The following is a 72089-nucleotide window of genomic DNA, read 5'->3' on the forward strand; positions in this document are numbered from 1 at the left end:
CCGGCTTGCTCCCGTGATGCCACGAAGGGCGTAATCCGCGAGTTCCCCTCCGCTTCACAGAGAACGAGATTATCCAGAACCTGGACCAGACTGAAAGCGAAATCTACACAGTACGCCGCCTTGGACAAACCACGACCGGGACTCTCACCTTTGCAGGGCCGAAGGTCCCGTACTTTGTACGCCTCTTCGGGGCCGAATACCCGTGCTCGTTATATAAGAAGACAATCCCAGTCTGCGTCACCTGCCACAGTGTAGGGCATCGGTCCACGGCCAACATTCAATTGTGTCATAACTGTGGCGTCTGAGACCCTGCCCTAGGCGATCCCTGCTCCCCTTTCTGCGGCCTGTATGGGGGACCGAACGTCTCCGGCTCCCCTGGCTGCACGAAACACTATGCTGAACCTTACGTCCTCCGGAGAATGGCGAATCCGGCGGATCCTCCGGAGAACGGCGGATGTAACTCGGCCAGTCGGGAGACAGTGCGAGACACGACCCCTCCACGTGGCTGGAGAAGGGAGCGGTCTACCACACCAAGTTCTCGGCGCCAGAACAGAGCAAAAAGAAGGGAGCCTGGAGGCGCAACCACCACCTAGAGTGGCAACCCGCCAAGCGGCCATTCCAGTTCTCAAGCGAGATCAACGTCCCGGTCAGGATCATTTTAGGAGACAGAAAACATGAGCTAGGCACGCATGCTGTCTCCCACTGCTCTTGAGTCCCAAAGCCAATTTTCGACCTTAGGACAAAATTCACAAAACTAATGTACCGAATGCCATGAGTTACATTCGCTTATAAAACAGAAATCAGCACAGATAGCGAAGCAGGTTGAAATAATTGCCTCCCTAAAGCTCGCCTGCAGACAGTGGAGCAGGCGCAACCACGCCACACTTCCGGGAAGCGCAAAAAGGCAAAGAAAGAAGGACAGGAGGAGCAGACAGCCATTCCTAACAATCAGTCGCAGCACCAAGGAGGCATGGAAACAGCCCTCAGATCTAACTTCAGCACAGAACACAGCGCAAAATGATAAAATATACTTCAAGAAGCCATCATGCGTATCTCTGAGAGCGTAGAAGCGATTCACAAGGCCATTCAAGAGGATAAACAGAACCAAGCCGCTAGATTTGGCACGTTGGAAGCCAACATAAGCTCTGCTCTGCTAACTGGCTGCTCGACCTGACCCGCAACCCGATACGCTAAAACCAACTCAGACGTCTGGGCACCCAACCCTACTTCTTCTCAAGATTGCCCTCCGCCGCCCCCCCCCCACCCAAAAAAAAAAATACACAAACAGACCTGACTACAGTCCTACAATGGAACTTGCGTGGGTTCAGGGTGAAGATGGAAGAACTTCAGCAATATATGAGAACTTTAGACCCGCCATTACATATAATAGCTTTGCAGGAGATAAATGGCCAAACTCACCTTCGTGGCTACATCACCTATGCAGACCCTTCAGGAAAAGCAACAACCACCTTAATCGAGTTAAATATAGCAACACCGTAACATCTCACGCCTCAGAAGGGCTGTGAGCTCACATTGGTTGAAATTCACTCCCGTGCTACAAGAAAGACACGCAACCTGTTCGTCTTGAACGTGTATTGCCGACCTTCGGCTAATCAGACCGGCCATCAAGACACTATCCAAGAAACCCTAAGCCTAACCACGGACAAACCAGTTCTAATCCTTAGGGATTTTAATGCCCCTCATCAGATGTGGGGCTACAAGTACAATTCAATGCGAGGACGACAATTACCTCATATCACAGACCAGAGCGGCATTACTTTACCAAACAATCCCCATGTCCCCACCAGACTGGAGACACAACTCCAGACCCCTCACTACTGGCTGGGTTCCTCGACGTTACTTGAGCCAATACGAGCACCAATCTCGGCTCAGACCACGACTTCAAATAACTATTAAAGGACAAAGCTACAAGGCCCATATAGGCTGGAACAGACTTGTCAACTGAGACTGATTTAGGGAAGCACAAGCCGCGAAAGAAGTTAATCCGGAGACACGGTATGACAACTCGGTCACAGAAACAATTGAAGACCTCAAAAGGCATACTCAATCAATCGCAACCACATACTCCACTCCATACGTAGTCTCTTCTAATACACCTTCGGAATGCAGGCGTAGCCTCACAAAACACCGGAAAAGACGACATAACCGAAAGCAACGCAAACGAATAGTGGAGATCAACAAGCAAGCAGCAGAGTATGCTATGTCATTGTGCGAAGAGAATTGGATTCAGCAATGCGATGGCCTACAGGGGGCCCTGTCTACCCGAAAGACCTGGATGTTCCTTTGTCATCTCATCGACCCCTTGACTAACAAGTGTGAGACCCACCGCAACATGGCTAGCACTATCAACTGCAGAGGAAGCACCGATCAGTTTCTAAAGACCTAGAAACCAAAAATCTCAAAACGGACCGGACCTTCTACCCTGTATTGTACACTGGTACGCCTAACCCAACTCTAGAGCAACCTATTGAACTTCATGAGCTCCGATCACCAATAGCCGAAAGCAAGAAAACAGTGCACCGGGGCCGAACGGCATCACCTATAAACTACCTAATAACCTAGGTGACCAAGCTCTCGAAATTCTACTTCAGCACTTGAACGAATTCCGGGCCACCGGTCAGCCCATACCAGTGAAAAAGGAACACAGGTTTCTAGGTATTTTGCTCGACCACAAGCTCACATTCCTACCACACATTAAATTCCTAAAAGTAAAATTCCTGAAAACAATGAACATTTTTAAATGTACTATCTCATCAGTCCTGGAGAACGGATACAAAATGTCTGCTAGCACTTCTTAGTAGTGTTGTTATGTCATGAATAGACTACGCCTGCATTGTATACCTTTGGAACCAAAACAGCACTCAAAATGTTGGACCCAGTATGCAACTTGGGGATTCGCTTGCCCACAGTGGCATATCGAACAAGTCCTACTCCATCCCTGCATGTCGAATCAAACCAGTGGTCTCTAGGGTCCCAGCGCGCGTACACTGCTCTGATGTATGCCGCAAAGATGAGTTCTCTGAAGGAAAACCCTCTGAATGCTATAATGAAAAATAACACAACTGATCATCCCTTTGAAAACCCACCATCCATAGCTCCACCTTTCCCGCTGGCAGTTTCACACCTCGTCAGCGAGTTCCAAGTTTCTCTTACTGATGTTTATTGCACCTCAGTTTATGATTTGGTCGCTCCGTGGGATACTTTCCCAATTCACCGTGACATGTCCTTTAGAGAAGTTCATAAGAAAAATGTACCAAACTTTGTCATCACTCAGCATTTTCAGTTCCTCCGTGACATATACAAGGCAGCTGAATTTTACACAGATGCTTCAAAAACTACCACAACCGTATCCTGTGCTGCAAATGGCCCCTACTTATTATAAATAAAGCAATGAACCGGAACACAAGTATATTCACTGCAGAGACGCACGGTATTCTACTGGCTTTGAACGACATTCTTCCAAACAAAGTTAGAAGTCAGTTATATACACAGACTCTCTCAGTGTCGTCTCAAATCTTTCATCTCGGACGGTCAGTAGAAACCCTACCTTTAATTGTGTTTTAAGAGCTCTCCACTCTGCTTATGGCCTGAAACTCATTGTCACAGTCTGCTGGGTTCCTGGCCATTGCGGCATGCCTGGAAATGAAGCTGCTAACGGTAGTGCTGCAGATGCCGCCCTTCGAAGCAGTATGGACATAAACAAGGTCCCCTATCAAGATCTGAAACCTTTTGTAAAAAGGAAGCTGCGAGACCACTGGCAGCAACGATGTGACAGAGAAGTAGAGAATAAAGTACATGTCGTTAAACCCAAAATAGAAAAGCCCCCTGCTGAAAAACATGACAGATTTGTAGAGGTAGCCTTATGCAGATTGAGACTTGGCCACACACACATCACACACTCATACCTTTTAACGGACGCAAACAAACCACACTGTCATCGGTGTGGGGGGCAGCTCTCAGTTCTTTATATGCTTATTGAATGCGAGATGTGCAACATAGACAGAAAACGTCACTTTCAAGAAATATACACTCATTGCATACCCTTGCACTCTTCATTAATTTTAGCAGGTAGTCCCATGATTTCTTACAGAAGAGTCTTTAATTAGATTGCCGATGTTGACTTCCTAAAGTACATAACATATTCCCCATGATTTCACTTGGCCTGATGTTCCATCACAAATCAATGGCGGTACTGTGGGGTTTTTAACACCTTGCATACCAATATTTCTTACTTTTAATATGGCGCTATACACCAACTTCCATAGTTCAATTTTAATACAGTGGATGTTTTACAGATTCCATTTTAATATCGTCTCATAGCATACCACCATTGTCAGGGCGCTCTTTGCCCTCGTCGGCCTTGCGCCATAAAACCCTAAATCATCATCAGGGAAACTCCCCGTCCAGCGGAAGGCAGCGGAAGTCAGAGTCTTCCCGAAACCCGGCAAGTCACCTCATATCGGAAACGTGCGACCAATCTCTCTCTCATCCTGCGCGGGAAAGATCATGGAACAAATAGTACTCAAGGGCCTTCAAAACTACCAAGACGAATCCAAACAAACTCCCGACACAATGTTTGGCTTCCGCAAACACCTCGGCACTCAAGACGTTCTTCCGCAACTCAAAGAGAACGTTGTGAACCCAGCCACGCAATGCTCCCCTAGAAGGGTACTAGCTCTGGATTTAAAAGGAGCGTTCGACACCGCTGCCCATGAGACCATCCTCAAGGCCCACAACGCACAGGTAATTGACTTCCTCTCACACCGCACTGCAAGACTCAAAATTGCTGACTTCACCTCCAGTCCTGTCATCCCAGTAAGTTGCGGCACGCCTCAAGGATCTGTCTTATCCCCTCTCTTATTTAATATCCCCCTAATTGGTCTTCCTCTGCAACTGGCCACTATACCCAATCTAAGCCATGCCCTCTATGCCGATGATATAACCTTCTGGATGGGCACGGACTCGATAGGAGGGATACAGGACACACAACAACAAGCAACAGATGCCGTCAGCCAATATTCGAAAAATTGCGGCCTCAGCTGCTCACCCGAAAAGTCTGAACTATTGATTATTGATTGTGCGGCCTCAAATGAACAAGAAGGAGCCAGAAAACATCTTGGTCCCCTTGGAGGGGCATACAATCAAGCCCTGCCAATCCTTTCGAGTACTTTGCCTCCACATTCAAGCCAATGTAAAAGTAACGCCGCGATCCAACGCATGACGAAAACCACTGAACAGGTCATTCACATTATAAGCAGAGTGGCAAATTGACAAGGGGGACTCAAAGAAATAGACAGCCTTCGCCTTGTTCAGGCGTTCGCGCTATCAAGAATCACCTACATCATACCGTATTTGATTTTAAGCAAGAAAGACGGCCACAAACTAACACCCTCATACGGAAAGCAACAAAGCACACCCTAAGCATCCCCATGAGCACGTCCACCGAGAGGATGCTGATAATAGGCCTGCACCATACGCTGGAAGAGTTAGTAGAAGGCCACCTCTCAGGCCAAAAGTTAAGACTAGCCAAGGCTCAAGCGGGAAGAAAAGTCCCATAGAAAATAAAATGGGCTTCCGACACTGGAAACCAAGAATTAGAATTTCCTGGCCATTGGAGAGTGCAAGTCGCTTTTGTCCTCTACCCAGGAATATGCACCCCGTCCACCACACAGGCCATTGGGCAGCAAGAGCTAAAGCCTTGAACAAGGTATATGGAACAGACACAAACACGGTCTATACTGACGCAGCACCTCTCTCCAGACGAAAGGCCAAGATAGCAGTAGTGATGACCAAGTAAGGTCTGGTCACAAGTGCTACTGAAAAAACAAGTTCTACTAAAAAAGCGGAAGAATTAGCCATCGCGCTGACGCTCACGCAGACCACCGCCCGAACAATCATCACGGACTCTCAAGAAGTGTACCAAAATTACCAATCGGGATGGGTGGCCCCTCTAGCACATAGAATGTGATCAAGTCGATCCCCCAACCGAAACGTGCAAATCGTGTGCACGCCTGCCCACGCCTCTAAGGAGGGCAACGAATTTGCTCACCAACAGGGCTGCCTACTGACCAACCAGGCCCTGGAAAGTGCGGCAGAGCTTATACCACTCACTACATTCCAAGCGATTACTCAGCACTACATGCTTAGTAGGAGAATGTTCCCACTCCCACATGCAAGCCTGGCAAATGATCAGGAAATAACCCTACGATTACTTCAACCCAATACATAACCTCATCCCACCCGACTTAACCTTGTGTACCGAAGCGAATATTCAGCCGGATGCAAATTCCGCCAGCAGCATGGGACACTCAGGCACAATATTGTAGAATGTGAAGTTACGCCAGGATTGACACCACTAATATTCCCTTCCCCCGCCCCCAAGAGCAGTGGGAGACACTGCTGTCTAGCCCCTCCCTCCCGGACCAGCTCATCCTCGTCGAGAGGGCAGCCGTTGTCAAGACGTCCAATGAATTCCCGTGAATAGGGAACCACTCCCACATGATCTTGGGCTGATCAACGCGCCCGAGGAGCAAACATCACCGCGCCCACCGCATTCAGAGTGTGGGTTCCGACCAGCGCGCCTGCGCCCTTTCTCGACCTCGCCATTGCGGGGCAGAGCATTAAGGCACTGCTGGACACCGGGGCAAGCACTTCACTAATAGGGGATAAGGTCTTTTCCCCTCTCGAGCGCATAGACGTTCGGCTGCGTGCGCGGAAGTTGCCGCTCCAGCTTGCGTGTGGTGATGTTACGTCAGGCGGTGACGTACGCGTCGTCGTGCGTTGGAGTCAGCGTGTACGGCGAATGCGTTTCGTCCACTTGCCCGGCATGACGGTCCCAGTCTGGTATTGCGGTTCGCGCTGGCTGTAATGCAGCTGGTATTGGTGCGAGTGAGCTGGAGTTACCTGCTTGACGCCGACGGAGCTCTGCTGAAATACGTGCCCAGCAAAAATACCTCAAGTGAGTGTTTTAAAGCCGTTATCCCGCGCAAGCTCAGGTGTGCTTTGTTGCAGGACTACTACGAAGCAGACGGCCGCGGTAACGCGCCAAGGAGATGCCGGAAGCTTTGTCAGTACGCTACCTCGCCCGGCATGAAGGCACAAGTACGTAGGTACGCGGGCACATGCCACGTCTGCCAAACATGTAAACCATGAGGCGGTAAGGCGCCGGGCTTGCTACAGCCTATCGTGGGCACGAAACCCTGGGAAGTTTTGACTTCTCCTCATCATTAAAGGCATACCTCCTCCATCCCCTCCTTGGAAGTTCTGTCGGGCGATCTGATGGGCCCGCTGCCACGCAGCAAAAAAGGGTACAAGTTTGTACTTGTGGTGACATGCCACTTCAGTGGGATCGCTGAACTGCATCCGCTGCGAAAAGCGACAGCATAGGAAGTCCTGCAAAAGCTGTCGGAGGTGTTCTGTCCCTACGGGTTTCCGGAGCGGCTGATTACCGACAACGCCACGTATTTCACATAAAATTTGTTTCGCGAAGCGTGCGCGGCAATTGGTGTCAGGCAGCAAACAGCATCGTGCTATCACCCCCTGTCTAACGGGACGGAGCACGGAAATCGAGACGTAAAGCACTGCTTGGGGCGTATGCCCGGTGGCAATAAGACTGGGACGAGCACTTGAGCTCGATCTCCTTCGCTCTACGCACATGCGTGAATCGGTGAACGGGCTTAACGCCCGCGTTCCTGATGTTCGGCAGGGAGTTGAACACACCGACGGACACGGTTCTGGCCAGGAGGTTGGACACAGTCCCCGCGAAAGCAGCAGATGCGGCTTACGCGCGGCGCTTGCGCGAGTGTTTGGCGGAAGCCATCAAGGAGGCGAACCGTAGCCGCGGTAAGGCCAGAGTCGACCATAGGCGGCCTATGGGTCTATGACAGAGCTCATCGAGACGTAGCGTACCAAGTGGGCGACACTGTCTTGAAACGTAACCACGAGCTGAGCGATGCTAGCGCGGGGTTCGCGGCCGGTCTCGCCCCTAAGTGGGTAGGGCCGTTCGTAGCCGCCGACAGGATCTCGCGGCTGAACTACAAGCTGAATGACCCGAGGTCTGGTCGGATCAGCGGCCCCATTCATGTTGGCGAGCTGAAGCACTAGTTTCGGACGGAAGAAAATGTCGACGCTCCCACTTCGGTCTCGCGAGGTCGCGAGCTCGAGGGAGGCAGGATGCGGAAGGATGTGCGGAAGGATGGTTCCCGACGTACAGCTACAACAACAGCTACAACACCTACAATCGGCAAGTTCGCTGACCGGGAGGGACACCGTCTCCGGAGTATTAAAGCCCGCACGCCCAGGGTTCGAGCGACCCTCCACCGACGATGCCTCCACGCCAGGCCTGCTGCGAGCGAGCCGGCCCAGCCTCCACACGAGCAGAACGAGGGCCCAGCTGTTACGCCAAAACAGCACCCCGCCACCCGTGCAGCGAGCGAGCTTCGCGGCGGGCCGGCTCCCGTGGTCAGCTCATCGCGCCCCTCCTCCACGTTGGCGGAGGCGCCCGCCGGAGGTACGCCGAGTGAAAGCCATCGTTTGCGCTTGCGTAACTAGGCACCTAGGCGGCACCACCACGAACGCGGCCTCGAGACCGGGTCCAGTCGTCCGGGGTTATGCCTGCTGACCCGTAAGCAGCGGAAGCCGTCGGCGCTGCGGCCAGTAAACGCTCCGTCGGCGCGGGGTAAACCGCTGCGGGAAGTGACTCCCTGGGAGCAGCCAGCTGGCTCGTCCCTGTCCTCAGTCGGCCCAGCCTACTTCACCGGCGGGGCCTGTGGACCTTGGGCCGACGGACAGTGCACGCGGCCGGCCTTGTGTGCAGACTGGCGAACCCGGGTCAACCAGTGGATTGTGGCGAACTATGTAGTGGCAGTACGGTGACGTGGACTTCGGTGCAGTTGCGCATCACTAGATAGGACTATCCAGGACCTGCTTGAGAAGTGTGCCAGGCAGCCAAACGAATGGTGAGGCCATCGCTCGTCGGAGTCACTCGAAGTCGAGGGGTTTTTATCTAAGGGGGGAGGGTTGTGGGAATTGCGGAGGTCCACCGTTTTCCCTACCTCTCTCGGCTCGCCGCAGATGAAGAGCGGGAAGGTCCCTCTCTCTCCCTGCGGCCTAGCGTTTCCCTGCCACGAGAGGATCACGGCGGGGGTCTGGTGACTCCCCGACGGGGATGGTTTTGCCCGGAACCTCCGCGTGGGCTGGACCGGGGCCGACGACGGAGAAAGGCCCTCTTTGGATACCAGCCATCATCGGGAGCGGCAGTAGGTAGGTGCTGCTCCTTTTTGACCTTTCTTTGTCCGCCCTCGCGCCTGTCTCCCCTGTCCTGACCAAGGTGGTCTTGGCGGTGGTAAGAGGGACGCGCCTGACGTTCCTTATTGCAGTGAAATAAACATGGGGGTTGCCGATTTCTGTGTCTTGTGTGTTTCTTGCTGTTCGCTGCTGCTACGCCAAGTTGGCGGTCCGTGGCGGCATTCAGTGGAGCTAGCCTTGCGCCCTAGTCTTGAGGGTCGAGCTTGGTCGCCCTGAGAACCGTGGTTCCCACATCTTTTTATCTTCATTCATCGACTGGCCGATCCCCCTTTGTATCACATCCTCCAATTTCAACTGCTGTTACTAAAAGTGCACAAGAACAGTCACTATTGTTTTCAAGTGAAAATAAATGTAATTCAAGAATGTAGTGTGCATTCATTTAGGTAGTCACTGATCATCCAATGCCTAGATCAATGGGGCATTGCATTGCAATGGAGTTTTTAACACTAAATGTATCGGTAGCTGGGTTGCACTTGAAAGAATTTCGGAGCTGGTTTCTTTTGCCTGAGAAATTGCAAAATGGCATTTATGCTGCATAAAGCACACGGAGTTTCCTAAATCAATGCAATGCAAACATAAATATTGTAGTATTTCTTAAAGGCTTAGCGGGTAACATTGGCATAATAATTTTTGAAGTTCGCTTACATACTCAGTGCGCTGTGATTTGGCAACTATGAACAAAGTCGTGCAACGATGGTATTTTTGCTTATTTTCTTTGACTGCCCAGTGATTCTTCTCACCTTCATTGTCTTAGGAATAGATGATCCGGAGAAAGTTGGGATAAAACTATAAGCTCAAGATAATGGAGAGTTTTAGCTCACCGTTTTTTTTACGACCCTCTCCGCTCCGATAGCAAGCGGGAGCACCACTGAGTATGCGACGCCTGCGCCGGCGCAAGCGGCGTCACCAGAGCGGGGCCCCGCTCCGTTCGCCGGCCTCTCTGAGCGGACCGTCACGGCAGCTTACGCTACCATCCGGCAGTCTCACATGGCCGTCCCACAAAGGCGAGCGCGCTACGGCGAACTCCGTTTGTTCAGTTGAAACACGGGCGACGAATCCGCGAAAGCACTTCCAAGTAGAGACAAGATTTCCCACACATCAACGAGGTTTAGAACGGAAGCGAAAAACGTCGACGAAAGCTCGAGCCTTCATTTATGACTCCTAGAAAGACAGCCTTGTCTTAGCTATCCCAATGTTGGAAAAGTTCTTTTAAACTATTTAGGACCATTTTACTGCGTTAGCTCTAACAGTATATAAAAATCAGGCATCCCTCCGTTTAACGACGAGGTTGGTTGAACGCGAAGCTTTCTCGTGACGAATTATCTTCGTCTTTACGCGGTGGGGTGCAGAATTTGTGTGTATAATTTCGCACGCCCATGCACCCCTCTCCAAATCAAAACCGTTTCGACCAAACCGCTTCGACGCGAAGCGGTTTGACGCGAATCTAAACCGCTTCGACGCGAGGCAGTGGTGTCGGAACTATTTTTCCTCCGGTGGAGCGCACAATTTGCCACCATTCGCATGATCACAACCATGGTCATTATCATTATTATTGTAAGGATCATTCAAACATTATCATGGGTATTTATTTTCCTACAGGGGCTGTGGAGAAAGGAACGAGCCGCCATTACCCGTGCTGAATAGTGCTTTAATCGAGCATAACAGTGATGATGATTATGATGGGCACGAGGAAGGCCAGGCCTAATCTTTTCGAACATCCTCCCCCGCGCGAAGATGGCTATAAGTTTATCTATATGAATAAAGTCCATGTCAGGGAAGCAATCCAGGTGGTGCGCAAACGTCATTCAAGTACGTAGAGGCAAGCAGTGCCGGGCATCGCCGCTTCTGCTTCCACCGATGATAACTGCGCTTCTTACGACGACGAAGTGTCGAACTGTTGTCTGGGTGAGCAGCCGCTGAACCTTTCGGGTAGACGAAAGTCTTCGAACTGACAAATTCACTAGTGCTTGTCGATGCAAAACGCTCTGTCCGCCAGCAGGACTCTTTCTTCCTCAGTGAAGTCCGCTTTCTTCGTTTCATTTCGCGCTCCGCAGACTTTTTGGAATCAGAGGCACTGTCTCCCTTTTTCTTTTCCTTCGCTTTAATCTCTCGGCTGTCCTTGCGCAGTTCACCACTCCGTGCCGGTGTTTTCTAGTGATCCTGACAACCCGAATCCTTTGGTGCGGCTTAGTTCTTGAATGAGCCGTGTTGCATGATGAACCAGTCTCTGTTTTTACTTTCTTCGGGTATGGCATCTCTTTTTGCGCTTTTCTCGTGACATTTGAGAGATTTGATGTGATTCGCTGCACCAGGGAACCGAAACTCGCTCTTCAAAGGCCCGCTACTTTCCACTTCATGGCAGGTTTCGTTGTCGGTAATAAATGTCGTTTCAACAGGACATGCCAACATAGTGGTTGTTTCTGAAGTCATTTCACGGTGGTCGGTGTCGTCAACTGCTATTTCTGGTTGTGCCGGTCTCGCTGTATTCGGGATGAGCCATGTTTCTTTCAGGCAGTTTTTGTCCGCCATATTGCACGTGGTATTTGCGACACAGAAACCAAGACAATTGTTCTTTATAGGTGATATACCTACAGAATCCAATTCTCGTTTGCACCGGACTTCGTGTTTTCGGGTAACGAGGTTATTATTTCCGTTTGCGGTTTCCGTATTTTCCCGCTGCTGTGTGATCTCTGACCTAATTCGGGTTTTTATGGGCGTAATGAGAGCTGGGCAGTTAGTTCTGGCCTTGGTTATTTTCATTTCCAGCTTAACGTTTGCCGATATGACCGTCGCCTCAAAATCAAATGTGCCAAAAATATCCGATTCCAGCTTTTCAATGTCCACGGTATTTTCTACTTCTCGGTTAATCTGTGTCAAGAAATTGTTTCGTTCAGTCAGAGTTTTTAGAAGTTCCCTCAACGCACGCATAGGTGGTTCCTAGAGGCGAAGAAAATCGTCAACCTTGCCGATCCCATCTGTAAGTAGCTCCGGGAGGATCCGTCGTCTTTCGATGAGAACGCTAATGGTCGAGTGCTGCGTCACGAATTTCGGTACTGCGGGCGATCAGGCTAAAGGGCAGAAGTCGACGTCAGCGTGCCGGGAGTTGTTTTCGTTGTTTTCTTCTTCTGAAGCCGGCAAAAGCTTTAGCAACGGATTCATTGAGACGGCTGGTTCATTATTGTTTCCCAAAGGTGAGAAGGCGGTCGAAGATAAAGCAAATCCGCTCGGAGTGGCTCACCTCTGTAGGTCCTTTGCTCCCGGGTTTCTTGCACCAAAAATGTGGAGACAGGGAGAAGCCGCCATTACCGGTTCTGAAGAGTGTTTCAATCGAACAAAACACTGATTATTATTATGGTGGGGACGAAGGAGGCGTGGCTTCATCTTTTCCAACAGGGGCTCTACAGTGGCACTACAATGACTAGTGTCCCTAATCACAAGCAACCCACTAACAAAAAACAAATCAAACCCAAGGAAATATTCATTCAACTTCACAGGTGGTGGGTATTACAGTAAGAAAAATAAAAATCAAAGATCGTAAAAATGCAAAGCTTTCTCCCGTGCCGCTGAGTAAAAGTAAAAGTTCGAAATCCGGACTCCTTCAACCGTGTTGGAATGGCGCAATTGGATAAAAGTTGCCTTCAAAAAGCGAGAAACCCAGGTTTGATATAGAATACGAGAAGCGTTTTTAGGGGCTTTATGCCCTTTCGCTTATCCGCATAATCGTTTTGTGAAACCCATGGTGCAAAGTTGGCTCTCCTGCTTTGGGTTTTCACGAGGAACGATGCCATCAATGAGGCGTAGACAGCTTCGCTTTAAAAGACCACTGAGTGACTTCACAAGGACTGTGCCCTCTACACGATGCAACGGAAGCGCGCACGATTCTTTACCCTTTTCTTTATCAATGCAAAAAAGCAGTGTAAATATAAATGTACCAAAAAATACCAAAAGCAATACACAGTTCTCACACATTTACTCACATGCCTCCTAACGGCGAGCATACTACCAGACATGCACGTTCATGCCACCAAATGAAGTCTTACACGGTGAATATTGATAAAGCAAAATAGTTAAATACACAGATCCCATTAAAGAGGATACGCTATGCATTAAAATCTACTTGTGCCGTCAGTGTAACGAACTTGTAATGTTCCTGTTTTAATATTTGGGTAATTGCAAATTGAACTTTTGTACGGACGTGTAGCGGATACGGATATGATATTACGGATGCATTCATATATCTTAATATATACAGCTGCACTGCTAATATCTCTTCTCGCATTTTGTAAGAGCATGAGCAATTATGCGATTGGTGCAAGCCGCTTCGGAAACCGGAGTTTCCCAAGAAATCTGAGATGGGTATCGCAAAGAGATTTTGGCCATACTGTCCAGAAAACCGAGCAAGTATCATGATAGTTTAAGCGCATATTAAGGGAAAAGCCAATATACGATCCATCCCTTAATTGATACCGCAGGCATTGAATATTTGAGAAGGAAGATTAGCTGGTGAATTGCTGCATACGAAGATCTTTCAATTTTAGTTCTGTTGAAGACCAATAACGTAGAAATTACATTTTTTAGAATTAGGGGTATTCATAAAGAAGAAAATAATTAGTAAACAGCGCCACAGGAATTTTAACTGAATGTCTTCAGCTTCTTAAGCATGTTGCCTTGTCCAAATAAACCTAACCTTCCCGTGGGTGCCTGAGGTTCCGCAGCAGACTTCATGTTACCCTTGACTGGGGGAGCCGTGCTACCCCATCTGTGAAAAAAAGTACTAGTCATCGCGGCCCCTTCACCCCCTGTTGGACGCCCCAGACGCAAGTGACCGAGGTTTGATTAGGGCCACCGGAAGCGTCTTTTTCTTTAAGCTTACCCATTTTCGCTTTATATACAGACTCCACCAATGAAAACACTAAAGCTTCGCGTTAAGAAGAAATGAGGCAAAAACACGGTATTTTGCGCTATTTCGTTGGCCAGAATATAAATTCGTGTATTTCCTTTTCTACGAACTTTTGGGTAACCCACGCGCGGGGCACTACCAGTGACGCGTATGATTCCCGTCGAAGGAGATATGGTTATCGGTCAGCTAAAAGCCTTTCTGCTGCTGTCGCCCCATCGTGCTGAGTGGGCCGTCGGCAGCGGAGCGGACAGTCAACAATCGTCAGCTAAAACCCTAAAACTCTTTAATAACTGGGACGCAACTCTGCCAGCAGAGCAGCGTCGCCGCCGATTACGCGAGCATGGCGTTTCCACAGAAGATGTGTTCACCAGCAGCCTGCTAAAGGAGGCGAGGTTCGACTGGCACGAATTTGTTGGCGAGTGGGGCAATCGCGAAAAAGCGATCGATAGCGGCATCTGTGGGGTACTCAAAGGCCGCGACTTCGCTGCGTGCGGTCTCGACCGCAGGTGCCACGCACCTATACCGCGCAGCGCTTAGTTTTGGCCACCGCTCGCCGTGATCTGTAAATTTAGAGGAGCCTCCAAAACTTTATTCCACTTTTTACGTAATATTAAATGCTTGGATAACGTAGTCAACCAGCATATCAAATGCTTAGATTAGATTCGCAAGGTACCTCAGCCAAAATTTACTGATGTGCGCCCATCGGATAACTTAAAAATTTGCTCAAAAGATTTTACTCTCTTTCTCGGTGGTGGCGTTCATCGACCGTTTCTAATTACGTCATTACAGCTGTTTAGGGGCTATTGACCAGTTTTCTCTCATTTGCAGCAATGAGCGCATTCCATAGCCACTTGAAGAAGAACGCCACACAAGAAAAACATAAAAGGAAGGCTTATCTGCTGCGGCAAGCAAATCACGCAGGGCCGCTCCATCCTGGCGATAATGAAAGCGTTTATCGAAGGTGTTGCAGAATCTCTTTAAGCGCTTGGCAGTACAAAGATCAATACGACAGGAAACGTTTCCAAACACACGTAATCTGCACGCGAAATGACTTTTCCGTCAGCATGTCATCCATCGACTGGCTAAAAAGGGCATGAATACCTTGATGATTCGCTGCAGTCTTCGTACATGTGTCTTGCAATGTACAATCGTGCGCTTTTGACTTTACCCATCTCATTATTTTTCTTGTTTTCTGAGAGTATACATTTTGCTACGTCTAAAAAAGATCGCCATTGTCAGTTCAGCTCCCTGTCCAGTCTCGCCTCGTTTGTCTCGTCGTAGCACTTTTTTTAAACAAAGGTTAAAATGACTGACTTGAAGGTGCGATGAATGTATGCTAAACGCCATATATTAAAGCCCAGGTTAAGGCACCCTTATGATAATGGAACCTGAATGGGCAGTCGCAGCAAAATAGGGCGACCACGTGTGATCTGTTTGGCCCAAAAGCAGGTGGCCATGCGGGTACGCAATTACGAGCGTAATCGTGAGCGTGATCCTGCTCGTGAGCGTAATGCGGTCCCCGAAGTTTGCAGTTTGGGCAATTAGTAAGCCAAGCGAAACGACAATCGCAGTTCTCGGAAGGGGTTGGGCCAGCAAGAATTGGACATTTGATTTGGAATGGATTTCGTAAAAGAATATTTTGCGGCTTTACAAAGTTGGACGTGCTTCGCGTGCACACCTGCTTCCGGTAGAGGAGGAGCTATAATTTTTTTAATGTTGTTTAGTTTTTATTGTCAATTCAACCTGACAATGGTATTTAAGATATTCCACAGTTCGCGTAATGTGGAGTGTTAGTAATGCTGTGGACTAAATGAGAATAAAAATTGTGAAGCCTAAATTGCCGCCAGAACTAACGTTAAAGACTCTGAAGTATACCGTGGTAAAAGCAGCAAGCCTGGTAAACATGGCCACCGTTGTACCGTTGTAAATGTGGTGCACTGTAAGCATGCGTTCGCGACTCCGGTAGCAATGTAAAACAATTTTTTTTATAAGTGTAGATGGTGCAGGAATGTGGTGAGCGGGGCAAACGTTTACGGAGGGGTAGAAAAACAATTACAGATTGCTAATTTGCTCTTCTGTGAACCGTGGATAAAACTGAAGAGGAAAATGTGCGAGTTAGTATCGAAGGATGGAAAATTTAAGCCGATCTCGAACGTAGTTAGGCAGTCTTGCGCGTAGTACGTAGAATAAAAACGATAACACGATTGTTAACTCGTTAGAGAGATTGAATAAAAGGTAGACCTAAATCAACCTTTGCAAGAATTCTTGTAAAAAGATCTTCCTCCCATCATTCCGCACAACGTCTGCAAAATAAGTCAGGCATAAAACGTTGTGGTGCAGAAACAATCAATGACTAGTCTGCCTCACTGGTGTCAACTTTCCAATAGAACTTCAGTGCCCACGTGTCCCCTTCGAGGGGAACCTTTCTGCAGAGACAAAGGCTGCGGAAAAAGACAAAAGCGCATCGTGTATGCCCAAAATGTCGTCCGTGCACATTTATCACCAAGTACATCGTCACTGACAAGTGGCCTTGAGCCATCTCGAACTTACAAAATGCTAAAAACTCCGCTCGCTGTAACCTGAAACAAACAGCCACTGCAATGACGTAAGAAGACCCCGTTGGCTGTCGAATGCAAGGCGACCCAATAGCAGCCAACTGTTTCGTAGAATACAGAAGCGAAACACATAAAACTGTACAACAGAGGTCCGCCTGCTCCGCACGACCGTTAAGCGCAATGAAGACTCCGCACCTGGCTGCAATAGCAGCCATCCTGCTGGGTGGGTATCACAACGGCACTTCAACATTTTCACTTAGCCTTGATATTTCTTTACTTTTCTCTAAATTATAATTGAAACAAGGGCATTTTATTTCCCGTTGTAGAACATATTTGGAATTTTAATTTTTTGTCATTCTGAAATCGACAATAGACATTAAAAACAGTGTTTTCATTGTACTTAAGATCAACATGTAAATTAAAAAGGCAGAGCTTGCAGTAAGTAAATGTTATTTTCCCAGCCTATACGGAGGATTTGAACTTAAGTAATGAGAATCCGCCGCGCCTGCGTTTGTTCGCGCTAAGCGTGCCACATTTCGTTAGTTTCAATTATCCTTCTCACTACTGATGAAGCTGGTCTTTAGTCTACCCGGAACAACACTTCAATGGAGTAGAGGCGGAAACGTGGATGTAAACCCTCCCAAATGTTTCATAATATCAGGGGAGCGACAACCCATCGGATTGTCAGCGCTTGATCACGGTGCCCGGCGGAGAAATAGGAAAGAGCACCAGCACTCACGTATAACGATCTACTGCATGAGCGCTGTCTGCTACGCTGTTCTCTTTAGAGCAACGAAGCCCTGCTTTCTTTTGCAAAATGGTTTCTCAAGATCGCCATTGGTAGCTAAGCCGCGCAAATTCCCTTGCGTGAGTACGTGCCGGGAAAATAATGCGGAGGAAAAACCAAACGCGCCGTGGAGATGCGCACCCCGATTTCTAGTTAACAAAGGCATGCAGATGTCAGGGCGGGGGTGTATCGCTCCTAACGAAAGAGCGTAGCACCCAATGCTCGCACAGTACAGGGCTTTATGCGCATGCGCGTACTCTCACCTATTTCGTGGTGGACACCACGATGAAGCGCTGACGTAAGATATTTGGAAGGGTGAATTTCAAAACGTACAGCGGCCGAATTTTTCAATAATATGGCGGAAGCGTCGGCCGGCGCGTGGGTCACCGCCTTATCCCGGTGGGCAGTGGCGAAATGAGCGAGAGTAGTTCCCATGCGCACAACAATCGCGCCGGTGCAATCGTCGTCGGCTGGGCTGTTCCCGCAAGCACGACACAACCCCTTTCCTCTGGGAATAAGCCGCCTACGTTCACTGTAAGGCGGTGACAGCGGTTTCGCGTGGGTCCTGTTGGCAGCAGTGAGGGTATATGCGGCGGGGAAGATAGGTGTGGGAGTGGTATTTTTTTAATCATAGTTTTACCATTCTAATTTTCAACCAGAATTCTACGCTCTGATGAATTACACAATCTGAATATTATTTTCCTTCCTTAGTTCACACGGACAGCCTAAAATATTAACATTTTTATTATTATTAAAAAAAGTCACCATTACACAAAATATTTCGTGCAGTTCATTGACCTACACAACCTTTCCCGAACAGTGACATGAAGGACCTAAACCCCTAAGAATGAAGGACTAAAGCAAAACATCACTTTCCAAGTGGGTTTTATTTGAGAAGTTCTTAGAACGCGCTTATAAGTGTGCGATAGTTTATTAGCGGCAGTTGTAAAAAAACTTCACTTGGCCACAGATCGTGCGGATTGGCTCGATGACGCAACAAGCAGTTGGTGATTTTTTTTTCTGTAGGTATCATATTAGAAATCATATCACCTTCTTGTGCTTTTTATTAGGGGGAGTTTGTGGTGAGAGACAAAATACCGTATTTTATGTTGCTACAATAGAATGAATTTGAATTTATACCTTTACAGGTCAACTTGTGCTGGGAACATATGCAGAACCACGTAAGTTCAAACTGTAGTTTTCACTTTTTTGCCGGAGGGTCGAATAATCTTTCAGTACGTACTTAAGAACTCGACCATAGCTGACGTTTTGTCGCCATTTCGCAAGCATTGCACCAAGGTGCTAACGCGGAGTGGGCATGTGTTCGTTCAGGTGTGCTCTGAATGATCCTGTATGAAGATCTAATTTTAAACGGGGGCCGCCTGAAAATATCTTGCCTTAGTTCAGGTGGCAATTACTCGAGATAACACAGCTGGTTCAGTCTGATACGCTTCGTCAACGTGCAAAAATGGCTTAATAGTGCATTCTTGTTTTAACAGATACAATACTACTCATCTCTCAATGTTACTTCAGGTCATCGTTCGAATAGACGTTCCATGATTATATTTATATAAACAAAAATATTGTGGATTTTTTAATCTGATTATATAGCACTACCCTGAACATGTAGGCTGCCTGACGACATTCACACTATTATGGAGCCTTAAGGAAACTTTCAGATACTGTTACCCTTACTACGAAACTATGTCCCAAATAGTTCGCGACACGCAACAGAACAGCACTTAGGAGGTAGCGTTCGTTGTTATATTGTTATTTATCGTACTGCACCACATGTACATATTGCTGATAGTTTTTAGCTGAAAGATTAATGCTGTTTATCGTGCACAACGTAAGGCTGAACTAGAAGTATACAGTGGTTCAAACGGGCCCCAAAATGTGAGGCAAGAAAAGGGGTTGAACCGTTTAGGGGCGCTGCGAACGTTACCCCTCCATCGTAGCGCAGAGGGTACAGTACTGAGCTCCTACGCAAAAGGCCCGGGTTCAAATCCCGGCTAAGCCGTCCTTTTTGTTTTTGTGGAGGGGGCGGCCATTTAAAACAACCAACACATAACACATTTTAAATATAGCTACAGTGCGAAGAGAAACATGGACACATACTAACACATCGGCCAAAAACTGGCTGGAATTACTTCTACAGCTTCTTGGCTACTGCAAACACGTGCATAAACGGACACATATTTCAGGGAACCATCGGCGCAGCCGTGGGCTATGCAATGGGTCTCAGTCATTGCTATAAAGCGAAAACACCCCCAAAAAGCGAGAAAGGAGCACAAGCAGTACCAAGAAAAGGTCCGGTTATAGACGAGGGCTTGCCAATAAAGTTTTATGACCACGAATAAAAGGCTTCAATTTGGTAGAGATCCAAGCAATATCGCACACGTCTGGTGTTACATCTAAGGCGAGAAAAGACGCAACTAAAAAATGAACACAAAATTCCGGTAATTGTTCCATCGTTGCTTTGAAGAACTCTCTGTGTGTAGTATTTTTGAGGATAATCGTGTGAATAATATAAATAGAACAGGTCTCGTTACGCAGTAACGTTTACATGTATTATGCTTCAGCGTGACGCAGCTATTATATATATGAACTCCCGTCTGCGAGGGAGTATACGTTGTATGTGCTTCTTCGCTTACGCAGACGACACATGTTCTCTGCAATAACAAAAAAAAAACGAAAATGCAAATTATTTTTTGTGCGAACAAATGATTTAATATTAAGAGCTAATTGCACAATTGCACCATAATCCGCTAAATGAATAACAAAGATTACCCCAGCTGTACTTGGTGATGATCGTCTGTTTCGTCTGCGCGGCTGCGCAAGCCGTGCCCACGGCCATCTGTGCGTTCTGCTTTCATTTACCGCCTTCGACCGACTGACATCTGATAAGGCAAAAAAAAAATTGTAACTCTAGATAAAAGGAAATGCCGTTCTGGAGTATTCGGATCAGCGCTGTATGTGACTCGGCGCCGTTACGTCGAGTGATATTCCGGCAATCTTACAATAATCGAGAATTTTTCTATGTCGAGGTCAGTGGTCCCGGTTAGAAAATATACGTTTATCATTCTATTGTGCTGTCTGCGGTCGCTTTCTAAAATTTGAGAAGTTTAGACATGCCGCTTTGGTGAGTATAGAAACGCAGCTTAATCAGGCACATATAAAAACCGTGGCAGATTTCGTTTTACAGAACCGGCGTCATCATTAAATTCTGTTTTATTTAAATTAATGTATACCGCGACCTTCATTTGTAAGCGACGTGCAAAGCTTTGTTACACCTTTAAAAAGGGCATTACATTTTGCTACACAACACTCGTTTCATCGCCATCTTAATCACGGCGCTCACAAAACGTTTGTTTGGGGTGTTTTGTCTAGATGGGTCGAAAACAGAAAGGCCAGTTCTTGATTCACAAATGGGGTTCGCTTATGTTATCTTTTTTCCGCAGTCAAATAAAAGTCACTGGCTATGTTACAGCACTAAAAGTTTAACCCAACTAAAAATGAAAAAGGTCTGCATCGGAGAGGGATTCGAACACAGGTCTTTTGCGTAAGAGCCGAGTACTGTATCCGTTGCGCCACCATGGAGGGGTAATGCTTGCAGCACCCCTAAACGGTTCGACCCCATTTTTTTGCCTCAATTTTAATACATGGGCCTATGGGGCGTTTGAATTACTCTATCTTCTAGTTCACTCTAGTAAGGTGTTTCTCTTAATATTGAAACTGTCGCTTCTGAAGACGCAAGTTAAAAACCATCATGCCTACAAAACGAAACTCCTTACAAACTGTCAAGCACACAAAATACTGTTCAGTTACGCCCATAGAGACACTCTTCCCTTAGTACGTGCTCTTGGAGCGCACAGTTCAAGAGTCACGCGCTCTCCAAACAGATCGTGCGTGAGCACTGGGAAATATACAAATTGCATGGGGCAACATTCTGTGGGAATAATTACAGAAGTTGAAAAAGGGGAACAAAAGACATGAAGGGTGGGAGGTTGACGGGTGCGCTGTAATTATGTGGAAGGAATGGCTGAAGCCCCACTTTTTTACTGTATTTTCAGGGGTGCGAGCATATACGCGGCCAACTGTTAGCACATTTTAGTTCGGTAGCCGACAAATATCAGCCTAATTGAGATCCTTTTAACCAATATAAATGTTGTTCCGCTTTTAACCAATATAAATGTTGTTCCGAAATGTAAAGTGTGTATATCCAGCATCCTGTGGAAGGTGTTAATAACATATCTTAACAATTTTGAATTATTCATGGTGTAACTTCAAAAATTCCGCTTGCCAGTCCCGCGTTTGTTCGGAAGAAAACCCCAATTAGATTTTCCGCCATTTGTGCGGGCAACATTTCCATGCAAAAATAATTGGATATCAAAGATTAAACACTTATGAAGAAATCCGTTAAAACAAGCAATATCCTTAAAATCGCAATTATACCGCTGGTGTATGGTTAAACGAAATCGCGTAATACAAGTACTATACATTCGAATCGGTTGCATATATCAGCTATACCCAGATCCATCTACGAAGGATGTTTGATAGAATAAGAAAGGAATAAAAAATCTTTTGCCCTTTGCCCGCGATGAGGGATGAAATTTTTAAAAATTCTGTGAAAGTAACTGTCTATAGCATGATTATATCTATTCCTCAAATATCAACCCTCTAGCAGAGCAGTTTGGCCTTGGGTTGATACTGCCTTTTAGGCTTCTTCAGTCCGTTAGAGGGTGCGGCGAAGCGTGAGTGCGCCGCGTCGGTGTTTCTAAAAGGGACACTAAAGACTGAATGAAATTTTGTTTCAAATGAAAGATAATACGCTTCATAGCAATCTGAGTTTTTGTTCGACGAGCAGCGATGCGTTATTTCTAGAGAAACCGCAAAGTTGGCCTTTCTGTCTCCCGCTTCCCTTTCACTTTTTTTGTGACGTAGACACCGCGTCACAAGTTTTAGCGAGGCACCATTGCGGGGTTAGAGCGTAAACGGTTGGCGCTAACCGATCTCAGGCTGGCAACGGTAGCAACGTAGCAGCGACAAGCTTCGTTTCAAATATCGCACAAGAGTGGCTGTCCGGCTAGGCGCCGCTTAAGCGGTAACCTCCATCTCTCCTAGTCTGGCGAATCCGCCCATCTTATAATCTCTTCTTTCACGCGACCCACCAACCTGGCGTGAAATACACACTCGCTTCCCGCAGCCGTCTCGAGTAGCCTTCGTGGCCGAACTCGGAGCGGCTCCCCCCTTCACGAAAGTATAACAAGGTTACAGCTATGCGCGCAGGATTTACGTATTATTTATCAACAGCGGCTCACAGCCAGAGGAAGAACACAAGTTAGGATCTCTCATATGTCCCCTTACAGTAAATACCCTAAGATTTCACTGCCAATAATATTCGAACCGGACACGGGCACTCTTTATCGATACCAACATCTGCATGCGGAGAATGGGTTTGAAGGTCAGACAGAGAGGTCCCTTGAACACATGAAGCGTATCCTGTTCTATTTGCCGCTTCCTACCGGAGATATTGCTAGCAGAAGCTCGGACGTTCAACGTGGTAGGTTACTGACTTCGCTGAAATTGCGCACCAATGCTTTTTCCAAAACGAAACTTAAAGTATGATGGCTGGCAACCGTGAGGTTGAGGGAAACAGCCTGTCTCTCACTGTATAAAATTTGTTGTGTGCGTTTTCTTAAATTACGTCAGTTCGCGGAAAGCTTTGACTTACGTTTATTTCCCGTGGTCAACCTCTTCTGAACTGCTTCTTTAGGAAAAACGTTTATAGATGCTTCTCCAATGAGCTCTGGCCGTGCACAAATATTGTGACGTCACAAACCATAGTACCCGAAAGCGTGCGGGGCGTCGGCACCTGTTCTCAAGTTCCTGGTATTTTATGCCTAAATAAACGACTCCGAGTGGTGAGAATGGTGAATTGGATTTCCCGGCAACTGAATATATCGATACAGGCCAAGTTGCTTCCACCCTGTAGTATCCCTTAAGAGGCGCGCCGGTGAAAGACATCACAATTCACGTGCCGGCTTCAGTAACAGGATTCTCGGACTGACGGCGTGGGAGAAATAAGACATTGACCGCGCGGCAGGAACACGAAGCGTGCGCCGACAATAGACAGCTTTAGCATGGCGTTCTCAGCCCTAAGCAAAGTGTTAGCGTAAGCTATTCTCTTGCATCGGCCACACTGCGGATGCGCAGTACGCAAAGTTGGCTTAGCGTTTAGCGGCCGCAGAACGAACCCACGCTACTTCACCAAGTATTGTGCGTTTGCTACAGCCCTTGTGTATCCACGTGCTTACAACATGGCGACAGGTGGAGCGAGCACCTCAACGCTTCCAGTCATCTGTGAGCAGTAAATTTATATTATAGAACAAGTTTGGGGCTCCTACCTTCTCAAGTGGTTCCCGTTGTTTGCACGTTACTCTCGCGATGAGCGAAACTAACGTGGCACCGCTGACTCCACTAACAAAGCACCTGCTGACCCGCGGCGTCCGAAGCTTGTTGACGCGTTCACCTCACGGTGGAAGACGGCGGCTTGCTACTGCGGGTGTACTGTGCTTGCTATGTTAGGAATTAGTTATCACTAGCGAAGACTGAATCCAGTACGCGTGGTGTGCGCGGTCTGGCGCAGCCTTTTCCTCTTGCGCCAGAGTAAAGTGGATTGCTGTCCCACGCTGCAAACCGCGCGAAGGGAGAGCGATGTAATGTGACGCGCTGGTGCCAAACGTCGCCTTTTATTCTTGTGCTTCCGCGTGGAAGTGCACGCCGTTACGTCGTTACGTTGCGTTTGTTTCAAACAGATTTCTGATTGCTTTCGAGTCCTTGAGTTCCGTGCGTTGTGTGCGATCGCCAAAACAAGTAATCTCAGTGCTCCAGGGCTGCCGCTATAGAGTGTGCTTATGCAGGAGAATATTTCTATATTGACAATTTTTGCATTCAATACTAAATTGAAGCGTTTCGGTCTTATGGTTAGATTGTCGTACAAAATTTGGGGTGCTCGTTCGGCCATGAGTTGGTCGCTTCGCATTTCGTTCAACAGATGGCGCAGCAAGAGTTCGCGTGTCACAACCCAAACCGACGAAACGCTGTACTAAAACTCTATTCACGGTGCGGACGTAGCGCGCCACAAAAAGTTAACATTTATTGTACCAAAGTCAGCAAGCTGTACTAGACCTCCGTAAACAAAGAATGTGAATGGAACCCGCCAGGGGCAGTTGCTGCATTGCTTTTCAACTAGACGAAATGAAGGCTCGCTTCCCAGCAAGAGTAATATCAAAACAATCTTTTTCACGCATCTAGCTTCAGTGCAGGTCGAAACCGTTAGAAGTGTCTCTGTGTGTTCTTATGAGCGGCAGTCATCACAGAAACTGACATGATGTATCCGTCAATCAAATATACAGTGAGCAATTTGTGAACACACATAGTTAACCTCAATATGTCGATTGGAACCATAGGAGTTGGTCAGGACAAAACCATGAAAAACTTTTCAGACAGGTTTGCAAGGTATATATATCACCAAACATCGTTTCAGTATGTGAATGGGTGAGCGAGGTAATTCCAAATTTCCGGGAACACAAAATCCCGTTGTTCCTATATCACAGGTGGAATTTCCTTCAATGAATCTTTCGCCAACCTCTATTTTATGAAACGGATGCACTCCCGACATGTCAAGCCTCTAGATCGAATAATTTCCATTCGGCGTTGATAAATCAGTCAGTCAGTCAGCCAGGCACTTACGTATTTGTGTAAAGATAACCATTTCTATTTTGGCCTATCTGGGAATCGGCGGGTAATATCGTTAGCGGGCTCAAAACACTGGGTAGGCTTCAAAGTACAGAGAAAAATTTCAAAACGCAGTGCAGTTTTTTGTGTCGGAACCTAATGAGGCTCCAACTTGTCTTATTACTCCGGGCATGTACCAGGGGTGGCAGCGTCAGTAGAAACGCACGCTTGGGCACATTGCATTCCAGCTCTAAAGCGCTGCGCTAACACCAGTCCATGTGTGCGCTATTCTGCCGGCAGCGGCTGCTGATAAGAGGCGTGGGGCGGCCAGGTTTGAGCCCCCTTCTTGTCTAAATAAAGGGGCCAACAACCCCTGACCTTGGCGCAACCGGAAGAGCCACGCCTCCAAACAACAAAAAACACTGGCTGAATGGTCCACAAGGCGAGGCTAAAGCGACTAGTCGTTTTTACAGAACACGTGCCTCCCCCGCCTTGGCAGATACCCGAGAGCTTCGCCTGTTATTGAATGAACTGATACATATTTATGGAGTAGCGCAAAGCCGGAGTGTTTTTTTTTTTTTTTTTTGCAAACATTTACGGAGTAATGTGTCCTGCAGTACCGTGCATCGCTCCAGACATTAAGGCCCGGGGTGCATGTTGTGACATGCACCAAGCAGTCAACAAATCAAGGAACAAAAATTATACAGCCAAGCACCACTTTCCGGTTTGGGTCTTAGGGAAAGCTTCAAACAATCTGTGCCGCTAAGCCAAATCCTATACTGCCGGGCTCAATTGAATAGGTATAATGCAATGATGATACAAAAAGACGGTTAGGTGAGTATGACAACTTTCGCTTTACGAATGAAGTTCAGATGCGAAGGATGATGTAGCGCCTGTGTTGTCCGTGCATTCTATACGGGCGCCTCGTCGACTTAGAGGCCCGCCACCACGATATATGGCATTGTCGTTAGACGCTAGGCGAGGTAGGACTGCAGTAAAAGGTGTCTGTCTGTTTCTGCATCGCTTCGGCGGCACACTCCACAGAATAGGCAATACCCGCACTGCAGTCTTGTATAACTAAAGAAACGAATGTGTGCTTACGTCACGTGGCATCAGTGGCACAACCGACGTTTTTGCTTAGCTCCTTGCTAAGCGTTCAAATCAACAGACGGTATAAATATAATTTACATCAAAATTTCTTAAAAACAGCCTTTGCCATTAGAGAACTAGTGAAAGCCAGCCGTTATTTCCGCTGGTTCCCCTAAGTACTCCTCCTAATGCTTTAATTGGCTGCCACATAATGCACTGCCTCAGGAGGCCCACTTATCTATCTCATCTCACGGTATTGTACATGTTTAAACACGGCAGCCTGAAATAGACGTGTAGCCCTAGCCGCGGCCTGGTAAATCCTCTAACAATTTCTACACCCCCTTGAAATCTGTTAGCTCATTCTCCAAACATAGAAATTACTGTCCAAAAATTGCCGGTTAAGCCAGCTTCTGTATGTAGTACAAGGACCGTATTTCATTAACCACACTCACACAATCCTATCTGCGAAATATTTTCTTACTTCCTCCAGTGAGCGTAATTACGAAACAGTGAAACAATCTTCCCGTCTCGCTGAAAGTTTGGAACCATTATTGTCTTTTGAGATTTCTCGAAGTGCTTTTTCTGCCTAGTGGTTGACTCATTCTCATATAACGAAAAAAAAAAGGAACGAAAAAATTCCGGGTATGTTCTCGGGGAAGTTGTGTATTCTACTCGTAATCTCTGCATTGTGAGTTGCCCTTCATAATAAAAGGGACACTAAAGGGCGGAAACAAGTTCATCTGTATCAATGGACTATGGTGCCGAGAATCTGAATACCCCATTCTCGCGACTAGCAGTTGTTTAATAAGGTAGAAATCTCGAGAAACGTGAAAACAGGGGAGGACACCCCGTGCGCATTTGGGTACTACGACTTGTGACGTCACAAAAGAGGTGATGGCTGGAGATCATTTATAGACCCTTTCCTAAAATAGTTCTTGAGTGGTTGATCACGTTAAATAAACGTAAATCAAAGCTTTGCGTGAGATCATCGTATCTAAGAAACAGACTACCGCTTTTATACACTGCGAGGCAACATGCTTTCCTCCCTATCCAGTCAGCCATCATGCTTTCAGTTTCGTTTTCGAAAACCATTGATGAGCTATTCAGGAAGTCAACAACGTACGACGGACGGTGGGCGCCCGAGCCTTTGCAAGAGATATACGTGGCAGAAAGCAGCTAAAGTGCCTTCACTAGAACTGGCAAAACGAACAAGAAGTACAGCAGGTGGTTAAGCGAGGCGCCCAAGCTTCCGGCCTGCGCTTCTCCGCGGAGGAGTAACACTTTAATGAAAATGTTGCGATCGGTAAAGCGCACAGTGTTCGAACATAATTACCCGGGAAATGAACTTACAACGAGTGGTTAGCTGACAGATTCACCCGTTCGCCTCGAACCACCGTTGACAATCGGCGTGCACATCGCTCCGCTCTCATGTTCGGGCCAAGCGGACCTTGGGCAATAACTGCCGATGCTGTCGACACGGCTGCCGTGTTGTGTTTATTCAACACTACGCTTGCGCCACGCTAGAGAAGATAATGTAAGATAGCTGTGATCGCCAAACAAGGAGAAATAAGGCGCCTTCCTGACGGCGCCAGCCGGGAGCTCTGGATGCGGCACTTGATACTCAAAACGGCGCTCGTTGCTTAAAAGGAGGCTTCGCTGGCAGCTGCCTGGATGGGGTCTTGGAATCGGATGTAGGCGAGAACACTGGCCGCCCGTGCATTTAAAAGAGTTTCTCATTCGGTTGGTGAAAAATCATAAACGTCGAATCCTCGGACAGAGAAACAAGCCGTATTCCGCTTTGGCTAGGAAACGTAAAAGCTACCGTTGCCATCGTTTACGCTCTAGACCGCACCGCGGCTGCCGATGCCTCGCTCCTAGTTTGTGACGCAATGGCTACGTCACAAACAAATGAAATGAGAGCGGGTGAGAGAAATACCAGCTTTTTTTTGCTTATTTCCTAGCAAATAACACATTTTTTTATTTGGTTATTTGGTCAATACTGCCAGCAGCTTTTCGGCTCCCAAGGAAAGAGTGTACAAAGCAGTTCAATAATGTATTTTGCAAAGTCTGAGCACAGAAGAGGAACAAGGTATAAATTAGACATATAACGCAAATATGCAGATATTTAGAGAACAGTGACAAAAAAGAAACCAATATTACACAATTCTGAAATGTTTGAGGAACAAGTTCGTAACAGTATGACTGGGCATGTAGATAACAAAGTACACACTAGAAAAAAGTATACGACAGGAGTAGCACTAGTTGTAGCTTATCAGGAACGAAAAAATACATTGAACTCTTATATAGGCCATAACTCCTTTCATCGGCGTCAACACAAAAAATACATGATCAGGGGAAATCCACGCGTAGAAAAAACAGCAGAGACAACCGCCAACACGTCTAAATTGATATTTTTGAATGGTTTGTTGCCCATTGCTCGTTTCTCGTGGAACAATCGTTGCTCGTCGAGCAAAAGAGCTACAAAACGAATGATCTTTCAGTTTAAAAAAAATGTTATTCAGCCTTTAGTGTCGCTTTAATAATTTTCTCAGTACAAACACTCTTCTTGCTTTTTTTAGCCGCTTTCATAGTCTCAAACAAGGTAGCGATCAACTGTATTTCATGCAAAGTATTACAACAAACTTTATTTGGCCCTTTTCCCGGCTTTAGGGGTTCTGCTGCGGCTGGAGAAGTTGGTGATGCTTTTTCGCCGGGTGCGCAGTTGGGTTTTATGTGGCACCGCGTAACGCTGGACTCCGTGCATCGCGTCTGCTCGACTGGGGAAGCGACTCGCGGTTAGCGCACCCGGCGAAGTTGCACCACATAATGCTGGCCTCCCCTATTGCGTCCGAAGGGCAGGCCGGGAAGGCGAATCTCGGCCGAGCGTGTTTCACAACGTACTCGCCACTGCTTGCTGTTATAAGATATAAGCAACTACGCCAACCAAAATAACACTTAAAAAATGCTCACACAAGTTGATTTCAACCCACGGGTGACACAATAAAAGCTTTTCCTCACATCGGTTCCAACTTATCAGGGGCAGCCACCAATTTTTAAAAGAAGGGCATATGGCTAGGTTCCGTGTTTTTTTTTTTTTTTTTGTGTTTGAGCCCGAACTCCTTATACGACGTGCGTTTTCAAGCGCGAGGCGTTCTATAGAGCCCTTATTTAGAAAACGAACTCCCGGTTTTTCCGCTATTAGCCCGCTGCCACCACCCTCCCCAATTAGAGCCTCACGCCTCTGATGGATTGACTGTGGTGTTTAACGTCCACCATAAAAGGGCCCCCCCTGCTGGGAATCTACCCCGCGTCCTTTGGCTAAGCAGCACAACGCCATAGACATTGAGCCACCGAGGCTCTGAACCCATAATTTTAAGCTCAAGCTTGTACGCCTCCTCAATTGGATATGCATCGCGAGTAGATTAGCAAATAATCGGTACCGTGTACAAGATAAAAATGGAGGAAGCTCACACTAACACGGAAGACTTGAAGGTAGCAAAGCTGTGCGCGACCTTCATGACCATCACGACGGTTTAAGCCGGCGAGTGGAGCCAATTTGCTTATTCTTCGCTGCTGCAACGACCTTTACTCCATCATTGTTGCTCTAAGTGTAAACTGGCTTCATTTTTTTGGAAGTGACAATCACTGGACATCACCCTGGAGGGGCGTACGCTCTGGCGCGTCTTTCACTTTCCAAGCAAATATTGCCATGATAACGACGAGCGCTGGAGTGTTTCTCGATCTGAGAAACGGTTGCCACGATTACGCCCAACGCTGGAGTTCCTTTTTGTGGCTAATTTTAGCCAATCTCCATAGTGGGTATGCTTGGCTTGGCAAACGAGTGCAGGAGACACTGGGCGATCGCCGCGAGGCGTGCACACACGCACTCGAAATTTTCTTGGTATTCTGAATTTCCGGGAAGTTGCCGCAATCTTGCGCAATCTCCCTAAGTCGGTATTCTTGGCATGAAAAAGTGCACGGGGGAGCGTAGTCAGCACAGCTAAGCGACGCATGGCGCCATCTAGGGGAATGTTTCAAGCTATGTCCACGTGCATGTGGCCCTCAATTTAATCGCTCAGAACAGCTTGGTCACGTAGTGTAGTAGTTCCGCTCCTTCGAAGCGAACATAATAACCCGTGGTGAAATCCCGTTAACGCTTTTTTTTTCATTTTCAAGGGTTTGTCATATTTGAATATTAACATTTTTTTTCACGCATATAATCTTTCTATGACTTCTTTTTTATACATTATCACTGGGATTTCCGTTATTTTTGTTGCGTTTTGGTCAGTTTCAGCTACTGCTTCTTGTACGCTTTTGCTGGTTTTCCCGTTTTATGTCGGTTTCGGCTATTTCGTTTGAAAATTTTTCCACACCGTGGTTTTCAACCATTGCAGGTCCGTTTTGGCTGTTATGTATTTCATTTGGGGTGGTTATTTATGCTTTGGGTACCTTTATGCTGCGATATAACCCCCATAAGCAAGCTCAGGTGACGGCTGGCTGCACTGACTAGGAAACGCATATACGCCACCGGGGACACTATGCGGCCGTCGCGAGGAACGCACAGCGAGCATTAGGGATTTTCTTGCTTTTTTAACTGTCGGGTGGCTGCCGCAATCTTGGCCGATCTCCCTACGTGGATATGCTCGGCCTTACAAACGGCGCCGGGGACGCTGGGCGGTCGTCGCGAGGTACGCACACACGAGCGCTTAACATTTTCTTGATTTTTAACTGCCAGGCGGTCGCCCCGAGGAACGCGCTTATTTGCGCGGTCTCGGCACTTTCTTGGCATTTTTAGCTGCGGACAAATAAAATTACGATTTGCTGGACGGCTGCGCCGTTAACGAGTTACAACACACGCTTGTACGCCTTAGCCCTTGGATATGCATTTGTAACAACATGGTAATAACTTAGAACGCCCAATTAATAGAACGCCCAATTTTTAATCAACGTGTTTGCGTGTTGTGTGCATGTATTGCTTAGAGATGGCTGCCGTTAACGCTCAAAATAAAAAAAATCCGTTGTTCATTTTTCACTTATATTCTGTCACCTCATTTCGAGTGATATAAACAAATTTTTGCTGGTCATGCACCTTCACAGAGAGAAATGGCCCATGATTTTTTGCATGGTTTTGCCTCACCATTCAAAAACGCTTTTGACTCTTAGCGAATTTAGATTTTTGTTATTTTGTTGCTTGATTTGCATTTACGTGACGGTTCTACAAAACCACATTGGCCAATAATATTTACGAACAATTATCACTTCATAGTGTACATTTTGTGTTATGAACCACTTAATTTTCTGGGAAAACTGCCTCATTTGTGGGTATTTTTTCCGACAGTTTAATTGTTAAGCAATGCCCAAACTGCCGTCTAAAGGGTCTCCGACACCGGGATAAAGGGATGGAAGTGAGCGCTCCTGCTGCATTTAAATTACTGCTGTTTGACTGGCGCGGATTAGGTCGGCTTACATGATTGCCAATCATGTAAGCCGACCTAATCCGCGCCAGTCAAACCAGTCAGCTTCACAATAAGGCAGACGGTAATTTCAATCCTAGTCTAGCCACAATTTCTTGCCATATTTTGAAGCTTTAAATGACTCGTTTCTGTTAGATTAGGTTCTGTCATGCCAGGTTAAGTTCGCTGTGTTAGGTTAGAAGAGAGAATGTATGTCGCACACAGCGTCTTTTAAGAAAACGGCAGCGGACGTCACTTAAACTGTGTGCTTATAGAGACGCCAAGCGGCCCTCTACGTACAAAGTACTTTTAACGATTCTTCTACATCCTTTAACAAGAGGTCCAGGCAAATTCAAAAACGATGGAGCGTCTTCCTGGATTTCTTACTAATCCAGGCGGCGTATTGCACGGAAAACTAAAATAATTTACATTGACATAATCACAATGAACTTAATTTAGTTTTAGGTTTGCTATTTCACTGATAGAAGGGTTTAACAGCAAAACGTTTGTTTTATTACGTAATTCTACGGTTTTCTATGTAAATTAACATTTCCTCTTGCGAAAAAGACCAGTCACGCATCGGGGTTTTCTACTTATTCAGATACACTGTTTTTTCTGGTTTTACAGTTGATGTCAATATTCAAACTGTTTTATTTATTTCGAAATCTAATAATATAGGGAATTTAAAATTATATTCGGCATCCATTCAAAGAGAAACGTATAAGGAGAGGAATGAGCGTGTTTCTTTTTTCATACGACTCAACACGATGTCGTAAACAAATTGTATAACTGGGTGCTTCGGTGCAGGTGCTAGGGCCACAGTTGGACTCACAGGAGGAGGCGCCGGAGCCAGGTCAGCATCCTCAGTCGGGGGAGACAGCAACGATGAAAGCGAAGATGGAGATTCGGAAGGCGGAGTCGCTACCTCACGCAGTGCATCGTTCGGTGGAAATACCATGGGTGGGGGAGCCAGCCTTGGAAGTGGCTCTGCAGGCGGCAGTATCGGAGCAAACTTAGGAACTGGCGCTGGCGCGGGAGGACTCGGCATTGGTGCTGGCGGAGGCAGTTCAGCCAATGCTGCAGGTGGAGGCCTGGGCTTATCGTACGGAAATGAAGAATATGGTGGCTCAGGAAACTTTGGTGGATCCGGAGGAGCAAGAGCCGGATGGGGAGCATTTTCGAACATCCCGACTCTTCTTACCGGGAGCACAGGTGGTGCTTCCACTGGGCTCTACGGTTCGCTCGGTGGAGGGTATGGAGGTGGAAGCACGGGGCTTAACATAGGTGGAGGCCCATCAGGAAGTGTAGGCTTGGGCAGCGCAGGTTACGGAGGTGTAGGCTTGGGCGGCGCAGGCACCGGAGGCGCGGGCTTGGGCGGCACAGGCGCCGGAGGCCTGGGCTTGGGCGGCGCAGGCGTCGGTGGCGTGGGTTTGGGCGGCGCAGGTTCTGATGTAGGCGCCGCACTTTCCGGAGGTGGCGCAGGTTTAAGTGGAAATCTAGGAGCAAATCTACCAGGCCTTGAAGGTGGCTTAGGATCTGGTATCGTAGGTTTGGGAACTGGTTTGGGTGGTTTGGAGGGGGGATCAAGCGGCCCTGGCTTGAGTGGTGGCCTAGGTGGCCGTGCAGGCGGCGGATTGCTAGCCCGGTTGCGTGCTCGGGCACGGGCGCGTGCACAGGCACGTGCTCGTGCCCGCGCACGAGCTCGTGCCCGGGCTAGGGCACGTGCTCGTGCTCGTGCGCGTGCTAGGGCAAGGCTAAGGGCTCGCCTTCGCGCAGGTCTTAGCTTGAACCTCAGAGTAGGAGGCGGCCTAGACGTAGGAGGAGAAACTGAGGGTGCGTTGCGTGGGGCAGGGGATTTGGGTGGAGCCGGAGACCTTGGCGGAGGTGCTGGTCTTGGTGGTGGCCTCGGTGGAGGTGCTGGTGCTGGCGCGGGTGGTCGAGGTGGCGCAGGCGCGGGTGCTGGCCTAGGCGGCGGACTTGGTGCTTCCGGTGCAGGTTACGGCAGTCCGTATGGATGGAATGGAGGTTTTAGTGGTTACGGGCCTGGGAACGGCGGAGGATACGAATTTTATAATGAGTGAAACATTCCTGTACACTAAAGTATTTTAATTGGCGCTGCTTGCTTCCGTCAACATTGAGGTTCAGTAAAAAGCATCGTAGCATCTATACTCTGAAAATACCCTGCCTGTGTACCAATAAACCAACTCGTACAGCACATTGTCTAAGCGTGATGGAATGACTCCTCTTACGTATGATATAAAATAAGTGCCATTTATACAGGATTACTGGGCTTGGTATGGTATGAATACACTGGTAATACTAAAACAAATTCGCAAGATATTGATTTTCTGGTGTGTCGGTTACCAACCAATATACGTGCTTTTAAACGTTAACAAAAGCTAGGTTTTGACGTGAAATATTTCCCATCTACACAGTCCTCCACTCAAATGGAACTCTTTCTAAAAATGTCTTTGTTTCGTGTAGTCCTCTTCAAGTGACTTTTGTGCTTCATGAAAAACATTCATCTGCATTAAAGAGGAGACAGATTGACTTACTTCATACAATTTGAAAACCAAAACATGATTCCTTCTTAATTTTACCTGGTGAGCCCTCCTTGTTTAAGCGTTCACGCAATCTTAAAACACGTCATTTGGTCATCAGTTGTTCTCCGCCGTTAAACAACTTTTGACCAGCTTAAATTCGAAGCTTCACATAACACTGAGTGTTTAAGGCAGGTCCCAAGTTTATAACTGGATTTCATAGATACCGATGAGAGGGAAGTTCCTGGAACAGCAAATTTCGCATCTTTCTCGAAACAAGCTTTCTGCACCGACATCTGCTCAGCAGGCACGCAAAGCTTGATGCCGTATATTTCCCTCAGCTGATAGCCATGTACGAAGCCTCTTCCCGTAATAGCGCCGTCTGTTGTATGTGTTAACCCAGTTTCCTAGAATTGTTTAAACTTTTATTCGCCCGTAGAAATCCTACAACCACAATCTTTCACTGTCAAATGCCTAGCACCTTAGCTCAAAGCTATCACAAAAAATATTACGCCCAAACATAATTGCTTCGTCTCTGAAGCCAGAAAAGCAAGGCCTCAAGCCACTGCCGGGTGCAGTGCGAGAGCGCCGCCGCTAACAACGATAGGGCTACTACACACGAGAACACTGCAATTTTGGGCTTCCGGCACCTTACCGTTTATGATCACTTTGCACTACGGTAAATGCGTAGTTCGACGAAGGGGTAACGAAAGCCTCCAATGGTCTGAAAAGCGATAGCGTTACGCTCTCTGGTGTAACCCGCAAATCTGGCCCGCAGTAGAACCTTCTACTGGCAACAGTCGTCGCCAAACATGTCACACGTCACGAGGCCTGAGCGTGGCGTATGTAATCTGTGCGACATCGCCTACAACTCGTGGCACGACATTGTTACTCGCACCCTGCTCACCCTCCTAACGTTCCAGGTTATAGGTACCTCTATCGTACTAAAGAATATCGCTTTAGTAATCACTGTATTATTGCGGTGTCGTTCCCCATCACCCTGTACTTCCACTGTATTCACCGTGTCTGCAGTTGCATGCTCGTGCAAAGCTTACTAAGACAGCTACTGTTGCTACTTCCAGCTAAACCCCGCCCTACTAAGGAAATCACAGCCATTCTAACGTGATTAAAGGGCTTGAGGAGCAACAGACTGATGTCCACGAAGAATTCTAAGACTTAAGGAAGCCCACAAAACGCATGAAGGAATATAATATCAACGCTCTGTAGCAGGGTTTCTAAGCTAGAGGCGTTTCACAAACATCCTGATGCCACACCCAAATGTCAAATACTGTAATTTAAAACAAGACACTGCAGCTCTCAAGGCTGCAGTTATTGACGTGAGCAACCGACTGCGTAGAAACATTTTACTCTTTCTTGACATCGACGATGACAAACAAAGGTTGAAAGAGTCGGAAGATAAAGTTTTTGCGTTCTGCAAAAAAACTCATTTGAAATCGTTCCGAACAGTATCGAGCGAGCGCATTGCATCGCAAAACATTTCCATGAAGAAAAAGCGGCCCATAATCGTTAAATTTATGAACTTTAAGAGCAAAGAGAAAATACTGCCCTGAGGGCCTAAACTAAAAAAAACACAAACTTTGCAACAGTAGAGGATTTCACTTCTGACATTCGTCTTGCTCGCTCAAAGCTTCCCAAATTCATCAGACCTGCGCATAGTACACTTAAGCTTCGTCTTGACAGGCTGCATGTCGGCATAAAGTGCTACTATTACGATTCGGCTTACGGCTCCGTTCTAGAATGTACCAAACCACCTGAAAATCTAACAGAAATCGACAAACCTACCACTCACCTGAACAAAAACAGTAAATGACGTTATTCGCCCCACCCAAACCTTCATCAGCCCCCCTCCCCCCCCCCACCCATCTCCGGCATCTGTCAAACTTGAGCTTTCGCAACGCATTCACAAATATTCGCAGCGCAATACCAAAGCGTGACCGTCTAGACAGTTCCGTATGTGATGCAAACTGGGACACTCATCTTAATCGAAACGTGGTTACATATGACAATATTGACCGTGAAATATTTCCACTTAAACTAAACTTTCTGCGGTATCACCGCGAACTAATCGGACGTAGTGAGAAAGCCATTCTCATAGCTGTCAAAAACAGCATAGCATCGTCACTTATGTGTAACGATGACATAATCGAAAGAACTGTGTACGAAATCATTCCCACGCAGTAAAAACTGTTATCGGCGTATCCTACAACCACCTGCCAGTGAACCGTCTTTTTTGGACGTGCTCAGCCCCTCCCTCACCGGAATTTTAAAGGCGTACTCCGATGCTCCTACCTTCCTTTTTGGCGACTTTAATTTTCATCACAATAATTGGCCCCAACTCTCCGTGCCGAACAGTTCTCAATCGGACGAAGCAAACCACCTTGTCCACCTGTTACTCGATTTCAACCTTAAAGTAAAAAACCGTGGGACTATAGGTAATATACGCTAGATTTTCTATTAACAACGCGCCCCGACGGAGTTAGAAGCGTGACGTCATTTCACGGCTTGTGTGATCACGATCTCTTCAATATTTTTATATAGCACTGCCATTAGGAAAACAAATATTAAACAAAGTAATGAGGAATATCAAGAAAGAGAACTATGAAGCCATAATGATGAACTTGCTCATTTTACGGCGAATTTTGTGACTCGTAATTATCCCGCTGCGTGAACGCCATTCGGGAATTGTATACAAACAATCTTCTCGAATTACAGAAATAATTCATACCAACGGAAACGTAACCTCCGACTCGAAGAACCAGGGATTCAGTAGGCAACTCAAGTTGATTCTAAACCAAAAATAACGCCTCTACAGACTAGCGAATAAAAAAAACGGACACATGGGAAATATACCACACGTGCGCCAAACAGCACATAAAAGCACTTACCGAAGCAAATAACATTTTTTTTCTTCGAATCTACTATCAGTTCTTAAAAAGGCTAAATGACAACCTAACAACAGTGATCACAGGATCAGCAGCATCTGAGGGAGAAACAGCACGTAGGAAACAAACAGGAAAATTAACTCAGAAAACGAAGAAACTAATTGACAAACGTAAGAACGTGAAAGTTTCGAGTACGGAGGATCAGGCTGAATTAGCAGAACTGTGAAAACTGATCAACAGAAGTAAAAGAAACGGCATTCGTGCGTGCAACATGACAGTGATCGATGAAACGCTGCACATAGGGGGAAACTAAAAGCAACAAAGAAGAAAAGGCGAGAACAAATTCTTAGGTGTACATGACAGCTGAATAGTGGCTCGTCTGTGCGAGATGTTGCCGAAAAATGCGCTATCGACGCCTGCTTCGTTTATCGCCGAGCAGAAAGAGAAAAAAAAAACAAATGCTTGCGGAGTTGTTAACTAACTGACTGACTGACTGACTGACTGACTGACTGACTGCAACGGCTTACTTGCACGAATGCTTTGCTCTGTGGACAGCAAATGCACTCGCCATGTGTACAAGTGCGGCCCGCACACACACAGCTGGCTCGCGCTGCATCTTTTCAAAGTGCTACGAGTTGTGCCGCGCCTCCGCCAGATGGCGCCACTGGTCCCGCGACCGAGAGAAGACGCAATGAAACATCCCCCTCGCGAGGGGCACGATCAAATTCAGAGCATTTCTGGGGCGCACGACGTTAAGTAGTTTGCGTTACGTTAATGTTGTTGCACTTGTGGCAACTGCTGACGAGAGAGCGCTCGTCAGCAGTAATTTGAATTAGTCAGCGATATAAGGCGCGTTCGTAGCGTGCCATTCTGTGTCGGCTTTGTGGCGCAGTGGGTAGAGCACCATGTACATTGCGTTCCGCCCGCAGGGTCGAGGGATCGAAGCCGGGCGCCGGATAGTATTTTTTTATAGTAGGGACAACGACGGTGCGGACTACGGACGTCAACGCGGGTGACATCGTGAGTTACTGAAATGCTCTGCATTTAAAACAAATCCCTGCGAATTTTGGCGCATTCTATCTCCCAAGTGTACGTGCGAACAACTCGAACTATCAAGCTCTGATGGTGAACCAATACACCGCAATCAATGTACAACAGTTCTGAACAAGCACTTCACCTCCGTGTTCATCTCTAGCTGCGAAACCATCCCACAACCATACTCGCTTTCATCCAACACGTTCCGATATATCGTGATTAGCCCTGAGAGACTAACCAGCCTAATTTGTAATCTGAAGCTGTCCTTGTCAAAAGGTTGCGACAAGATTAACAGCAAACTGTTAAAAAACACAGCATACTTCTCTAGCCATATCCCGTATTTATTACTAACACAACCATTGCAATCAGGGTTCGTAGAAGACAATTGTAAATTGTAACACGCTGTGCCTATCTTCAAAGCTGGTAACCGCTCACTAGTATCCAACTACCGCCCTATTTGCCCAACTAGTATTCTTTTTATATTTCTCGAGCACGTCCTAACTTTTAATATAATGGCTCACCTAGAATGTGTTAATTGTTTTTACCTGCACAGCACGGCTTTCGGAAACACTACTCATGTCAGACACAGCTCGAAGAATTCCCCAATGACTTACTACAACGAATAGACAATAACCTACGAGCACACGATGTCTTTTTAGAGTTCTAAGCCTTCGACCGTGTCAGCCTTAACCATTTACTTGCAAAACCATCGATTAAACACTCCTTTAACTTACTCTCACGGATCGAACCCTGCCTGAAGGGACCCACACAATTCACCTCTGCTGATCATCATGAGTCCGATCTAACCAACGTAACATCCTATGTCCCGCAGGGGGCACGTCTATCACCACTATTTTCCTAATTTGTATAAACGACTTGCCCTGAAACTTCACATCAAAACTCCGACTTTTTGCTTACGATTGCGTTTTGTAAACTATTGTCGCCACTAACGATCACAATAGTCACAAAACGACATAGACATCTCCCTGTAGTGTAACGAATGGCAAATGCCATTGAACTTAGCAAAGTGCAAATCGCTATACTTCTCATAGAAATATGTCAAATCAGCACACCTATCATATTGTTACTAGGAAAGTGCAAGAAATAGTGGTGTATTGGTAGGTACTTTCAGAAAATCAGTCCGAGTAGGAACAGTCACCAGTCACGCAATGTGGTGGTGGTGGTGGTGGCCCGAAAAATGGCGCATATCCACTTAGGGGGATTGGCCAAGAAGAGTTATGTTTTTATTACAATCAATCATGACAGGCAAAATAATGCAGCAGAAGAAAGAATTTTGTCTAGGTTAATGAGATAGAGAAAGAGAGAGAGAGAGAGAGAGAAAGCACCAAAAAACAACAGAGAGAAGAGTAGGAAAACCATAGTAAAAGTCAGCCTAATCGGAATGTTTTTAACACTGCAGACGAGCTGTCTCTGAAATGAAAGAGTGGATGGCGTTGCACACGCACACGCGGCGTCAAAATAAGCCGGGGCACGCGAGCGCGTGGCAAAATGCATTGCCGCGACACCTGACGTTGCACTTCTGGTGTCGAGACATCGATGTGCGCTTGCGCGTCCAACCACGCTCGCTAGCCTGTCTTTTACTTCGCTTCAAACGGTAGCGCTGATCACATTCAGAGATTGGCGCCAGGGGTCACTTCCTTTGCTCAACATGTCTTGCTCGCACACGCTTCAGCGGCCGAGGGTGAGAGTGAAGATGCGTTGCTCGCCCTGCCCTGCTATGACAGATAACTAATCTTGCCCGTCGCGCAGTGACAAAATTGTGTCTCACATATGCTCTCCCATTTCTGTATTTCTAACAGCGACGCTGTTCTTGGGCTGGGCTTGACTACAGCGTGTCCTTGTATCGTTTTACGCTCCCTCCGGAGTTCCCAGCAAAGCGTTTGTGTTTACAGGTAAAGCCGACTATGCGAAGATCGACGGAAGCTTGGTCTTTGTAAGCTGGCCTTCCGACACTGCCTGTTGCGCATCGAAGCATGGAAATCTACGGCGAGTGTATGATTAAAGAAAACGGCTTTAACTCATGTGTTATTAAATGTATCCAAAGCAAGTTATATGAAACTATGCTGATAGGACGAGTATACCGCTATGCCGTGGATTAGATTACTTGTAATTAGGTAGTGAAGTTGTAAATGTTGGAGAATTAGTTTGTTGTCATTATAACGCAATCTACGGAGAGTGATTGCCAGGTGTTATAGAAAACGGTCGTACATGCGGCTCCTTTTTTTTTCAGTAGATATTAATCACACTCCGTGGATCGAGTTTTATTATTTTTTCGTAAAACATGCAATTGGTTGTTAACAAAGAATGAGCACGCAAACAGAATACGAACTGAAGCGAGAAATAATCTATTTTATGAAGGTGTGATGAGACTTCACCTTGCACACGTTCTGAAACAATTAAAAAAGGGGAAACGGGAGAACAGTTCGGCGTGGTCCTAGGTTTGACCAAAAATTTACGAAAAATTCAGTGCTCTTCCACTCTGTGAAGAAGGATGACCATTAATGCCGCGGTGCCGAGCCTCAACGTGAGCTTTGACTGGGTCCAAGGGGTGCACGAAGCAAAACACGTTTGTTTGTAATGTGCTATTCAGCATAGTTCCTGGTTAATTGACTGAATGAACTTTTGATTAACCAGAGTTTTCTTCCGGTGGACAAACACGGGGCTGTCCGTTTCCCTCCCATAAAATCCTATATGTACTGACAGCGGACGAAAATTACACAATATTTACAATTTCACTGTGAACCATGCAATTTTGAAAATATAAAACCCGGCTTTGTGTTAGATTCGTCTTAGCGGCTAATTGTCATATAATTTGTTTCGGTATAGTTTCAATGAAACATGCGTGAGAGCTAGTTTATGTGATGGTATTCCCTCCGAAGATTGACTTGATTAAATGTTCAACAGTGGATGTGGGAAAGCCATCTTACAAAGATCAAGCTTACAACGATCCCCTTAATGTCTGCTTCACCTCCTAACATAAATGAATTGCTGGGAAGACATTTTAAGGAACAGCCCTTTGGCGCCCTTTTCTGGGCTGAGCCGCGTCGGCGTCGTCGTATCGAGCGAACGATGGGAAGACCGACGAGTGACGGAAAGCAAAGGAGGAGAATGTCGCGAAATTAGGAGGGGAGTAGGTTCGCCGTTGTGGCGCGAGCCAGCGCTCTCCGAAAGTTTGTGGTGGGGGAAGGGAAGGGGCAGTATGCTGTGCCCACACGAGGCGCTCGACGCTTGGAGAAAACGTGAGGGGGGCGTTCACACGGCAATGATGTGCGTTCGCTTAATGCTATGTTCAGACAAAATACGTAACAGTCGTATCGTGCGCTATGGACGTAACAAAACGGCGTTTTACACAGTTCGGTTGGCTGAGACGTCAAAGGACGTCATTACTTGAAGATATTACGACAATTGCGACAACACTCTGAACCCGGCCTAAGACGCAGTTCTTGTCTACATGTTGTCTACATTCTTGTCTACATTGCTCATTACCGAAGACGATCTGCTGGATCCTAGCCATAGACAGCTTTCCTGTAAAAAAGAATGCAGTATTTAAAACTAAGATAGCAGTCCCGTATCCATGTATCCTTTGTCAGAGCAGCACAGAGCCAGCAACGCATCTTCACCCTCGCCCTCGGCCGCTGAAGCGTGTGCGAGCAAGAGGGGTTGCCCAAAGAAAGGGGCCCCTGGCGCCAAGCGCTGAATGCGACAAGCGTTGCCGTTTGAAGCGAATGAAAAGACAGGCTAGCGAGCATGGTTGGACGCGCACGCGCACATCGGTGTCTGGACACCAGATGTGCAACGTCAGATGTCGCTGCGATGCATTTTGCCACGCGCTCGGGTGCCCCGGCTTATTTTGACGGCGGCTGTACCTATGGCATCGGCCCAGCCTAGTCCCCCCAAACTACAAAAGCACCGGTACAGTCAAAGGCCGTCCAAGACGTAGCAGGGGAACCTCCAGCAGCCTTCTCCGATGGTTAGAAAATCGGCGGCAAAAAAGAAAGCAATTCTCTTCGGATTCAATTTCTTAGAAAAAGTGGCACATGCGGGAGGTTTGCCCTATATAAATACCGATTAAGTGGCGGCACACCACAACAAAAAGAAGTCAGCAATACTTCGCACAAGCGATTTTGGCATAAACTTCTCTTCCAGCGGTACCTGAGGTGTTCAAGTTCAAGATAACTGTTCAGACTATGATCGGAAACATCTTGATTGAGCAGGTATTGGCGATAACGTGCCAACAACAAGCAAGAAAACGGGGGAAGAACCCCGACGATCAGTAAAGCCAAAGCTGTTTTAGCTAATGTGTCAGCATTTCTTTGAGGGTTAAAGGGAAGGTGAAGCGGTTTTAGAATTAAAAGAAAATTTGACTAGCAGCAAGTACACATTGAATATTTCATGTGTACGAAATATTTTCGCAATACCTGTAATTGAAGCGGCGCAATGAGCAAACAAAAGTGGCCCGATGCCCCGCCCCCATCTCGCCGCGCGATGCCGGAAGACCGAAGAGCGCGGGCGAAAACCGGCTGAAAAACGTCATACCTGGACTTCCGGCCGGATCGGCCGCCTCAGCCGTGCTCTTTTCGCCGCGTTTCCTTGTAAATGATACTTGTTGGTGTTGTGGTTGATAGCACTCATTTGTACAATTTTCGTGTTCAAAAAGTATGCACGAACGCCAAACGAGGCATACGTTATCATGCCGTATTCCTAAGCAGAATAACGGCACGCCGGGATGCTTGATAACATACGGAAGCGACAGCCGAGGTGGCTGTGTTTGATGACAGAGAATATACTACACTACGTTAAATACTTTGTAAACCGCTCCAATGCGGTTTTTTTTTTTTTTGATGCGACGGACGCGAATGTTCACATTAGATTCTAGATTTAGGAAGGATGGGGAATACTGCTGTACTTTGGCCGGGGATGTTTCGTTCCATTCCAGAAACAAAGTCACATTTGTTCAGGAAATACTTGTTTCGTTAAACGCGTCGGTTTTCTTTCCCTATGGGCTCAGGACAGTGTTCAAAAAAACAATTTTTTGGCGAAACTAAAACAAGGGGCCAATCCTGATAGAAGTTCTCTCCCGGCTAAGAGGTAAACAGTATTCCTACAAAGTAAAAGAACCACGACAACCAGATTACTTATTTTGTAAGTATACATGTCACGATAAGGTGATGTTTGTCTGGAATTTAAAAAAAAAAAACACCACTCCGAACCACCACCGTGCCATGATTTGTGTTGACTGCGGGGGCCTAATCTTTTGCCCAAGATTCCGTGTGGCTGCATATTATAACCTGGCAAGCACTTGTTGTCACTGAATCTCAAGTGTGCTCCATTGATAGTCGGTGATATATATAATGATGACACTAACAAAAATTAGGAGCGAAGAGTAAATATACGGCCTCTGTCCGACTAGCGCGGTAAATGCTTAAATCTAGAAATGCTGAAACAGGCCAACGATTCATTATCACAAACGTTTGGTGATTGTTACCTAAAGAAACGTAACTACAACGTAACAGCCTTGTCCGACTGGTCTGTTAATTATAACGAGGTGGCCGTAATCTTGTAGCAGAATGCTCAACGCACAAGCGAAAATCAAGCAGCCAATAATGCTGAGCAGGCACTAGTATGCTGTAATGTTTTCAGAATAAACGCATGTGAAGCAGTAAGACGCCACTCATCGAAGTGCAGCTAGCAATCGCGGAGGCGCCGTAGCGCCGCTGCCGAAATGGCGCGCGCGTGTGGGTCTGTGTACGGGGATGAGTAACGGGGCTGGGGTGGGCGACAAAGAACAAAGGAAATGCGGAAGCAGAGTCTGCCTGTTGGTTTATGCGTGTACCGGCAAGACGTGTCTCGCATATACGTTTACAGCGCATGAACGCTATTTTTTCGCGCAGTGCACGTACGTGCTTTTCGCTGGTAGATTGTTTATAAAACGCCCATTAATCTTCGGCATAAATGGTTTTGTGTATAATAAGAAACAGTTAAGGCCGTACCTAATATTAACATAAGGTATAAAATCCCCCCATGCTGGTTGCCTAATTCAAAAATATTTTGATGGAACCCACTAGTCGACGTCACAATCACTGCTTTGGGGTTCTCTGTCGTGTAAAGCAAATTTAAGCTCCAAGATAATTGAACCAACAGCACGGGAAATTATAAAACAAACTTCCAGTCATGTGCGAAAATTAAACTGCAAGCTAAATTGCCGCAAAGGCAACCGTGCGATCGTTCGCAATGCTTCCGACAACCCGCGCGGCCGAAGGGTGTCCTCCTTTGACGTCATGACGGGCGCAACCAATCAGGGGCGTCAAGACAAAAAGCGCGCGTCTTTCAAACGGGGCCGCGCTTTTTGCAAGATAAATGCCACTTGGACTCATGTACGATAAATTTCAATGTGATATTCGGAATCGGCGCGTAAGAAACTATATAACTGTTAATCTAACTCAAATTTTTTGGAAAGCGCTTCAGCTTCCCTTTAACCCACAGTGGTTGGGCAGCCAAACGAGCCGAATCTCCCGCACGTGAGTGGGGACGCAGGAATAAAAAGTTTTCAGAATAGGATGTAAAGTTTCTGATTCTGAGGAGAGAACCATACACACGGACAAGCACTCGGTGAGTAGCATCACGGAAGAATTCGCCGGATCAACTTTCAGGATTGCAAGGAGTAGAGCAAGACATTCTCCATTAAAAATGGGGATAAAATCTGGTAATCTCAATGAAAAAGACCAGTTCAATGTCGGAGAGCAAATACCCACCCCAAGCTTTTCGTCTCTTTGCGAAATGTCAGTTTCAATGACCACGTGGAATGGGTTTTCGAACTGGTGCGCTAGGAGAATGTTATTATGTTAGGCGGGAGAATCTTAGCGTTTTGGGGAAAACTATTATCAAACGAAATCCGTACTACTGTGGATGGTAACTGCAAGGCGGGAACTGAAAGGAGGGTGGTGTTTAATGGAGTAAGCAACGAATTGGCAAAAATGACCTGTGGGCGCCGGAGACGAGATCAATAGTAACCAAAAAACGACATTGCATGCTGAAAAAAAACAGCCTGTGATCTTGCCAGCGCGGCCTCAAAGAACTTTGCGAACGCATTGAGTGTTAGGTATTTGAACCTGGAGTTCAGAGTTGGGACTCCGGCTTCTAAGTACAACACCCTAATCGGGACGTAAGCGGGCAGGCCTAAGCAGCAGCGCAATGCTTGACGTTCAAGCTTCACCAAAGGCGAGAGCTTGTAGGTTGCAGAGCCAAAGAATGAAACGCACCCAAATTATAAGACTGGGCGAGCATACATGCTGTAAATCATCAAGATAAATCTGCTCTCAGACCTGATCACTTGTGGCTACGACCCCTCGAAAGAGCGACAGCGCGGGAGCCTTTCGCTGCAATGTGCTCAATGTGGAGGCGCCAATTCAATTTACTCTCATATATCACTCCAAGGTAGTTTAGTGAATCAACCTGCCGAATGGATTGTTGTCGATTGGATAACAAAATCGATATTGTATCCGTAAGGGGGAACACGAGAATGGCACACTTATTATTATTTAACGAAAATTTCAGAGTGCCCAGCCATAATTCCAGAGCGTTCAGACACGACTGAAGAGAAAGAAACATGGAATTAATATCCTGCGAAGAAGAGAAAAAGGCAATGTCATCTGCATAAACGTATGTTTGTATATCAGGTTGACTAGGTATGGAGCTCAAGAGCACATTAAATAACACTGGGTAGATTACAGACCCCTGGGGAACTCCACGCGTCTGCTTATAACGAGAAGAGGCGTAGCCATGCTGGTAACAAAAAAACTCCCTGTTTTCTAGAAAAGCCGCTATCCACGCAGTGATGTACCCAGGCAACGAATAATAAGCCAGGATATCTAGGAGGATGCCATATTCCGCGCTGTCGTAAGCTTTTGAGATACCCAGAGTGACCAATGCTGTAACCTGCTTATTCCGTCGTGCCCACTGGATGCGACTTTCGAAGTCTATATGTGCCCACCAAATGGAGCATCCTTCTCTAAAGCCAATTTGTCTGCAGTTTAGGATATTCTTATCAATCAGAAACTTGTTAATCCGGGGAAGTAAAACGCGCTCAATCACTTTAACTAGAGTAGATGTTAGAGTTATCGGCCTAATGTTATCAATCGAATAACTGAGCTCCGGCTTCTTAGGGAAAGGCAGCATTTTGGCCAAATGCCATTCAGGTAGTATCGATGCGTTTCTAAGTGAAGCGTTAACTACATTTAGCAAATCTGCCAGAGCTTCAGTATATAACAATTTTATCATTGCGGTTGTAATAACATCCGAGCCTGGCGCAGACACTTGGAAGGAAGAAATCACTTTACCCAGTTCGCCTATAGTAACCTCTTCAAAATCAGCTGAGCCTACAGTACGACGGCTTGTAGGAGGAATCCTTGTCGCAAATCGCAGCTGTAGGTCACCAGCCATATTCTCTAGGAAGTCTACGATTTCTTCCGGCGTACGAACCAGTGAGGGTGCGTTCAGAGAGGGGGTCCAGATTTCCTAGACCTCATAAACTTGAATAATGCTTTTTTACGATGTGGTTCTGATAGGGATGAAAATCAGCCAATGTTAAAGGATTTCTTTGCACGCAATACAGTTCGCTTGAAAGTTGCGCGGTAAAATTTAAAATTAACCCAGTCAGCCGGACTCTGATTGTTAAGAAACTGCTTCCAAACGGCTTTTCTACGTTGTAAATCTCTGGTACATTCTTCATTCCACCAAGGACTACACGAGTTGTTGTGCACTGATGGAACAGTAAGTTTTGCTTTACGTATGGAATCATTAAGAGCTGTTATCACGCTTTAAGCCTTGCAGGTTTGTTCCAAAGGTGGAAACGTAGAGAGTGCATTGCCCAACGCCAAGGAAAATTTAGTTAAAATAATGAATGAATGTACTCTGTGGTAGGTATTTTCGCTGAGCAAACTATTTCGAAAAGAATAGGGATATGATCACTGTTCGTCTCGCAATCAACTGTTGACGACGAGGATACCAGCCCTGATGTTGCAAAGTGGCCGCGGTACGAGCGAGAGACGAATCCTCGTCTTCCTCTTTATTCCCTGTCAGCGCTATGCGCATAGCCGGCATTGCGCGGGCACATAGACCCTTGGTCTCTCAGGCGGCAACCATGTGGTTTCACTACATCTTCCTCGGAACATAAACCCCGGGAGGACAAGCACCATCCCGGTGCTCGGTAGCACGAAGAGGAGTGGGCGCACGGTAGGGCTGGAGGCGTGTCATATGAACGATATCTGATTGACGGCCACTTGGTGAACCCGTTGGCAGTACTGGAGAAATCTCGTAGGTCACACGTGTTACCTGGCGCAAAACACGGCGCGGACCGTTTTAGCACCACACACGTTTTTGAGACAGGCCCAAATGACGACTAGGGGACCATAACAAAACGAGGGTTCCAGGGGAATAGCTAACACCCCTGTGGCAGCGATCATGCCGAATCTTTTGCAACGTTTGGGGTGCTGAGAGTTTTGCACGAGCCACTTGGCGTTCGAGTTGGGCCCGTGTGATTGCTCTGTTAGCGTATTCCGTTGCAGCAGTGCAGGAAGGAAGCAATGTGTCCATCGATAATGTCGGCTCTCGTCCGTAAAGATCAAAGGGGGAGAATCCAGTCGTGTCATGTCGGGAAGAGTTGTAGGCAAATGTGACTTGATATAACGCATTCTCCCAGTCTCGGCGGTCAGCTGACAGGTACATCGAAAGCATGTCCGTGAGTGTTCGGTTGAGACGTTCTGTAAGGCCATTTGTTTGAGGGTGGTAGGCAGTAGAAATTTTGTGGGCGGTAGAGCAGGAACGAAGAATGTCGCTGACAACTCTGCACAGAAAGTACCGACCTCGGTCGGTAAGAAGCTGTCGAGGGGCGCCATGCTGGAGAATGACGTCAGTCGCACAGCTTTTGGCAAGGGCACGGGCAATGGCGAAGCGAATGGTGTAGTCCGTAGCAACCGCAACCCATTTGTTTCCTGAGTTAGATCCAGGAAAGGGACCCAGTAAGTCGACGCCAACCCGATGGAACGGTTCAGTTGGGACGTCTATCGGTTGTAGCAGCCCGGTGGGCAGCACAGGTGGGGTCTTGCGCCGTTGACAAAAGTCACATGCTTGAACGTAGCGGCGCACTGACTTGTACAGACCATGCCAGTAGAAGCGCGGGCGTGTGCGGTCTTAGTTCCGAGTTAAACCAAGGTGACCAGCTGTGGGAACGTCATGGAGCTGCTGTCGTACCTACAACTGCATGTGCTCGAGAACAACAAGTAGCAAGGGTGGACCATCAGAGCGAAAGTTGCGGCGGAACAGCACACCATCCTGGAGTAGGAAGGCGTGAAGCGACGGGTCGGCATTTGCAGACGCAATTTGTTCAATTATGGGTCGCAAGGAAGGGTCATGGCGTTGCTCCTCCCCTGTGCAGGAAATCAGATAAGGCCATGACACAAGCGTCGGAATCGAACGTGCATGTATCATTTGGGTCGACGCGGTGGCGGGAGAGACAGTCGGCATCTTGATGTAGACGGCCAGACGTTTACGCGACCCAGAAGCTGTATTCTTGAAGGCTTAAAGCCGAGCGGCCCAGACGTCCTGTCGGATCGTCCAACGAGATAAGCCAGCATAGTGCATGGTGGTCTGTTACAACAGAGGAAGGTCGGCCGTAGAGGTAGGCGCGAAATTTGGCAACTGCCCACACTAAGGCGAGACACTCGCGCCCTGTGATCGAGTAATTTTTCTCGGGTGTGGACAGGAGACGACTCGCATATGCAATAACACGCTCGCGACCATGTTGTTTTTGTGCCAGAACAGCAACTATGCCGTGGCCACTGGCGTCTGTTCGGACTTCTGTTGGGGCGGATGGGTCGAAATGCCCCAATATAGAGGATGCTGTAAGCAGACAAACCATGATTCAGAATGCTCCTGCTTGATCGGAGCCCCAAGAAAAAGTCGCGTTTTTTCGAAGAAGCTCGGTGAGGTGACGGGCGATAGTGGCGACGTCCGGTATAAAGCGGCCAAAGTATGAGCACAGGCCGACAAAGCCGCGCACATCTTTGGTTGACTGCGGCTTAGTAAATTGCTGGACGGCGCGAATTTTCTCGATATCAGGCCTAACTTCATTGGCGTCAACAAGGTGGCCAAGAATGGTTATATCGCGGCGGACGAAGTGACATTTCTTCGAGTTTAACTGAAGACCCTCCCGTCGAACGCATAAATACATCGGCAAGTCGGTGAAGGTGAGTGTCAAAATCGGGGGAACATACGACGACGTGCTCTAGGTAACAGAGGCATGTTGATCATTTTAAGCCATGTAATAGAAAGTGCATCATGCGTTCGAATGTGGCTAGCGCATTGCGGAGGCCGAACAGCATGATTTTGAATTGATAGAGGCCATTAGGTGTTACTAAGGCTGTCTTCTCTCGGTCAAGGTCGTCAATCGCAATCTACCAGTATCCGGATCGGAGGTCGATGGAGAAGTATTTTGCACCATGGAGGCAATCAAGGGCATCATCTATACGAGGCAGAGGGTACACGTCTGTCTTCGTAATCTCGTTTAGGGGAGGTAATCGACACGAAGACGCTACCTGCCCTCTTTCTTCTTTACTAAGACGACGGGGGAAGCCCAAGGATTTGCTTTGCGGAGCATGGTGTCCACTTCCTCCTGGATAATTTTACGTTCAGTGTGGGACACTCGGTAAGGCCTTCGGTGAATGGGGCTGGCATCGCCGGTGTTGATGCGATGTATGACAGTGGTTGCCATACTGAGTGGACGGTTGTCAAGGTCAAATATGTCTCGGTCAGAGTACAGGAGATAGAGGAGTTCACCGGCTTGTGCGGGGGGTAGATACGTGGAAATCATCGCAGCGTAACGGTGGTCGGGTTTTGGAATGGGTGATTAATTGTTGGAATGGTCAAGGTTATCATCAACGGTCAGGTCGGCAACGTGGTAGTCTTCGAGGAGGGAAATCGTTGCGACCCACATGTTATCCGGTAGGAGCTGCGCAGAGTAACCGAAGTTGATGAATAGTAGCTCAACGTGGTTGTCAATTACAGTAACAAGGGTGTGAGGCAGCAGCACATTGCGCGTGAGGAGCACCTCAACGATGTGCGAAACCTCGTACACGCCGTCTGGAACGGGAGGGCTCGGCGTTAATGTGACATAAGCGGCAGTATACGATGGTAACTGGGTGTGGTCTGCGGATACGAACCGTGATTTCCGCTCTATATCGTCGATTGCGACGTCGGAACAGAGCATCTCAAGATGGAGTAGGGCTTTGGAACAGTCAACTATGGCAGAATGGGCGGAAAGGAAATCAAGACCGAGAATAAGATCATATGGTCAACTCTGTTCCAATCAGTCCAGTCCCTTCATACAAATACCTCGGCGTGCACTTGATCTCTTCGCTGGCATAGGCAACGCATACCAATATCATTTGCTTTGAAGCCCCTCGCACACTCGGGTACCTTCGCCGCAATCTAAAACCTGCTCTTCCTAAAAATAAAAAAAACTAGCTTACCTAACCTACGTAAGACCGAAGCTGGATTACAACTCAGCCATTTGGCATCTATCACAATCATACCTAAACGTTCAGATCGAAGCCATTCAAAACTGCGCAGGTCGTTTTATCACCTCGCAGTATTCCAACTATATCAGTATCACCGCCCTCAAGCTATCCCTCTTCCTCGTGACTCTTCATTCACGCCGCGTCATTGCCGGTCTGTCCCTTGTCCACAAATTTTAACACAGGCTACAATCTAGGCACACTTTACTGAGTCCACGTTACAGAATGTCATCCCGTTTGGATCACATTCACCTGTAGCGACACTGCCATCATCATCATGAGTGCCACAATCATCATCAGCGGTGCTTTCCCGGTGGCGTCAGCACTGACACGCGCCACGAGAGATGGAACACAACCGAGCGCTTGGGTGGCCGCATGTCTTCACCGCTCCTACTCCTGGCCGGACCTACGCGCTCTCCAATAAAATGTAGGAGGCCACCGCACCCTTCCGAGTCTGCTTCCTACAAGTGGTGACCCGGCGCTTCGTAGAAGTGGTGACCCGGAGGTCCCGCGCCATATACCCGACCAGCGGCAAAACAACATGGTGACGCGGGGGGACCCGCCGATACCGGTATTCGACGCACGCCACGTCAGAGGATGGTTTTTCAAGTTCGAGGCTACCCTCCGGCTCAACGACGTCAGTGTACAGCCTCTGAAGCACTCCATCTTCTGGGAGACGCTTCCGCTAGAGCTCCGCTGCGTCCTCGTCCTCCCACCGCCCAGCGCCACCCCCTACGATGACCTTCGCGCTGCCGTGCGCGCGCACTACGGCTTCGGGGACGACTGCTTTCGGCCTGCAGCTGATGAGGTACCGGCACGGTCCGCGCACGCTTCGCCGCCGCCTGCAGCACACGAGGTACCCGCACGGCTTGCACACACTACGCTGCCCCACACGGTACCCTCCGTGCCACCCAGCATGGCGACGTCCTCCACCACCGAGGCCGACGACCTGCTCTCCATCTGCAGCACGGCAGCCCCACATTCACCGACCGGACTTGAACTCGACGGCATCGCATGCGCTAACCGACGACCTCCCGCCTCGCCCGCTTCTGCCACGCCACGCGAAGGCACTGGTGAGCCAAACAATACTGCAGCCGAACTTACACCTACGACACTTGCAGCGGACGATGTAGGAAGCAGACTCCGTAGGGTGCGGTCGCCTCCTACATTTTTTTGGAGAGCGTAGGCCCGGCCAGGAGTGGGAACGGTGCAGACATGCGGCCGCCCAGGCGCTCGGTTGTGTTCCATCTCTCGTGGCGCGTGTCAGTGCTGACGCCTCCGGGCAAGCCCCGCTGGTGATGATTGTGGTGCTCATGATGATGATGGCGGTGTCGCTACAGGGCTCCCCCTAGCGCGTAGCGCGTTATGAAAAGTATGTGAAAACTGTACAGGTACGAACAATTTGTCCGCTGTCAGGAAGAGTCCGTGGACAGTCAGTGGTCAAGTGGCAGGGGATGACTAACGGCACGGTCCTGGTCGCCGGTGAGGTAGCGTCCGGGATGTGGGGGGAACCTCTTGTGGGCGAGGCTGGGAGTGAATGATGGGACGAGTTGGCGTAGTGTGTAGCAGCCCCGACGAAAAAATGACGTCAGCCGCGGCCGCTGCGTAGACGACAAGGTGATGTTTGCCGAATGGGCGCTGTAGCGCAGCCTTTGGTGACGCATGTGCACTGGTGTTGTACTGCCAGTGCGAGCACGCTTATAGGCTTGATGGCGACGTGTTCAGGACTGCTTCGGGTGCAGCCTCGTTGCGCGGGTTCGAAGCGCCCAAGACCCAGAACGCCGATGATGGGCCCAAAACAGTAGTCGCCGTTGATAGCGCGTGTACAAAAGACGCTGGTCAAGATGGCGATGAGGTTCTCGTAAGAGTGTGCCGCAGAAGTACCAGCGACGAAACTCGTTTCCGAGACGGGCGCTTACGGCGTCGATTGCGACGTCGGCGTTGAGTTTCACGAACGCACTTCTGGTCATACTGCACGTCGCGGTTTAGGAGATGCTCTCGGGGCGTTTGATGCAGAGCAGTGGTCGCGGCCGTGTTGTTGGTGTCCTCGGAGAGGGCCGCAATGTACGCTTCACCCGAGTCGGGCTGCGATTCCAGTTGAGGAGGGCGCTGCGTCAACGCCGTGGCGGAGCCTGCGTCAACGCTGGCGTATCGGGCAACAAGGTTCGGAAGGATTGCGTGGTCACGGAGGTCCACCCAATCACCGGACGCTGTTTTGGGACCGACAACGACAGCCTAAGGCGGACACACCTGCATAACTGTCTTGGTTGTTTATCCATGTACATAGTCTTTTGTACATAACTGTACACATGCAATTTTCATACCGCGCTTTGCGCTAAGGGGGGAGCCATGTAGTGGCGCTCACCTCATCTTCTAGCAGCGCCACTATCATCTGCATCATCCCACCATCATCATCAGCGGTGCTGGTCCGGTTGCGTCAGAAGCCACGCGACGAGATCGAACACGACGGAGCGCTTGGGCGGCCGCACGTCTTCACCGCTCCCACTCCTGGCCGGGCCTACGCGCTCTCCAATAAAATGTAGGAGGCCACCGCACCCTTCAGAGTCTGTTTCCTACACACCCAACAGCCGCACAAGCAGCACATCAGCATCACGAAGCAGGAATAACGCACGATGGGAAACTGGGCGTCCTGGGGCAGCCTGATAACGTCACAAGCATTTGGCGAAGGCTACCGTTCCAGCATTTGGTGGCCCGTGAAGATACTCCGCTGTCATTGCAACAGCCTGGCAAAAGTGGAGGCGGCCGTACTATTTGCGCACTCCCAGCGCTGCGGCCACAGAGCTCCGTGGCCGCGGGACAGCGTCTGCATTTCGCCGAGCCGGCGAAACACCCCACGGCCGAATGGCCGAAGCAAGTGTGCGCGCTCTCCTGGTTGGGTTTAGGAGCCGTCCTTCGCGAATTTTCGGCCTTTACACTGGCAAAATACCTGTAGGAGCTAATTGATGGTGATTTTTGTTTAAATGCGTGATCAATCTTGCCTGAGTAGCAACCACAAAAAAATTCCCCGCATTTACCCGAGGGGAAGAATGTGAACGTGCGAATGCAGGAGTTGAATTTGCGCGGTTCGGTAATGTTCACGAAAGAGAGATCACACACACACACACAACTACAAAGAAAGAAAGATGCATTTATTCACAGACACCTATTTGTGTTGTCGTTGTACTTGATTGCTAGAGCGGATCTCAGCTTTGAAAGTTCGTGTCAGTACTCCTATAAGCGGGTGCATTAGCCCTTCTCACGCCCGATTCCTGGCCAATCCCCCACGTGGGTATGTGCCATGCACAGACACCTATTTGTGTTGTCGTTGTACTTCATTGCTAGAGCGGATCTCAGCTTTGAAATTTCGTGTCAGTACTCCTTTAAGCGGGTGCATTAGCCCTTCTCACGCCCGATTCCTGGCCAATCCCCCACGTGGGTATGTGCCATGTCAGCGGCCAGGCAGCGCGCGCCCATCTCCCCCCCCCCCCCCCCCCCCCCGTTGCCAAGGAATACGAGGAGCGCGCGCACCCGCAGCTGTTGCTATGCGGACGGCGGCGGAATGCGGACGGCGGCGGACGCTTCAGGCTCGCTTAAGAAGTGCATTCGCACTTAAAACAAACCGCTACAGACAAAAAATCGTGAAAGCAACGAGCGTGTAACACCCTGTAAGGGAAAAATATCATAATGGACGATGTGATTACTGATTGTGATGGTGTAAATGTAGATTATTGGTTGACAGAACAAAGTTAAAATTAGTGAAAGCGGCGAAGCAGTGCTCATGCATTATTGTACAGTTCTCAGAATGTTTGCATGATTATGATCGCCGCATCCTATTTCATTTCCTATAAATGGTGTTCTGACCTCTGCGAAGATTATACAATACTAGAATACCATCGAACGCTAGCTGTCTAATGGGTGTGGGCACAGTTCTCTTTGGGTACTTTTCGAATGGCCGGGACTTATGTCAGGTGTACAGTGAGCGCTGTCAGACTCAGGGTAATTTAGGAAGGGAACAGCCCCACATTTCGGCGTCAGAAAAAGACTTTAAAAGAAAAAAATAGTGCCCTTCCACTCTGTAAAGAAGGTTGACCTGCAAAGCTGGACGCAGTCCACGTAGTCCACGAAACAAATCAACGTTTGTTGCAATTTCCGATGGAGCATACTTCCTAGCCTTAATGAACCTCTCAAGGATCGAAGCTTCGTTATTGCAGACATGGAGCTATTTGTCCCCCCCCCCCACACACACACACGTCGTAAGCATATCTTACTGTTCGTGTAACTCACAAACCCAATACGTTCTACTTAAAAGGACTACAAAGGACTCCGGACAGGTCCCATTTGCGGTTCAAACGTGAGGAATTCCTCGCAATTTGACGAGCTGAGCTTAAAGGAGTACTGACACGAAATTTCAAAGCTGAGATAACTATGTAAAACGCTTCCTTTTTATCAAGAGATATGTCCCAGCAAGTTTCAACAGCAACCGTTCAGCGAAACGTATTTAAAATCCATTTGAATCTTCGCCCGCACGAGAAAGGCCAGAGCGGGTCGACGTGACATCATGTGCTACGTGCCCCAAACTGTCGACGTCGGGGCTCCCGTGACGAAGCCGACGCGCTGGCTGTGGTTGGCGCGCGCTGCTCGGGCGTGTGTACACGTCATGGTTTTGGGACTGACGTCATGCTGCCCGGGCCTGTGGGTACGGCGAAGACCTCGGCCGGTCTGGGCTCGCGCGTGCGCTCGCTCGCGCGCGCTTCCGGAGAGGCAGCGATACGGCAAGAATGGTGACGCCATGTGATACATGCTGTCATGGCGGCCGCTCGGCGTTTTTTTTTTTTGTCGAAACCGAAACTGGCACGAATAAACGACGCCGTAAATGAATGTTTACGCTGCGCTCGACCGTCTAATCTGTCATTCTATGATTAGTCGGCTGGTAGGCACGCATAGCAGCGAAAAAAACGTAACATAAAAATTTCGTGTCAGTACTCCTTTAAGGCGGTAATGGTGGCTCTAGCAGCTTTCGTTGTTTTGCCCCGTTCGCGCTTGTGTTGGGGCCAACGCTTCAATTGTTGCTCATCTTCCTCAAAGCGAACGGTATGCATCCGTCCTATAACGATCTAAAACCTGGAATCCCTTGAGCTCTATTCTTGCGTACAAACATGTCGCTGCCAGTTCTCTTCCCCCTCGTATCCATCTTACTGTCTGTGTAAGCTCTATGTGTAACACATAAACCCACATCCGAACCACTCGATTAAGGACGACGGCCGACTAAGCACGTTGAGCCATGTAATTTTGACATCTAAATCTCCCACCAGGACAACCGGTATTTCATCGGTAGCAGCATTAAGTCTAGCTGTGTCTGCACGCCCCCTTTTTCCAACGGCAAACCGCGCACGCATAAACCGGCAACCGGCGATTGTGCATACTTAGGAGTGAAAGACACCGGCGAAAATGTCGCTCGGAAGGCCTTCCAAGCTGAAAAAGAAATATTAGCTCACGCCGGGGTTCCAACTGGGCAAGTTTCTCTTCATCCGGGAAAGATTCACAGCTATGTGGGGTGAGCGAATCGAATTCGAGCGAGCACAGTGACGGCGGGTTTCGGTAGTTTTAGGGGGCAGCGCTTTGCCAGCCGTTACATGGGCTTCGCGGGAGCGGTGTCTGTTTATGTCCGCGTAAACGAGTGAGCAGGTGGCTCGAAGGTGGCTACCGGGTTTATCTTCGAATGTTTCGAGGCATCCGAACATTGGTGATTCCGAACAGGGTGGCCATCCCACCGTGTGAAAGTGGATGCCCGGCAAAGCTGCTGTAAACCGCTACAAATGCTCATGGAGAAGGGTATGAAATGTTTCTTGCCGTCTCGACGGGCTTGCCGCTTGCGCTCGGCTAGTGTGACTAGATTCTTTCAAAGATAATCTGCGAAGATAATCTTCACCAGGAACACATGATGGGGTGTCCCAGTGTCCACAGGCGCCTTATCATCCGTAATGTGGTTTCAATGATTATTTTGTGGTTTCCTTAAACGAATTTTGAGGTATGCTTCGTGCCTGATTAGCCTGACGCATGCGTTCGGCGTCGTAAGCCGTGGAATGTTCGCCAACGGAGATGAAACCATTGGGGCATAAAGGTATACATTTTTGCTGCAAAAAGGCAGTGCCACGCTGTTTCTGTAAAAAAGTGACTTCAAAGTGAGGTTTATGCTGCCACGTCTCTGCGCTCCGGCGAAGGCGGCGCAGGCTTACCTTGAGTGCAGTGCGCTCGAAGCACGTAGTTATTCTTGCTCCGTGGCTCGAAGCGAGCCGAGTGCGCCGCACACTTTTAAATGCAGAGCATTTCAGTAACTCACGATGTCACCCGCGTTGACGTCGGTAGTCCGCACCGCACCCCTCCCTACTATATATAAAAAAAGAAATACTATCCGGCGCAGGTTTCCATCCCTCGACTGTGCGGGCGGAACGCAATGTACATGGCGCCCTAACCACTGCGCCACAAAGCCGACACAGACTGGAACGCTATGAACGCGCCTTATATCGTTGACTCATTCAAATTACTGCTGATGAGCGCTCTCTCGTCAGCAGTTGCCACAAGTGCAACAACATTAACGTAACGCAAACTAGTTAACGTCGTGCGCCCCCGGAAATGCTCTGCATTTGATCGTGCCCCTCGCGAGGGGGATGTTTCAATGCGTCTTCCTACTGGCCAGTACACTCGTCGACATCTGTCGGATGTTGTGCGAACGCTTTGCGGCTGATGGCGCGCGATTTGAAACGACATTTGCATATGATCAAACTGAAAGGCTCTCCAAGAAAAATAAATACCAGGGCCAAAGTTTCTGCGGTGGGTGTAGTTTTTCACTTGAGGCAACGCAGAATATCCACCATCATGCGCTCAAAAGTGGCGGGCGCATTACATACCCCAAACGGCATTACGTTAAATTCGTATAATCCATCGGGGGTCACAAACGCGGTTTTTTTCATTATTCCACAGTGTACTGAAAATGACTCGCATTCGCCGACGCGGCCTGACAATGCTGCATGCACCAGCACGCGCACGCGCATGCTACGTCAGAGATAAACGCGCTTTCCGTTCCGCGCCACGCAGCAGCTGGAGCACATAGGACTCATGCCTTGTAGTGAATGCTGCAAACGACAGTAAAGCTGGTAAAGCTTTGAAAACACTCAATCAGGTGTCGCTGTGACATTCTTCGCTGCCGCAGCTGCGAAGCTTCGTTGCTCGCCGTATTTATCATTGTTACGTTAGAGAGTTTTAGCTGACTGTTTTTGACGCTCCGCTATGCTCCCGACGTGCCGTTCAGCAGAACCGGAGCGTCAGTAGCCGAAAGGCTTTTAGCTAAGCGATAACCGTATCTCCCAACGTTACTAGAATAAACTCAGTTTCGGAGCTCCGCATCTCCGCCAGCGGAGGAGGGTGGGCCAAACGGCGGTCGCGAGAACTAGCGGCGCTGCAGTCAAATCTTGCGCTACTCTCGGGGCGTCGTCTGCTACTGCGGCGGCGGCGGCGTGCCGCCGTGCCATGGTGGATCGCCGCGGAGTTGCTCGCGGCGGCTTTCTAGTAGTGCTATGGCCAAACTTAAACATTTATCATACTTTCAGTCGCCAAACTTCAAAATTAGTCATCCTTCCATTTGACACCCCGCATCACATTTGCGCACGGTTTACGTAGATATGCATACGGTCGTCTGTATACAGTGACTTGCGTGCGTTGCTCATTGGTTGGCTGATTTGACGGTGGACCTATATTTGAGCTGTGTAGATTGCGTGTAACTTCCATATACGGGAGTTTCTTAGCGAGTGAGCATTTTCAGCGTACTTCCGATAACTACTGAGCTGTCTTATCTCGACCACAAACGACCCAACACGTTTGTAAGATAGTGACTATGTATTTATTTTACTTTATATTATATTTTATTTTATTCACGAGCCGGCGAGTGTAAAATATTCCACACCTTTTGTTCGTTGCCTCTTCGTAAAAACTCTCGAAAATCCACTGCTTTGAAGGCAGCGTGACAGTTGACAATTTATCAATTGTCAGTGTGAGGCCAGGGCAACTCTGAGTCACGGCAGCGTTGCTAATAATCGCTTGCCTTTCGTCTTGCTGTTCTACTTCCGGCGGCTCCTCCGCCGAAGAACTAGGCACTGGACTTTTGCGGGACATCGAGCGTTTTTGGCGTGATTTGCGCCTTGATCCCGAAAGTTTCGGCTTCGATATATGGGGTGGAAGTGCTGGGAACAAACGTGGAATGGCACCGGGCGCGAGCTCCCACTTTCCGCGTGCTATCAAAATTTCTTGTCCGGCAACAACATGATGGTAGTGCTTTACCATGTCGTCATCTTCAAAATGAATGTCACAGACTTTGCACTTCGCAGTTAGCTTTTTATCTTTGCGATGTAAAGCTTGCTCCCACCTTTTGAATTCCGTAGGGTCCTTTGGTGGCCCGAAGAAGTGGCGTGAAGTGGAGTAGCCGTTGCGGTAGCCGCTCTTGCACCCCGGCGCAAAGCAAGTCGGCATGCTGAACCGTGGATGAATCTCTTGCTCCTCACTACGCTTTGTGCATGACGTACGTGTCTTCGTGCAAGCTCCTTCGCATGGCCGAAAACAGTTCCAAAAATGACCGACGAGCAAAGCGTACACACTCGCTGCCAACGTTACTAGTAATGTTGGTCGCTGTAAAGCACGCGCACTTGCACCGACAATCTTAATGAAAACCATCTGGAGTGAAGGAGGCGCCCGCTATTGACGCCGACGCTCGCCAGGGAAAACAACACCTGTTTTGCCTGGCTGCAGGCAAAACACGTGAGGGTGGTCGTTCCGGCCCGCAAGGCAGTACGACAGTTTTCGTGAACCTCATCAGTGGGAGGTCCCGTTAACCAGCTTCCGGTGTAGAGTTCCTGTGCTGAATTTTTATGTGCGCCGGGCTGATCTCACCTTCTACGGCCTTTCGAAATAATTCCGGGTGAATAAAAATCATACACCCCTTTGTTGCTTCCACCGAGTACCTGACTTTTGGAATGTTTCAAGCGAATACGCATTACGCCCTCGAATGCGTATTCGATCATATTTAATCGCGTACGGCTAATATGGAATTGCTTAAACAACTGCCTTATGCAGCTCCTTTGGAAGGTAGTAGGGTTGTTGTTTTTTGACACCCCATTTCCTTTTACGCAACCAAAAAATGCTTTCAGGTGGTTATGAGACATCTTGTGTGTGAGCAAATTCTGCAGCTTCCCTGTTTCCACAAGCCTGTCAAAAGTTGCCATGACACTGTTCATGCGTATGGGGAGTCCTAAAAATACGGTTTTCTTGAGGCCCTCAATAGCTGATTTTCCTTGTGCATCCTGGAGTCCTGTTATGTACAATTCAGCCTTTAAAAAAGTCCTCATTGAATCCTCGTTCGCCTTTCCCAGAGGTGCCTTGTACGATCAGGTGGAGGGCTTTCTTGAGTTCAAAACATCAAAAAGGCGGTCAAAGATCCTTATGAACTTAGGCGCAGAATCCGCACCTTTAAATTGTGGATTAAAGCTTTAACGTGATTTCTCAAAAGTCGAGTGCATCTGCGAGAAATGAACTGAGCGTCAGAACTGTAGGCGAACTTTCATCTTCGGTGATTTAATGTCTCGTATGCACCACAAACAGCGCTGAGGCCGGAGGAGGTGAGACGAGCCCGGCGCATATAAAAGTTGAGCATAAGAACTCTACATCGGAAGCTGGTTAACGGAACCTCGCACTGACGAGATTCACAAAAACTGTCGTGTTGCTGCACAGGCATAAAGGCGCGGCTTTTACAAACGCGTTGGGTCATTTTTCGTCGAGATAAGACAGCTCAGTACTTATCGAAGCTACGCTGAAAATGCTCACTCGCCAAGAAACTCCCGTATATGGAAGTTAAACGCAATCCACACGGATCAAATATAGGCCCACCGTCGATTCTTAGCCAGCCAATGAGCAACGCATGCAAGTCAATGCGCATACAGACGATCGTATGCATATCTACTCAAACAGTGCACAAATGGGATGCGGTAACGTCGACTGGAAGGATGAAGATGTTTAAGCTTGTCGACCGGGAAGATGATATATGTTTAAATTTAGCAATAATATGTTTAAATTTAGCAATAGCAGTACTAGAAAGCCACCGCGGTACGTCGGGGCGGCGGCCCGCCGCGGACGGCTGCTGCGGCGGCTCGCCGCAGTAGCAGACGACGCGCCGAGAGTAGCGCAAGACTAGGGTGCCTGGATGTTCCTCCTCGAGGGGCGGCGAGGAGGAACATCCAGGCACCCTACGCAAGACTCGACTACAGCGCCACTAGTTCTCGCGCCCGCCACGCGGCCCGCCTCTCCGGCGGAGCTTTCAAACTGAGTTTATTCTAGTAACGTTGGTATCTCCCTTGACGGGTAATGATTCGCGTGACTGGTCGTTTTGCGCGCCCGTGTAAACCGAGGGCCCTATTAGAGTGAACTAGAATACTAGTTCACTGTAGCCCTATTCTCGACTGCACAAATTGCCGGCAATTCGCCCATGTTTTTTTTGCGTAAGCACGACGTAAGCAATCAGTGACGTGCTGCACCCATAGCTATGACGACATGCAGTGTACTTTGACGAGTCACTCATAAAGATCGCTACCAAGGTATAAAATATTGTTCAAGAAAGATGTAAAAACACTTGGCATGTACTATAAAAATTAACACGGTAGCTGAGGCTGTCAAGAAAAACACATTTCTGGAGGTCAAATTTGGCGTCAACACCACAAGGCTAACGAGTTACGTTGATCCAAAAGCGAGCGAAAGGCAGATGACGAACTAAAAACACATCACAATTTTTTTACCGTATCTTTTTATTTCTTTCAATCGCTTTTAGTAACATAGCTGGGCTCTGTGCTTCAATGCAAGCTTTGTTGCGTTATCACCTTCCCTGCCGCCACCGCCGCCACACCATCGTCTGCTGCTATGTTACAAGTTTATGGCGTGATCACAGAAAAAGACGGCCGCGACCATCGCTTCTATGACAGATAAGAACAGCGAAGCGCCACACCTGATAACCACGGAGCGCACCGATGTCGCCGATTCACTCATTCGTCAAAGCTCGACTTCAACACAGAACAGGGAGGATTTTAGAGAAGCAAAGGTCTAGCTTTGCCTGTAGTGCCAGAAAAATCGTAGCGGCGGCGCGGTGAACTAAGGAGGGAGCCCGCTTGGTGCCGCTGAAACAAGGCTTTGTAAACATGGCGGATGCTTTTTGCACAGGCCGCTCGTTAATAACATGGCTGCTCTCGCACGGCAGCAGCCGGCTCGCTGCTCCTGCTGGTTGCTGGCTGGCACGCTGGCCGCGTGTTTACTTGCGCCGCCCTAGTGAAGTGATGTTACGCCAGGTAACCAGATGGCCTCGACTGGCACAGACCACAGTGAGCAGCAAGTGAGAACAAATCGTTTATTGACATCCGCAAGTTTACAGGGGCGAGGACATCATTTCATTTCGATCGCTGCAATTGTACGTCGCTTTCGTGACATTTTTTTTGCCATAACAACTCGTTCACTTGCGCTAAGATTTCGAACGAAGGGCACACAACCAGCACTCAGTCGACGATGAAAGGCGGCGGTATACAGCGAGCGTCATCAGTTCGCCCGTGCGATGTGCCCACCTTCCGCATCCATCACATTGGAAAGCGGCGACGTTGTCATACACAACCTTTTCGCAGCGGCTGCAAGTAGGACGTGACGACGTGCGCTTGGGGCCGGGATTGATCGCAATGTCTCCAGCGAGCAAGAGGCACAACGTGACTGTCGGGCGGCCAGGAAGGGGTGCGCACATGTGGCGGCATACCTTGGGGCGATGCTTCAGCGAGGTGGTGGGAACCAACTCCGTGCACAGCGCGCGAGACAGACTTGTAGTGGCGAGCACGCTCGGACGGGCGCATGCGTCGTGAGGAGCAACACGTACGTTTGGCGAGGTCTGGACCGAGGCGAGTCCGTAAAACGAAGAGTGATGCCAATAGCAAGAGGAGTCGCAGCCTTCCTATAGGCCTAGATGCGCCATCACAACAAGTCGATGCGGCGGTGCAGCGGCCCCGCTAACACGGGCTCCAACAGGCTCACGCGGGTCGCTGAGCCTTCCCGGTGGCACGTATCACACTTACTGCATGTTCACAGCGCAGAAATACTCAAGAAAACTAGATTTGACAAGACCACAGAGAATAATCATCGCCTCCTGCGATGGAATAAGTTAACCGCAATCCAGCTTGGCTTAGCTTGGCTTTGTGGTTGCGAATTCACAAGCGAGGTGGTGCACCAGTCGGCTGTTCGTAAAAAGTTGCGTACATTTTGCTCAACAGATGTTTGATGCGGAACTTGTTAATAATCTTTTTAAACAACACATTGTAAGCGAACTTTGTTGGCTCTCTGAGTCACGGAATGAATGTTTTGTATTCTCTACCAAAAGTAACCGCTCGGTTGCGCCGTCTGGTGGACTTAATTTTGAAAACTGCCGCTGTAGGTTGGTGTCGATTTTTACGCCGCCTATAGGGAAACCAAGGAACGTCCAAGCTTGAGAGGCCTGACTTCAATTAGCGCTGTAATGAACCAAATAGTAACTTTTCTTTGTTATTTTTCTCTTGAGTTCGATCATGGGACCCAACAGCTTACTAGGACAAGTATGGACAAATGCCATGCATTGGGTTATCTTTGTTATGGAGAGGCTTGTACTGCCCTCTTATGTTGCGGTTACACCGAACACTTTTTATTTTATTGCCAAACATAAAAGCCAAATACTGCACGTTGTTTGTATGCTCCAGGACCACTTACTTGGAAGCAGTTGAAGCTATAATTTGTTTCGGTAGGAAACATGCTTTAAACAGCGGGCATGCGAAACTGCGCCTGCTGCAAATTGCCGCACATTTCGCGGCGCCGTAAGCCGGGGCAATTTTTCGCCCTATTTTTCTTGTATTTTGCGACAAAAACAGTCGCCATTTTCAAGCTTTTACGTAGCATTACGTCACTTTTACGCAGACTGAAGTTGCCAATGCATGACGTAATCGTTCCCGCCAACTGTTTAAATTACGTCACGCTTTCTCAGCGAATCACAGAGGGGGTGTGTATTACAAGCAGTATTGTTGTTGAATAGCAAAGACAGGCTTACGTTGTCATGTCCGCTGCATTTAGTCTGGAAATTTTTCATTGCCGGCCAAGAATTATGCGCCTTTAGTAACGAGAAATAAGGCAAACTTTAGAAATGGTGGCCGTAAACGACATAAAACGTCAAAATGACGACAGCACACACAACCGTTTTGTCAACCGGAAGCACGTGACCAAAACTGAAAGCCAATCAGAAAAGACTTCCGGCAAATTGCCAGAATTGCCGGCAATTTGTGCAGTAGAGAATAGGGCTCCGAAACTTCATCCTAAAGGAAACATAAGAATTTGTATTTGGTCGCCCAAACAAAGCGAAATACCGTGTACTAGGCCTCATTGAACCTTTTTTTTTGTATAATGTCACTGACATGGCATAATTTTCCGAAATATCAATAAGCAAGCTGATAAATTTTGGAATAGCCAAGCCAAGGCTGTCTTTCTGGGCGCTGCATAGAAGCAGCCGGCCCGCGCTTCGGTCTACGTTCTTCGCTTCCGTTCTAAAGATCTTTGAGGTGTGTGGCACCATTGCCTATTCGGAAGCGCTTTCGCGGCGTCGTCGGTTGTGTTTCAACTGAAGAAACGAAGTTCGCCGTAGCGCGCTCGCATCACGGGAGCAGCCATGCTATTCCGCACGGTAGCGTAAGGTGCCACGAAGGTCCGCTAAGAGGCCCCGGTTAGCGGAGCGGGGCCCCGCTCCGGTATCGCCGGTAGCGCCCTAGCATGCCACGCCTGCGCAATGGGGCTCCCTCTTGCTAACGGAGCGGAGCGGACCGTCAGAAACGGTCAGCTAAAACCAGGCCTCTCAAGCGTGGCCTCCGCGATCGGCTACCGGCGGCGCGCCGTTGCTCCGGCCGTCCCAATCGCCCGGAGAGAGCGTAAGTTGAAAAGGGGGCCTGGCCGCGTTTTTCGCCGCACCGCGGCGCGGGCAGCCTAAGGTCGCTTTCCCTGGCGCAGGCGGGCGGAGAGGATGAAAACTGGGCCTTCGCAGCCTGTGTGAGACGTTTAATAATAAGAAAAGTTACCGCACACCAATGCAGGAGAAAGGTAGAAGTAGTTGCTGGTGCTATTAGGACGTAGTTACTGGTGCCTTTGAATTTTCGACGTAGACTATGCCCGGAGTGATGCATAAGTGAATTCATTGCACAGCGGTATTCTTTTTTGTAGTCACGCATGGTTCCAAAACACAACACGTTTTCCGGTTTTATTTCTGAAAATCTCGTACATTTTTCATTTCATTTCATTTTTATTTCCTTAAGGACCCCACTGGGGGGTATTACATAAGGGGTGGATATACACAAAAATACACATAGAAGCAGAAAAATACACGTGTGCGTTCCGTTTGGAACGCACGGAACGCACATTCCGTGCGTTCCGAGCAAGAACCAAATTATGGGAACTCAACCGACCGAAATCCAACCACTAGTAAACACAAAAATACCCCCTATGTCGTTTCCTTTTTTCTCCTTTAAATGTGTGGTCTTTGACAGATAAAGTAGATGACATGGAAACACTAATTGAAACGTTTGGCGTAACTTTTACCGCGATACTATTAACAGAGACGTCGTATACTTCAGCATCTGAAGTGTATACTGTCCAAATGGCTATCGGTATTTCTTCCGCAATAGGCAGATTAAACGTGCTGTTGCCGTTTATTGGCATGCATGCTTGCATATACAAACGTACAGAGAGACTTCCAGTCTACCATACATGGACGCGGTCTAAGTAATGTAATAAAAATCTTTACCCGAGTTACGATTGGTATAGTTCTCCACTTGATGTGTTTATTCACTAATAACCAGAACAACTTACTTACAGCCGATGTTGTGCATACAGATATTAGTGATAAGCTTAACCACTCATCGAAAAAAATAATGCCCTTAATATGTCATGCCAACAAATTATGTGCAGAATATATTACCCTAGCAAATCTAGAAATTCAGGAACAGCCTTTCGAAAAAATACATATGTAGAGTCTATAGTGATATGAAAGGCATAGCGGAATACCATGACTTTTTCACTCACGGCAAATAATTTGGTAGCGAGATTGCAGTAGGTGCTTGAAACCCCTAAGCATATTAAATAAAACGCAAAAAAATGATTGATTCGTACCCGGGGAAGCCTAACAGATTATTTCACCATCGTAGTCGCCTGCCTATAAACAATACACGAGAGCTTATCGGTATTACGCTGTTTTCGCGCAGGTGCACTCGCGCGCGCGCGCGCGCGCGCGCACGCACGCACGCACGCACGCACGCACGCACGCACGCACGCACGCACGCACGCACGCACGCACGCACGCACGCACGCACGCACGCACGCACGCACGCACACACACACGCACACGCACACGCGCACACACACCGGATACCCAGAGCGTTCGAAAGAACTTAAAAGGCAAAAAAAGCATATTTTCGCGCAGCGATATCGCGCGAAAATGCTGTAACAGCGAAAAAAGAATTCAGCACGCTGTCATTCACTCTGCCCGAGATGGCAGAACCCTGGGCTATGGCATTCGCCTTTCAATCAAACGACCACTGAAGCTGCGTGCAAAGGCAATCGTTGGTGTTAAACAACGTACGTTAAACAACTTTGTACTTGTAGGATCGAGTCAAAATACATAGACCACATGTTGAGAGTTTTCTATCCCGAAGACGCGACAACGAAGGCTGATTCACAACTTAAAGCGCAGGCAGCGTCGGGCAGACTAGCGTCACTAAATAAGCCTTTATTTAGTGACGCTAGGCCAAACGAGCCTCGCTTCAACCTTATGCTTACGGCGCTGCCTCGCGGCGTGTGTCGGAGTCAGCAAAATTACACCGCTCCCCTTGCTTCCGCGCCGAATGGGACGGCCGGAGCAACGGCGCGCCAAATCGCGGAGGCCACGTCTCAAGCTTGGACGTTCCCTGGTTTTCGACGCCCCACGTGACCAACCTACAGCGCAGTTTTCGATCATCAAGTCCACCAGACGGCGCAACCGAGAGGTTACTTTTGGTAGAGAATACAAAACATTCATTCCGTGACTCAAAGAGCCCACACAGTTCGCTTACAATGTGTTGTTAAAAAAGATTATTAACAAGTTCCGCATCAACCATATGTTGAGCAAAATGTACGCAACTTTTTACGAACAGCCGACTGGTGCACCACCTCGCTTCTGAATTCGCAACCACACAGCCAAGCCAAGCCAAGCTGGATTGCGGTTAGCTTATTCTCTGTGGTCTTGTCAAATCTAGTTTTCTTGAGTATTTCTGCGCTGTGAACATGCAGGAAGTGTGATACGTGCCACCGGGAAAGCTCAGCGACCCGCGTGAGCCTGTTGGAGCCCGTGTTAGCGGGTCCGCTGTACCGCCGCATCGACTTGTGATGGCGCATCTAGGCCTATAGCCAGGCTGCGACTCCTCTTGCTTTTTGCATCACTCTTCGTTTTACGGACTCGCCCCGGTCCAGACCTCGCCAAACGTACGTGTTGCTCCTCACGACGCATGCGCCCGTCCGAGCGTGCTCGCCACTACAAGTCTGTCTCGCGCGCTATGCACGGAGTTGGTTCCCACCACCTCGCTGAAGCATCGCCCCAAGGTATGCCGCCACTTGTGCGCACCCCTTCCTGGCCGCCCGACAGTCACGTTGTGCCTCTTGTCTTGCTCGCTGGAGACATTGCGATCAATCCCGGCCCCAAGCGCACGTCATCACGTCGTACTTGCAGCGGCTGCGAAAAGGTTGTGTATGACAACGTCGCCGCTCTCCAATGTGATGGATGCGGAAGGTGGGCACATCGCACGTGCGAACTTATGACGCTCGCTGTATACCGCCGCCTTTCATCGTCGACTGAGTGCTGGTTGTGTGCCCTTCGTTCGAAATCTTAGCGCAAGTGAACGAGTTGTTATAGCAAAAAAAAAATGTCACGAAAGCGACGTACAATTGCAGCGATCGAAATGAAATGATGTTCTGGCTTCTGTAAACTTGCGGATGTCAATAAACGATTTGTTCTCACTTGCTGCTCACTGTGGTCTGTGCCAGTCGAGGCTATCTGGTCACCTGGTGTAACATCACTTCACTAGCGCGGCGCAAGTAAACACGCGGCCAGCGTGCCAGCCAGGAACCAGCAGGAGCCGGCGGCCGCCGTGCGAGGGCAGCCATGTTATTAAGGAGCTCAAGCGGCCTGTGCAAAAAGCATCCGCCATGTTTACAAAGCCTTGTTTACAGCGCTAGCAAGCGGGCGTCCTCGGTAGTTCACGACGCCGCCACTACGGCAGTACAGGCAAAGCTACACTAGAGTTCCTGTCCCGCAGGGAGCTAAGAGTTGCGCAACCGCTCGCCATCTTGTTATCCGGATTGCTGCGGGAAAGCCGCCCGTCGCGGGCGTAGGAGCCTCGCCGCCACGCTTCCGACGGCGGCCGACGCGCGGTGGGGGCGCTTCGGTCGGCGGCGCCTAACGGCGTCTACGCAGGATTCCTGGGATGTCGCTCACGCTGCTGCTGCTGTTCCTGGGCGGGGCGCGGTGCCGCCCGCGTCGGCGGCTGCGGCGCAGCCGTAGTGGAGGGTTCTCTGCGCGGCATGGATAACCGGAGTGTCGCAATCACGGCGGCGCGTGGAAAAGGGTCGCGCAACTCTTAGCTCCCTGCGGGAGTTATATACAGGAACTCTAACCTAGACCTTTGCTTCTCTAAAATCCTCCCTGTTCTGTGCTGGTTGCTCGATTATCTGGTTGCTCGATCGAGCCGGCTCTATCACGCCGGCTTGCTCAGTGATCATCAGTTAACTCACCTTTATTTTCCTAACGGTGTAACCTCATGGAACCCGTTGACTGATGAGATCACCGCATGCACTGATAAAACGTTTTAGAGATAATATTGAAAAATATTCTCACTAAAGATTAATAACCTTCAAGTTCTACTGCTGTAACATGATATGCTCTGCAAGATGTATTCGTTCAACTTGTCCAGTGTGTCCTGGCACAGAACAGGGAGGATTTTAGAGAAGCAAAGGTCTACCTTTGCCTGTTCTGCCAGAAAAAGCGTAGTGGCGGCGTCGTGAACTACCGAGGACGTACGCTTGGTGGCGCTGTAAACAAGGCTTTGTAAACATGGCGGATGCTTTTTGCACAGGCCGCTTGAGCTCCTTAATAACATGGCTGCCCTCGCACGGCGGCCGCCGGCTCCTGCTGGTTCCTGGCTGGCACGCTGGCCGCGTGTTTACTTGCGCCGCGCTAGTGAAGTGATGTTACAGCAGGTGACCAGATGGCCTCGACTGGCACAGACCACAGTGAGCAGCAAGTGAGAACAAATCGTTTATTGACATCCGCAAGTTTACAGAGGCCAGAACATCGTTTCATTTCGATCGCTGCAATTGTACGTCGCTTTCGTGACATTTTTTTTTGCTATAACAACTCGTTCACTTGCGCTAAGATTTCGAACGAAGGGCACACAACCAGCACTCAGTCGACGATGAAAGGCGGCGGTATACAGCGAGCGTCATAAGTTCGCACGTGCGATGTGCCCACCTTCCGCATCCATCACATTGGAGAGCGGCGACATTGTCATACACAACCTTTTCGCAGCGGCTGCAAGTACGACGTGACGACGTGCGCTTAGGGCCGGGATTGATCGCAATGTCTCCAGCGAGCAAGACAAGAGGCACAACGTGACTGTCGGGCGGCCAGGAAGGGGTGCGCACATGTGGCGGCATACCTTGGGGCGATGCTTCAGCGAGGTGGTTTGAACCAACTCCGTGCACAGCGCGCGAGACAGAGTTGTAGTGGCGAGCACGCTCGGACGGGCGCATGCGTCGTGAGGAGCAACACGTACGTTTGGCGAGGTCTGGACCGAGACGAGTCCGTAAAACGAAGAGTGATGCCAATAGCAAGAGGAGTCGCAGACTGGCTATAGGCCTAGATGCGCCATCACAACAAGTCGATGCGGCGGTACAGCGGCCCCGCTAACACGGGCTACAACAGGCTCACGCGGGTCGCTGAGCTTTCCAGGTGGCACGTATCACACTTCCTGCATGTTCACAGCGCAGAAATACTCAAGAAAACTAGATTTGACAAGACCACAGAGAATAAGTTAACCTCAATCCAGCTTGGCTTGGCTTGGCTTCGTGGTTGCGAATTGGCGGCTTTGTGGTTGCGAATTCAGAAGTGAGGTGGTGCCTGGTGCCCCAGTCGGCTGTTCGTAAAAAGTTGCGTACATTTTGCTCAACAGATGTTTGATGCGGAACTTGTTAATAATCTTTTTAAACAACACATTGTAAGCGAACTCTGTTGGCTCTCTGAGTCACGGAATGAATGTTTTGTATTCTCTACCAAAAGTAACCTCTCGGTTGCGCCATCTGGTGGACGTGATAATCGAAAACTGCGCTTTAGGTTGGTCACGTGGGGCGTCGATTTTTACGCCGCCTATAAAGAAACCAGGGAACGTCCAAGCTTGAGAGGCCTGGTCCTGGCACGGCCGGACTCGACTCTTTTCCTCCCGTGCTCCCCTTACGGCCTTCGCAATACCGGCTCGGCGCATGGGATTTTTCTGACGCGTAGTTGGGGGGCTGACCGCACGAGGGCAGCGCCACCTCACCGCAACGCTGCGACGCTGGGTCTCCACTCGAGGCAAGAGCAAGGGAGCTTGAGCGTGAATAACATAACCAGTGAGCTTTCGCGGTGGCATTTCCGAATGAAACGGGGCAGTTGGTGTAACTGACATGGCCCAGTCTTTTTGTTCTGGTATACAAAAGATATATATGCAAGGCAGTTGTTTACGGAAGATCAGACTAAATGATCTTCGCGTATGCACTATATTTGCTTCCAACATTCCTGAGTTGAGGCGCACGTTGACACAAAGTTTTATTTTATGCCCAACTTTGTACAATTGTGGGAAATAAGCATATCCCGTAGGACTGCACCTGAATAAGAAAGCAACACGCCCTACAAGAGCTGCCTCATGTAGACGTGTAGAACGCGAAAAATTAAACCAAGCACGAAGGGGGACGACAGGGACAAGCACTACTTCACACTAGTAGGTATTCCTAGGTCAGCGATGCGGGTTCAATTGCCGGCCACGGCGGCGACTTTTTTATAGAGGCGAAAAGCGAAAAGGCCCGTGTGTTCGAGATTTCGGCGGACCCTTAATGAAAATTTCTATGTCCAGTCAAACGAAAGTCTACGTCCCGACGAAAATAGACTGTGTGCGTCCTATGCGTTTCCTCTGTGTTAGAATTTCGTCACCGACTTTCTGCGTCCTCCAGGTGTCTTGTGTGTTTCCGCCATCCATGCGTCCAGTCTATCTCCCAAAGGCAACAGACACCATACGGCCTTTTTCTGTCCCCTGTATGTCTCGGGGGCAACAGACCGCATTCATCCATTGTGTGTCCCCTGTATTGAAATTTCGCCACCGACGTTCTGCGTCCTCCAAGAATCCTTTATGTTTCCGTCCTCTACGTGTCGCAGAAGCTTCCACCTTTTGAGTGCCCTTTGCATGCTGTAAAATAACAGCGCCCAACAGCCAGCGGCGTATGGAAAATGTCAGGCAGCTCCACAGTCACTGGTTTATGCTGTAGTTGTTTATGTAAGAGCAAGCTGACGAAAATCACAATAATCACATATGACTCTTGCAAATCTCGCTATTTTATTCAGGTTGGATCCATAAGTGCTACTGCCGCCTGCCACACCAGGTGTCTCCTCATCTTTACCCCTCACAGGACGGGATGGCCACTGCCACACTTGAACCTGAAATGACAAACGCATTCATCGCATATGAAGGGGTTTAAACAAACATGTCCCTGGAACATTTGCTGGTTATTCTTATAAATATGAGGGAGTATTCTCCTACACAACTGAACCAAGTATTCTGAAAGAGAAGGTACAACTTCTAGGTTCCAAAATTAGCCACAATATTTAGACCAAATAAATTAACTAATGAGCCTACGAACATCACATATGACATACTGTTACATAGGCAACATAACCCAGAACTAAGTACTGTTTAGATTCATGGCCTCCTCATGACGGGCCTTCATACAGCCTCGCGAGAACATTTGAGAGATGAGAATAT

At 48.4% G+C, this 72089-nt stretch overlaps 1 protein-coding gene across 1 annotated transcript; it reads left to right on the forward strand.

Moving 5' to 3' along the window:
* Positions 1 to 16861: 16861 nt before the first annotated feature.
* Positions 16862 to 34066, forward strand: LOC144161466 (uncharacterized). Its single transcript, XM_077692120.1, has 3 exons — positions 16862 to 17005; positions 18718 to 18750; positions 32659 to 34066. The coding sequence occupies exons 1-3, from the start codon at positions 16963 to 16965 to the stop codon at positions 33930 to 33932; spliced, it is 1350 nt and encodes a 449-aa protein (XP_077548246.1). The 5' UTR covers positions 16862 to 16962; the 3' UTR covers positions 33933 to 34066.
* The last annotated feature ends 38023 nt before the right edge of the window (positions 34067 to 72089 follow it).

Source organism: Haemaphysalis longicornis, unplaced genomic scaffold (genome assembly GCF_048455015.1).
Source record: "Haemaphysalis longicornis isolate Haplotype H1 unplaced genomic scaffold, Haemaphysalis longicornis Haplotype H1 scaffold_115, whole genome shotgun sequence".
In the NCBI taxonomy this organism is placed as follows: Eukaryota; Metazoa; Arthropoda; class Arachnida; order Ixodida; family Ixodidae; genus Haemaphysalis; species Haemaphysalis longicornis.

What these genes read in the sequence shown, in the direction of transcription:
- LOC144161466 (XM_077692120.1), top strand. Translation starts at nt 16,963, where the DNA reads ATGAAGACTCCGCACCTGGCTGCAATAGCAGCCATCCTGCTGG. An exon ending in AATAGCAGCCATCCTGCTGG is followed by an intron (nt 17,006 to 18,717) that starts GTGGGTATCACA and finishes ATACCTTTACAG; the next exon opens with GTCAACTTGTGCTGGGAACA. An exon ending in GGGAACATATGCAGAACCAC is followed by an intron (nt 18,751 to 32,658) that starts GTAAGTTCAAAC and finishes GCTTCGGTGCAG; the next exon opens with GTGCTAGGGCCACAGTTGGA.